This window comes from Neofelis nebulosa, chromosome 9 (assembly GCF_028018385.1).
Source record: "Neofelis nebulosa isolate mNeoNeb1 chromosome 9, mNeoNeb1.pri, whole genome shotgun sequence".
Taxonomy (NCBI): Eukaryota; Metazoa; Chordata; class Mammalia; order Carnivora; family Felidae; genus Neofelis; species Neofelis nebulosa.
In genome coordinates this window covers 114,752,180-114,803,508 of record NC_080790.1, presented here as the reverse complement: position 1 = coordinate 114,803,508, position 51,329 = coordinate 114,752,180, and the positions used below count along the sequence as shown (strand labels likewise).

The 51,329-nt window shown below is 56.3% G+C and overlaps 4 protein-coding genes and 1 long non-coding RNA gene across 16 annotated transcripts; 3 read left to right on the top strand and 2 right to left on the bottom strand.

Moving 5' to 3' along the window:
- The first annotated feature begins 3,603 nt into the window (after positions 1-3,603).
- DUSP15 (dual specificity phosphatase 15) lies at positions 3,604-12,398 on the top strand. 2 transcript variants are annotated; one of them, XM_058685238.1, is made up of 7 exons: positions 3,604-3,734; positions 4,715-4,748; positions 6,363-6,445; positions 8,760-8,809; positions 9,556-9,630; positions 10,785-10,956; positions 11,812-12,398. In XM_058685238.1, the coding sequence occupies exons 1-7, from the start codon at positions 3,723-3,725 to the stop codon at positions 12,082-12,084; spliced, it is 699 nt and encodes a 232-aa protein (XP_058541221.1). In that variant the 5' UTR covers positions 3,604-3,722; the 3' UTR covers positions 12,085-12,398. The 2 variants fall into 2 exon arrangements, with proteins under 2 accessions (XP_058541221.1, XP_058541220.1); XM_058685237.1 differs by lacking the exon at positions 3,604-3,734 and adding an exon at positions 3,752-3,993 and having other exon boundaries at positions 11,812-12,397.
- Positions 12,399-12,436: 38 nt separating this feature from the next.
- Positions 12,437-24,931, top strand: LOC131485591 (interferon regulatory factor 4-like). 5 transcript variants are annotated; one of them, XM_058685223.1, is made up of 8 exons: positions 14,836-15,009; positions 19,654-19,843; positions 20,156-20,253; positions 21,774-21,879; positions 21,998-22,063; positions 22,843-23,211; positions 23,803-23,921; positions 24,402-24,931. In XM_058685223.1, exons 1-8 carry the CDS (start codon positions 14,836-14,838, stop codon positions 24,534-24,536), a joined length of 1,257 nt encoding a protein of 418 aa, XP_058541206.1. In that variant the 3' UTR covers positions 24,537-24,931. The 5 variants fall into 5 exon arrangements, 4 of the variants coding, with proteins under 4 accessions (XP_058541203.1, XP_058541205.1, XP_058541206.1 ...); XR_009248922.1 differs by lacking the exon at positions 19,654-19,843 and having other exon boundaries at positions 12,450-15,009; positions 23,823-23,921; positions 24,402-24,540; XM_058685222.1 differs by lacking the exon at positions 19,654-19,843 and having other exon boundaries at positions 12,469-15,009.
- On the bottom strand, positions 20,510-21,604 carry LOC131485607 (uncharacterized). 7 transcript variants are annotated; one of them, XR_009248934.1, is made up of 7 exons: positions 21,493-21,604; positions 21,428-21,448; positions 21,319-21,360; positions 21,103-21,253; positions 20,908-20,993; positions 20,681-20,819; positions 20,510-20,554 (listed from the first exon to the last, which is right to left on the bottom strand). It is a non-coding gene; the product is annotated as an uncharacterized LOC131485607 (long non-coding RNA). The 7 variants fall into 7 exon arrangements; XR_009248932.1 differs by lacking the exon at positions 20,510-20,554 and adding an exon at positions 20,561-20,668 and having other exon boundaries at positions 20,713-20,798; positions 20,843-20,993; XR_009248929.1 differs by lacking the exon at positions 20,510-20,554 and adding an exon at positions 20,561-20,668 and having other exon boundaries at positions 20,713-20,863.
- Positions 24,932-25,639: 708 nt separating the features above from the next.
- Positions 25,640-28,457, top strand: FOXS1 (forkhead box S1). Its single transcript, XM_058685229.1, has one exon. It carries the CDS (start codon positions 26,946-26,948, stop codon positions 28,215-28,217), a length of 1,272 nt encoding a protein of 423 aa, XP_058541212.1. The 5' UTR covers positions 25,640-26,945; the 3' UTR covers positions 28,218-28,457.
- An 8,939-nt stretch (positions 28,458-37,396) lies between these two features.
- Positions 37,397-50,847, bottom strand: MYLK2 (myosin light chain kinase 2). The gene is made up of 13 exons (XM_058685212.1): positions 50,743-50,847; positions 50,547-50,646; positions 49,548-50,076; positions 48,324-48,625; positions 46,667-46,772; positions 45,974-46,067; positions 43,621-43,730; positions 43,395-43,536; positions 40,814-40,884; positions 40,546-40,674; positions 39,601-39,753; positions 39,292-39,424; positions 37,397-38,367 (listed from the first exon to the last, which is right to left on the bottom strand). Exons 2-13 carry the CDS (start codon positions 50,596-50,598, stop codon positions 38,287-38,289), a joined length of 1,902 nt encoding a protein of 633 aa, XP_058541195.1. The 5' UTR covers positions 50,599-50,646; positions 50,743-50,847; the 3' UTR covers positions 37,397-38,286.
- Positions 50,848-51,329: the final 482 nt, after the last annotated feature.

The window sequence follows — 51,329 nt, the reverse complement described above, 5'->3', positions numbered from 1 at the left end:
TGGTTTCCTCTAGGGAGAGTGAAGGAAGAAGGGAGAGGAGAGGAAACTCCAACTGCTTTAAGTTTATTTGGAACATTTTGTTTTATTTAAGCAACACAGTTGAAGCCAATTAGCCAAAGTAGTCTTATCCGGATTTATTTTTTGGTTTTTGCCATAATAATAAAAGAATATCAATACTACAATAGAGGAAGAATTTTAGGATGCTTTGGGAATGCATAACTGTGGGGTCTAACCATCTTTAATTGGAGTCAGCAGACTGGCGGAACGAAATGGGAGCTAGTCTGGTAAAGGGGATGGGAAGAGCATTCCAGACAGAGGGAATGGCATGTGCAAAATTGGAAATCAGGGAGAGTGACGCATGTTTGTGGAAGTGAATGCCGATCAGTGACCAGGAAAGTTAGGGAAGAGGGGAGAGATGAGGCTGCCAACCCTGTATGTTTTGCTGTTTCCTTTTTTGTTGTTGTTGTTGTTGTTGTTGTTTTTTACAAATGTGGAAACAGAGCCCTAGTGAGGAGAACAGAACCCGGGCTTCCTAACTCCCTGTCAGTTGCTCCAGGCAAATCATGACGACAATGGTAACAATGAAGATGTTTTATATGCCTGTCTCTCTACGCGGTACTTGAAATATGTCCTCCTCAGGGCGCCTGGGTGCCTCGGTCGGTTAAGCATCTGACTTCGGCTCAGGTCATGATCTCACGGTCCGTGGGTTCAAGCCCTGCGTCGGGCTCTGTGCTGACAGCTCAGAGCCTGGAGCCTGTTTCAGATTCTGTGTCTCCCTCTCTCTGTGACCCTCCCCCGTTCATGCTCTGTCTCTCTCTGTCTCAAAAATAAATAAGTGTTAAAAAAAAAAAAAAGAAAAGAAAAGAAATATGTCCTCCTCATCTCACTAGACACCTATCGAGGTTTTTCCTTCCTGTGTTACAGCTGATGATACCGAGACTCACAGAAGTTAAGAAATTTGCTCCAAGTCACAGAGGCAGAAGCCAGATCCCACAAGGCTATGCTAAAGAGATAGAGCTTTTTCCTAAGGGCATTGGCCAGTGTATGATGTTCCTATTGTAGCTGTAATTAGCACAAACTCAGTGACCTAAAGCAACACAAACACGTGAGTTTACAGGGTTCTTTAAAAAATGTTTATTACTTTTGAGAGAGAGAGAGAGTGCACAAGCAGGGGAAGGACACACAGAGAGACAGAGGGAGACACAGAATCTGAAGCCGACTCCAGGCTCCGAGCTCTCAGCGCTGAGCCTGACACGGGGATCCAACTCATGAACCCGTGAGGTCGTGACCTGTGCTGAAGTGGAGCCACCCAGGCACCCTGAGCTTACAGTTTTTGAGGTCAGAAGTCTGAGGTGGATTTCATTAGGCTGAGATTAAGGTGTCGGCAGGGCCGGGTTCCTAGGAGGCTCTAGGAGAAAATCTGTTTCCTTGCTTTTTTCACCTGCATTCCTTGGTTCATGGCCCCCTTCCATCCTGAAAGCCACCAATCCTACCACTCTGACCTCTGTTTCTTTTCTTTTCTTTTTTTTTTTTTTTATAATATGAAATTTATTGTCAAACTGGTGTCCGTACCAAACCCCATGCTCATCCCAACAGGTGCCCTCCTCAGTGCCCATCATCCACTGTCCCCTCCCTCCCATCCCCCCCATCAACCCTCAGTTTAGTCTCATTTTTTAAGAGTCTCTCATGGTTTGCCTCCTTCCCTCTCTGTAACTTTTTTCCCCCCTTCCCCTCCCCCATGGTCTTCTGTTAAGTTTCTCAGGATCCACATAAGAGTGAAAACATATGGTATCTGTTTTTCTCTCTATGACTTATTCCACTTAGCATAACCCTCTCCAGTTCCATCCACGTTGCTACAAAAGGCCATATTTCATTCTTCCTCATTGCCAAGACCTCTGTTTCTATCGTCATACCCCCCCAGACTCTATTCTCCTGCCTCCCTCTCTCACTTATAAGAACCTGGGTAATTACATTGGGCCCACCAAAATAATCCAGGACAATCTTTCCATCTGATGGCCAGCTCATGAGCGACTTTAATTCCATCCACAGCCTTAATTCCCCCTTCCCATATAACATAACATATTCACAATTCCCAGGAATCAGAGCATGGACGTCTTTGGGGAGATCGTTATTTTGCCTACCACAATGAACCACACTGAAGTATTTTTTTTTTAATTTAATTTTTTAAAGTTTATTTATTTGGAGCGAGAACTGAGATGTACTGTACGTGTAAGATACACACTGGATTATGAAGACTTAATACACTAAAAAGGACGTAAAATGTCTCAATAATTTGAAAATATTGACTACGGGTTGAAATGATAATATTTTTGATATATCGGGTTAAATAAAAACTTATTTACAACCTGTTTCTTTCTACCTTTTTAATGTGGCTGCTAGAAAATTTAAGATTACTCGTGTGGCCCACGTTACATTTCTGTTGGGTGGTGCTGGCCTACACTTGTAGCCAATGAAGGTAGGAACCGTCTCTGCTTTAGCCACCTCTGTGTCCCTAATATCTAGCATATAGTAGGTATTCAGTAAGCATTTGTTGAATAATTTCGTTTTTATGAGAACTCCGTGCACAGGGAGAGATGAGACAGGCAGACCCATGTATAGTGTGAATTCAAGGGAGAAAGAAATGCCAGGGAGTTTTAGTTCTCTCTAGTCACTGCATTTCAAACCGAGTTAACTCTCGGTCCTGCTCTGTACCAACATTCCCCCCCACCCCAGTCACCTACTATGTAGATGGGGTGGGGGGGGGGGGTGGCCGGAGGAGCCAAGCTGGCTCAGCTACTTCTATTTCAGACCCCCAGGAGGTGCCTGGTCTCAACTATTTTTACATTCTTCATCTTTGGTCCTAGCAGCCAGAAAGGCTCACCTCAACACACTGAGACACAGATAGGGTAGCTGGACCCCCAGAGGGAGTTGTCCAGGGTCAGCCAGCAGGGCAGAGCTGAAGAGGGCCTGGAACCTTATCAGATCCAGGACTCTTGCCTCTAACTATATCCTCCTGGAGTCTCCTTTACTCCAAGGGACCCAGGTGTCTGTAACCCCTGCCCCTCACCTCCTTCTCCTCACATTTTAGCTCTGATTTCTTGAAGCCTCTAAGGGTGGTTATGCCTGGTCTCAGCAGATGCTGACCCAAAGCAGAAGGGAGGAAAGGATGAGAGGGAGGGAGACTGGATGGATGGATGGATGGATGGATGAATGGACGGACCGAGGGAGGGATGAATGGGTGGACTGGAGGATGGGAGGGCAGATGGCTGCATAAATTGGAGACGAGGATGGCTGGCTGGTAGGAGGCCCGCATGGGGGCGGGGCAGGAGTGGGGATGGACCGAAAGAAGGAATTACCCACACAGTGTCTGAATATGGGGGGACCCACAGCGATCCAAGTTCAGGCCCCCGTCACGTTTCTGCTAGGAAACCGCGGCCAGGCCCAGGGAGCCGGGCGTGCTGCCCCAGGGCCCGCAGGGAGGTCCGGGCAGCGCCCGAGCTGTGATCTGAGCGGCTGCGCCACCGGCCGGGGGCTCTTCCCGCCCCCGCACCCACCCCGCCCGCGCCAGACGGTGCCAGGTGGGGGGGGAGCCCCCGCCCCCACCTCCGGAGGTGGCAGCCCCACGCGGCCCAACAAGCTGCCGTTGTCCCGCGGGCCCTGGGCCCGGCACACTGGGGCTTTGTCCAGCCCCCCGCCGCGACCCACGGTGGGGGGGGCCCCACATGACCGAGGGGGTAGGAGGAGCCTGCGGCGGCGGTGGCGGCGGCGGCGGCGGCGGCTCCACCACCATTTCCCTCCCTGGCCGGGGGTCGGCGGGCGGTGGTGGCGGCGGCGGCGGCGGCGGCGGCCGGGCAGGGGCCCCTGTTCCCCGCCAGGCTGCAGGCGCCGGGCGTGGGCCAACAGGGCAGCTGTGACCCGAGCGCTCTCCGGGCGGCGAGCTGGGGGTGCGCCCGGACCCCCGTCCCCGTGATCATGGGGAATGGCATGACCAAGGTAGGGGGTCGGGGATCGCGCAGCCCGCACCTGGCCGCCCCCAGTGTCGCCGCGGCGCAGGCTCTGCCCCGGTCGCTGTGCCCGCCTCTGACCTTCTGGCCCTCTCTCTGACGCTCTGTGTGTCCAGATCTCTATCTCCCGGTGACTCTCTGACCCTGCGTCCCTGTGTCTTCTGCTTACGTCTCGGTCTTTCTGTGTCTCTCTGGTCTGTTCTCCCTGTGCCTCTGTCTCTCTGCCTGTTTCTGTGACTCTATTTCTTGCTGGGTCTTTCTGTGGCTGTCACTCCCACACTCTATCTCTCTGGGTCCCTTTCCCTGTCTCCAGGTGTCTCTGTGTCCCTTGTCTCTGACTCCTTGGACTCTGTTTCTTCATCCTTCCCCCTCTGCCTCTGCTTGACCCTCCACCTGTCCCTGCCTTCCCACCTCCCTCTTCAGACCCCCCCCCCCGCACCTGGTAAGTCCACCTCTCCCCTTGCCCCACTCCTCTGTGATCCTCCTCCCCTCTCTTCTCACCCCTGCCCAAGCTAGCTTCCCCTGGTGCCCCTCTCCTGCCATCCCCGGCCCCTCTCACAGTCCAGGACCGAGAGGGAGAGGAGAAGGCTCCCTGAGTCCTGAGGTCCAGACACCTCACATGGGACAGAGATGGGCTGTGGGCCCCCCAGCTGCCAGGTGGGCAGGGTGTGCACCCCTACCCCACTGACCACAGCCTGTCTCTCCTGTAGGTACTTCCTGGACTCTACCTCGGAAACTTCATTGGTGAGCACTGCCCACACTGTCCCAAGGCTGTGGCACTCTGCCTGTCCCAGGCCTGTGTCCACCATTCATGCTCCAGCCCACGCACCTTGGAAGCGCTCAGGAATGGGGCCGGGGGCAGGGAAGCAATGCCAGGCTGGGAGGGAGAGGGAGCTCATGAGGACTAAGGGATATGTGGGCGGGGAATGTCCTCAGTGCAGAGGGCTCAGAACCGCCCTTTCTGCCAGATGCCAGGCAAGTCTGCACCTGCTCTGAGCCCCAGCCTCTCCCTCAGCACAAGGTCCACTCACCTCTAAGGGCTCTTACAGCCCTGAGGTTCTGAGTTGAGGTCTGTTTGGGGGTGTTGCTTCTAGCTGGGAAACTGGGAGCCTTCCCCACCCCACCACAACCTTCTACACAGAGGGGCGGTCTCTGGAGACTAGACTCTACCTCAGAAACTTGGTAGTGAGCACTGTCCCCTCTTTCTCAAGGCCATGGCACTCTATCTGTCCCAGGCCTGTGCTAAGAGACAGGCTGATCCTGAGACTCCACACATTTCCATGTGCAGTCAGAGAAAACTTCAGAGAGGGAGGGGCATCTGTGCGAGGGGCAGGGTTTTCCCCACCACACCTGCGCCTCTCCCACCTGACCCAGCTTAGATGCTCCACTCTCATAAATCTGATCTCCTCCCTGGAAGGCCCCTCGGCAGTTCATGCCACTTGATTTCGGAGTATTAGGCTAAGTAAGCTCTGAATCCTTTTTAAGTCCGTAGTCCCATGAGGGTAGGGGCCATGAAACTGCCCCCACACCCTCATACCCAGCCAAGGCTGCACCTAGTAAGCACTCAGTAAATGTGTTGAATGAAGTAGACATTTGGAGAAGGAGGGGAGGAGTGTTATTTATTCTAATGATAAAAGATCTGCACACACTGGGATTCCAGCTCCTAGAAATAGCCACTGATGGAAGCATGAGGTTCATCCCTGGGTCAGTTTACATAGATCTTTGTAGATACAGATATAATATGTAAAATACAAATGGGAACCTGTTCTGCATGCTGTTCTGTAACCTGTTTCCTATTTAATAATATATTGTGGACACGCTGGCTCATCAGCACATAGAGGTCTTTTCAATGGGCAGCATAGTATTCAAGGATGACTATACTTATTTATCCATTTCTCTCACGGTGGACGTGTAGGTTGCCCCCACTTTTTAACTATTTCTGGTGTGTCTGCTGTTATAAGCAGAACCGCAGAGAACTTCATCCTCTACACCCAGCTTTTTGTGTGAGCAAACCCCTCTGTAGACAGGATTCCTGGAAATAAGAGTTGCTGGATCAAGGATATGCCAGGGAAGGGTGTTTGCCATGGAAGGGAACAGCCTGGGCAAGACCAGGAAGAGGCTGGGCTGTTACTTATGGGTGCCCCCTCGACAAGACTGAAGCGTTGGGGTGTGGTAGGACCTGTCACGGCAGGAGCATGACAGGAAGTGGCCAAGGAGCAGGGAGCTGGCAGAGGGTGGGCCAAAGTGGAGAGGGAGAGGTGAGGAGGGGAGCTGGGCAGTGAGCTCCCACCCTTCGTGGCCAACAGGGACACGTAAACTGCACCCACCAGATTGGCTCAGGCATCCTGTCTCTTTCAGATGCCAAAGACCCGGACCAGCTGGGCCGGAATAAGATCACACACATCATCTCCATCCACGAGTCACCCCAGCCTCTGCTGCAGGTACTCTTTACCCCCATCTTTGGGCTGTGTGTAGGTGGGGAAGGGGGCTTCCGACCCCCAGTGGCACCCATTTATCAAGGACTTAGCATGTGCCAGGTCCTATACTGTCTTCCTGACCTATACTAGGTCATTCCATTAAAAACTGATTTGTTTTACATTAGCATCCCTATTTGATCCCTGTTTGGCCACTAGGGCCCAGAGAGGTCAAGTAACTTGCCTGAGGTCACACATTCAGGAAGCTGAGGAGCTAAGATTTGACCATCTGACCCCAGAGGCCTCACCCTGAATCTTAAAGAGGACCCTACATGGGCTTCCCGTTGCCCAGCTGAATGGATGGCTACAAATGGATGATTCTGGGTTCTGTGTCTTGCCATGTAATCTTGAGCTGTGACTTCACCTCTCTGGGCCTCTGATCCCTCAGTCCTGTCTGCCCCCAGAGAGGCTGTTGTGAGGAGGCAGAGGGGCTGCAGGACGGTGAAGATGCTTTGCACATTGTAAAGCACGGCCCCCACCGGAAGGGTTGGTACCGGTTTTCTGGAGTCCTGGAAAAGAGGGGGTATGGGTGTTATAAACCAGAAGAGAAAAGTAGGAAATCCAGACCACTTATTCTGTAATCTTGGGCACAGGACTTCATCTCTCTAAGCCCCCTACCTCACTGAGTTGTTAACAGCCGCAAAACAGCCAACAACTTACAGGTGATATAACAAAGCTAGTCATATTCTTATCCCATAAAGACAGCCCGCTCCTCCTAATCTGTTAGAGTCTGTGTCACCCACTAAAGGGGAAGAACAGTGGGTAGAAAAGGGCTCTGGAGATCTGAGCTCCAAACCAGGTTCACAGATTTGCTGTGTGACCTTGGACAGGTTCCTCTCAGTCTCTGGGCCTGAGTTTCCCCCTGTGTCAGATTTGACGGTCTCTAAGAGCAACTTCCAATAATCTGTGGTGCTCAGTGTCATTCAAACAAGAAATTTCCAGGTCAATGGAGTCTGACTTTGCTTTATAGGGCAGGCTTGTTTTGGAGTATTTGGAGTATGCAGTCACTGGATTGCACAGGGAAGGTTGTCAAGTCGTGAATAGATTGACTAATGAAGCGACTGTTTGCCAAACGAGTCCCCACTCCAACCGCCTTCCCCTCTTCCCACAGGCAGCCCTGCCTCCCCGTCTATTTACCAGCCAGGGTTTGATAATGGCAAGCAATCCCAAGGCCAAATGTGTTGCAAAGTGAAATTGCAAACCTTGCAAAAGATGCAGGATGGTGTGACCTTGGGAAAAGTGAGTCAGAGAAGGGCTGGAATCTCACCCAAGGCCATTAACAAATGAGGATCTGGCCTGGGGTCCCTTAGCTTGTGGCTGAGGGTGGGCCAGGCACTTGAAAAGAGTCATTTGAATATCAAAGGATTAAAAGAGGTCCTTGAGAAAAGTGATTCTTGAGCACAAATCATCTTTATGATCTTGTGTGAAGGTTAAGCACGAAGTAGAGGATATTATAGCAAGTTTGTTGGAGAAATTACTGGCAATGCATTCCTTGATTATTTTAATAATTAGCACATAGTTTGATAACCATAATTAATGAGCCATATAAACTTATTTTCATGGCTTTGTTTCTTTTCAAGGTAATAAAATGTTTTGCCCTTTTTTTAATTTTATTTTTTATTATATTCTTCAAATATTTTTAGAGAGAGAGCACACACGGGGGGAGAAGGGCAGAGGAAGAGAGAGAGAGAGAGAGAGAGAGAGAGAGAGAGAGAGAGAGAATCCCAAGCAGGCTCCACACTCAGCGCAGAGCCCAACACGGGGCTCGATTTCACAACCCTGGGATCATGACCTGAGCTGAAATCAAGATGCTCAACTGACTGAGCCACCCAGGCGCACATGTTCTTTTTAAAAAAGTAATCTCTGTGCTCAACACGGGGCTCAAACTCACAACCCTGAGATCAAGAGTTGCATGCTCTACTGACTGAGCCAGCCAGGCGCCCCCTGTTTTGCCCTTTTTATGCTATAGTTTTGTAATCCTCATTTGGAGGACAGTTACTGCTGTGGCCCTTTCCCACCTCTTAAAGGTCCCTGGATCCTTTTTATCAAGTCCTCATGCCCAAGTCACTTTATGAGTTTAGGATACCATCTTCTCAGAAGGTTCTGGATAGAGCTGGGAGGCACTCACACATGCTATCTACCCTCTTCAGATAGAGAGGGCAACAGTGGCTCGGAGAGGGGTGGGAACTGGCCTGGATCATGAGGTGCTTGGGCAGCCCAGGCCAGGGTCAGGGGTGCAGCCAAGGGCCCCCCACTGCCCATGTGTGTTTTGTACTTGCAGGACATAACCTACCTTCGCATCCCTGTGGCAGACACCCCTGAGGTACCCATGTAAGTTCTCTGGATACACCAACAGATGGACAGACAGCTGCCGTCTGTGGTGATGCGGGGAGGGGGGGGGAGGGGGTCTGGGGGAGGACAGAGAGGACTCACACCAGAAAGCTGTCCTGGGGACCCTCGCACCAGTGGTCACTCAGACCTATGTCTGTCTCAGCCATGCCCTGAGCCAATGCCCCTGGCCAAGACTCTTAATCTCCCAGAGCTCGGTGTCTTCAGCTGAAGAAATGGAGAGACTGCCCTGTCTCAGGACCAGATGCCCCAGCAGATCTGAAGGCTCAGCCAGTTCCTGGCCCTGGAGTTAAGATGTCTAGGCTCCAGCCAGGCTTTGCCATTTACTAGCTGTGTAACCTTGCACGAATTGCTTTCCCTCTCTGAGAGGGATCAAAGATCAGATTGCAGACCCCAGAGGAGTGGGACTCCTCTGTCTCCTCCCACTCGTTGCCTTGAAAGATCAAGATAAACCCTCTATGACAATAGGATCCGTGGGACCCACTGGAGAGGTGCTCCTGCCTCTGTGGCAGGATTTCTCATTATTGGCCTCTTTCACTGGCTGCAATGCCACCATTGTTGCTTCACACACACCTCCACTTGTACTATAGTCCTGGCCCTTATTCGCTGCATGGGCTGGCTGACCTGAGGACCCAGGGCTCTTGACATCCCATCCATCAGTGGGGAGGGAGACAACTCCCAGGAGACCTGCCCCCCAGTGCTCCCTACCCTATTGCTTTCTTCTCTAGCAAAAAGCACTTCAAAGAATGTATCAACTTCATCCACTGTTGCCGCCTCAATGGGGGGAACTGCCTTGTGCATTGGTGAGTTAAGAGAGGAATGAGGGCAGGAAGTAGGGGAACTGCCCTCCCAAACACACACTCACCCTATGGGGAATGGGGAACCTGGGAAGCACCTTCTCCAGCCTGTTGCCATACATGACAGTCCATCAGTTGTCTCATGGAGGCCGATCAGGGGCTCCAACCAGGGCTCTGTGCCTTACCAGCTGTGTGGCCAAGGCCAAAGAGCAGTTTCTCCCCGAGGCTCCATTTCCTCATCTGTGAAATAGGGAAAAGAATGTTGACCTGCTGGGCTACCAGGAGGGATAGGAAGGTAGCTCAACACTCTCCAACAGTTCTGGCTCCCTCTCCTCCCCTCTAGGCTTTTGAGGAAATAGGGCAGAGCAGGAACCCTGGGCTGGGAGACAGGACCCCTGAGTCCTCCCATGGCCCCTGGATCAGTTGATGTCATTCATCCCTTAACTTCCCACTGAGCACCTACCCTACACTGGACTCAAGGCAGCCCTGCCAGAGCCCAAATCATAGGAGCAGCTCCTCCAACCTGTCACCCTCTGTCCCCCCTTCCCGCACTCCAGCCGCCTTGGCCAACTCCCCACACTTCAAATCCACCAGCTCCCACCTCATGGGCTTCATACACTGCCCAGAATGTTCTTGACTGACCCTTACCCATCTTTCAGGACTCAGCTTGCTGGCACTACCTTCCCTAATCCCTCTCCATCCCTCTCCATTAACTAGATTAATACCTTTTCCTGTAGGATCTCCTAGCTCCTGGACTCATCTTCAGAGCAGTTATCACCCTTGAATTGTTTCCGTGGTTAGCGTCTGTCTCCCCCAACCATACTGTAAGCCCAAGGATGGCAGAGACAATGTCTATTAATTCCCCGCCATGTCCCCAGTTCCTGAAAAATAACAGATGGTCAGGAAATGTGTATTGAATGGATGAAGTGATGTTTCACTTGGACCTTTGATGTGGGAGAGTGCCAGGGGGATACTCCAGGCAGAAGGAACAGCACGGGCAAAGGAAATAGGAAAACAGGTCCTAGTGGGTTCTTTGTGATGGGAGCTCAGGAGGAGAGGGTGGGAGAGCTGAGGTGGAGACCGGGTGCCTGAGGGTAGGGCATGGAGGAGATCGGACCTTCCCTGAAGCCTGGGGGGTGGGTGGGTGGGGGGTCTCCCAGCTTTGCAGGCATCTCCCGCAGCACCACCATCGTGACGGCATATGTGATGACTGTGACGGGGCTTGGCTGGCGGGACGTGCTTGAAGCCATCAAGGCCACCCGGCCCATCGCCAACCCCAACCCAGGCTTTAGGCAGCAGCTTGAAGAGTTTGGCTGGGGCAGTTCCCGGAAGGTAGGGGCTCGGGCAGAGGCAGGAGCTGGGCAGGGCTAGGAGACTCTTCCTGCTTGAGTTGAGCACCGACTGCAAAGAATTTAGCCTGTGCTTCAGACCTGGCAGGAGATTTTGCTCGGGTCTTGAACTCATGACTCTTGAGCTAATCTAGCCCCTAGGTGTATTTTGTTCGGTCAGCCAGATGTTCCCTTTTCTTTTTTAGTTTAGAATTGGGTTGCCTTTGGGCCAGAGTATGGACCCTTCCATTTGACCAGGTCCCAGCACTGCCTGCTCTACCTGCCTGGAACCTGAAGGCATTTGAATGTTTGACCCCTTTGGGGAGAAATGCCATTTCCCTACTCCACCCCTGGGTCCCTGGTGAGGCCAAATCAGTTCCTTCTCTTAGGCCCACTGGGCAGAGGGCACACGGGGATGGCAGGAACCGAGGCCTCCCTCGGAACAAGGGATGAGAGACACAAGAGAAGCAGCCGCAGGAAAGCTCTCTCCGGGGTGGCAGGCTGGTTCTCAGAGGCTGATGTGCAAGGCCGCGTTAGGAAAGAGACGGGCAAAGAAGAGGCCGGCGTGGGTGGAGTTGATGCGCAGAGAAGAGGGTCTCCCCTGCGCCGGAGGCGGGTGGGCGTCGCTTTAGCGGGTCGGAAGACCGGGTGGCAAAGGGGAAGGTGGGGGGGTCCGGAGAAGATAGGGAGGAGGAGGCTCGTCTAGGGCGAGGGTGAGAGGATGCTCAGGAAGGGGAGGGGCCCAGAGAGGGGTGGGGAGCTCTCGGGCCGGCGGAAGCGACGAGGGCCGGGGTGCGGGGACCCGCCGGCGGCCTGGCACCGATCCCCGTCTCGTCCCCACCCCCCTCCCTTCCCCCAGCTCCGCCGGCAGCTGGAGGAGCGCTTCGGAGAAAGCCCTTTCCGCGACGAGGAGGAGGTGCGCGCGCTGCTGCCGCTGTGCAAGCGCTGCCGGCAGGGCTCTGCGCCCGCGGCCGCGTCCCCCGCACCGCACGCGGCGGCCTCCGAGGGAACCCTGCAGCGCCTGGTGCCGCGGCCGCCCCGGGAGGCCCACCGGCCGCTGCCGCTGCTGGCGCGCGTCAAGCAGACTTTCTCTTGCCTCCCGCGGTGTCTGTCCCGCAAGGGCGGCAAGTGAGGATCCCGGCCCGCCGTCGCGCCCCTCTTCCTCCCGACTCGACTGGTCCCCTTCGGGGCTGTCTGGGCCGCCCACCGCCTCCAGGACGGGCCCAGAGCCTGTGGGAGCCCCCGCGGCGGCCTGAGCCCCGCCCCGATGCCCGCTCTGCTCGTCCGCGTCCGCAGTCTGTGTGTCCTCCAACTCTGCGCGTCTGTCTCTGTGTCTGGGCCGGCCTGCTGCAGCCGCCTGGTGCCTTAGTCCTTGGGCCGGGGGGGAGGGGGCACCCGGGCCTCCACCCTTAAAGGCAGCGGGAGTGGGAGTGGGTGGGTGGGTGGGGGTTAGGTGGGCCTGGAGGATATTAAAGAGACACAGAAGCTGTCTGTCTGAGCTCCTCCTAATCATTCCGCAAGGGCGGGGGTGCAGAACTCTGCGGGGGGCTGGAGCCCGCCACCTCCTATAAGTTGCAGTGGGCAGGGCTGAACTCCGAGACTCCATGCGCTGCCCTGACCCCCCACCCCCACCCGTCCCCGGAGCCCTGGGCTCCTGAAAAGGCCCCTGAACCCCTCCTTCTCCCTGAACCTCTTTCTTCCTCTGAGCCCTTCTCTTCCTCACCAGCTCCCTCCTCTTCCCTATTTACAGATCCTAGCTAGTAAGCCATAGGGGAGTGCCTTTTTCATGCCTGCCTGTTTACATGCATGAGTGCACTTAATCCTCGGGAGGAAACTGAGGCTCAGAAAGGGTAGGCAGCTTGCCTGAGGACAGCTAGAGTAGGGGAGGCTGGATTTGAACCTGGGCAGTCTGTGCCCTGTGGTGGTTGTTAAGAAGCAGTTCCTTAGTGCCCATTTTATTTGGATTATTTGGGGCTTTTTGGTGGTAACTTGAATATGTTCTTTATATATTTTGGATATTAACTCCTTTTTGGATAGATCATTTGCAAATACCTTCTCCCACTAAGAGCCTGCCCACCTAGAGCTGAAAGCCCCAGGGCAGCCACTGAGGAGAGAAGGCTTTAGGGCAGCCCAAGAAAGCAGCAAACTGATCCCAAGGGTACACAGAGGTCATCCGAGCTGAGTTTTCCTAACCTAAAGGTTACTTTCAACTGGGGTTGAGAGGGGTCTGAAAAAACCCTGACCTAATAGCCACTTGTATGGGGTTCCTGTTATGCACCAAGCACTGTTCAGAGACTATGCACCAAGACTGTGTTCAGAGCTGTGGGGGAGGCCCAGATGCCAGTACTGGGAGTTCTAGGATGGATGAAATAATCCTCACCTGCTGCCCAACCTGCTCCTCAGGAAACAGGTTGGTGTCCAAGGTCACCAGCTAGCAAGTGGTGGGGCTGGGATTTGAATCCAAGCAGTCAGGCTGGGAAGTTGAGGGCACGCCATTCTCCTAGTTACTATGATTCTGCCACCCAGAAATATGAAGAGACTGACTTCAGCTTCGCACTTAGATGTCGTCATTACCCTTGGATTCAATCCTGTGAAATGCTTTGGGCCCCCACTGAAGCCCTACAGTGAGTCTGAATCCTGGCCACACCCGTAGAGGTGTCAGAACTGAGTGGCTGTTGGCATGTGAGAACAGAGGGGTGAGGAGCATAAAGAAGGCCCCCCTGACCCTCAAGGCGCCCATGAAGGACAGTGCTATCAGCCTCTGGTCAATGCTGACTGGGCATCCAGCTCTGTGCTCCCTCGGAGTTTGAGTTTCCCCATGTGCACAGCAAAGGCTGCACTGCCTGACCTCTTTCAAATCGCAACCCCCCTTTGGCAATTGAATGAGAGACACAAGCCCTGGAAAATGCATAGGCATGAAAAAATTTGCATACACTTTCTGCGGGGTTGGGTGGGGGTGTCCGTAAACTCCAGGCGGAAGCTGTTGGAAGGCAGTGTGGGGAACTGTTTAGGTTCCTGGGCTCTGGGGACACAGAGACACAGGTTCAGATCCTGACTGCCCCCACATACTAGTTCTATGACCTTGTTATAGAACCCAGAGGGCTTTCACCTCTCTGAGCCTTATTCTTCTTAATCATAAAATGCGTAATTATCACTTCACCATGCCGTTGTGAGAACCAACTGAGACCCTGCAGGAAAGGCTTTAGCCTGGCCAACACTGTAGTGAGGCATCAGCAGATGAGGACTTCCAATATTCAAGGAGCTATTTCTCCAAGGGTGACCCTTGGACCACCTGGATCAGAATCCCCTGGGAGAACTCGTTAAATGCAGATTACTGGGCTTCTGGCCCAGAAAGCCTGATTCTGCGGGTCTGGGATGGAGGCAACGAGTGTACATTTTAAACCAGTCTCTGCCTCTCAATTCTGATTGGAGTTAGTCTAAGAAGCACTATGGCTTTACAACCTCTACAGTCTAGGTCCCGTAGGCTGGGAAGAACAGAAAACAGGTGCACGGGCGGGGCAATGGACGCCTCTGGGTGCCTGTCCACTCTGGGGACGGACATATCCCGGGCTACCCACCCCCTACCTTCCAATGGATCTTGGCGTCTCACCGTGCCTCTGCCCCCTCGCGCCGCCAGGCTACCACAGGGAGGGGCGAAAGGATAAGGCTTCCCGGGTGAGGGGGGCAGAAAGGAAAGCGAAACTCCTCTTTCCAGAACTTTCACTTTCGCCGCCTCCGCGCGCCACCCAGGTGGCTTCGCGATCCACTCTCGCGCTGGGGTCCCGCTCTCCCCGGGACCTGGCCCCTCCGGCGCACGGCGGCTCGGATGGCCGGCGACCCCTGGCGGAGGGAGGAGAGGCAGGTTCCCGACGGCAGGCGACCGATGGCGGGGGCCGGGGGTCCCCAGCGCCTCCGCGACTGGCTGGTGGCGCAGATCGAGAGCGGGCGCTATGCGGGGTTGCGCTGGGAGGACGCAGGCAAGACCCTCTTCCGCATCCCCTGGAAACACGCGGCCCAGCAGGGCTACCAGGCGCAGCAGGACGCGGCGCTCTTCAGGGTAAGGGGGCGGGAGCCGCGGGACGCCGACCTGGAGCCACTCGCTCCCCTTATGCGCAGCGGTCTCTAGGTTGCGGTAGTGTTCCGCATATACGAGAGACCCTCTGACGCCCTCTTACAATCAGCCAGAGCTGCCAAGACCTGCCCCGTCCCCACCTCCCCCAGGGAGAGCTCTCCTCCCTCTCCAGGGGGAAGTTAGATGCCACCCAAGGGGATTCCAACTCCCCCCCCCCCAACCAATCCCAGCAGCCTGAGGACATTTTCTGTGCTTCCCCACCCCAGTGACCTCCTCCAGGGATGCCCTCCCTCGCTTGCTTCAGTCATCATTAACTTCCTCCAAACTGCCTCCTTCCTATCAACATTTCAACTCTGGAATCTCTCTCCTGAGCAATAAGCAAGAGCCGCCACCACCCCAACCCCCACAGCCACCTGCAGCTCCCAATTCTCAAGCCTCCCCTCTCCTTTCATAGGATGAAGGGCCTGGAAAGAAGTTCCTGGTCATCAACTCCCTCACTCATAGCTCCCCATCCCCCCCCCCCCCCCCGGCTCCCCCCCACCCTTGCTAACGTCACTAGTTGCCAAATCCAAGGATGCCATCACCGTCATCTTTGATGCCTGGGTGAGTTTGGGCCTGGTGGACCCTTCTTCCTTGAAACGGTGGCACTTGGTTTCCAGAATCTGCCCCCATCAACCCCCTGCTCCGTTTTCCTCCTCCGACCTTGCCACTCCCCTTCCTCAGCATCCACCCACCCCCTCATCTTTTGGTGCTCTCAGCGCTGGCTCCAGGACCTCCCTGCTCATCCCCCTCTCCCCCTCCACACAGCCTTAACATGAGCCCTACAGTTTCCAGCCTCCCCTCCAAGCCCCAGGTGTGCTGGTCTAATGGCCCCCAGAACTCTCAAACTCAGCGTATCCTCAGTACCACACTTGTCAGCTCGCCTCGACAAACTTCGGTGTTTCCCCAAGTGGAAGATGGCCCCGACTGTCACCCAGATCCCAGAACCAGGCACCTGACCCTGGCCTTTCCCCTCTCTTCCAATCTCATTGCACTCCATCACCAGGTCTGCTGGATCTTCCTACAAAAGCTTCTCTGCAATTGTCTGCTTGGACCCATTCCCACCATCTCTCAGCAGGACCATTGCAGGGTGACCTCACAGAGCTCCCTGCTTCCCTCTGCCTCTCAGCTCTCCCCTCAGTCATCCAGAGAGATCTTCCTAAATGTAAATCTTGCCTTGACACTCCCCTACTCAGAATCCTGCCATAGCTCCCCATTGCTCTTGTGATAAAATCCCAACTCCTTACCGAGGCTTCAAAGCACCGCATGAACTGCTCCTCCCTGACCTCATCTCTCCCCACCCCGCCCTCCCCAGCTTTAGGCCTGGCCTGACAGTTCTTTCAGTTTCTAAATGCTTCATGTCTCTCTCACTATTAGACCTTTGCACTTGCTGTTGCTCCTACCTGGAACACCCTCGCCTCTCCCCCTACTCCCAGCCAACTCCCATGTGCTCAGCTTAAACATCCCCTCCAGAACCTTCCCTGATGCATTCGTCTGTTGAATGCATATGTCCAGCTCAATGGTTTCCCCCAGCCATCTCTGATTCCTTCTGCTTCCTCCACTGGAGGAACTTTCCCTGTGCATCATAAGTGCCTTGTATGAGCCTGTCTTCTCTAGCAGACTGCCTCCAGCTACTTGAGGGGAATGACACTGAGTGCAGTGACTGGCCCACAGAGCTGTTGAACAGGTGGTTACATGGGCTGTTCAGAGAAGGGAGATTCTTTTTTTTTTTTTAATTTTTAAGTTTATTTATTCATTTTCAGAGAGACAGAGAGAGAGAGAGTGGGGGGAGGGGCAGAGAGCGAGAGAGAGAAATCCTAAGCAGGCTCCACTGATGCACGTGTGGCTCGAACCCATGAAACACGAGATCGTGACCTGAGCCGAAACCAAGAGTTGGTCGCTCAACCAACTGAGCCACCCAGGGGCCCCGGAGAGGAGAGAGATTCTGAGGGCTGCCCTCCCCTTCCCTCAATCCACCGCTGACCCACACAAGGGATCCCCTGGCTTCACACCTTCCTGTGCCCCTAAGCGCGGGGGATAAAGTTTGGCCTTTGAGAATCTCCGTGCTCCAGCTTCAATCTGTCTCTTCTTTCTTTTTTTTTTTTTTTTTTTTTTTTAATTTTTTTTTTTTTTCAACATTTTTTATTTATTTTTGGGACAGAGAGAGACAGAGCATGAACGGGGGAGGGGCAGAGAGAGAGGGAGACACAGAATCGGAAACAGGCTCCAGGCTCGGAGCCATCGGCCCAGAGCCTGACGCGGGGCTCGAACTCACGGACCGCGAGATCGTGACCTGGCTGAAGTCGGACGCTTAACCGACTGCGCCACCCAGGCGCCCCTCTGTCTCTTCTTTCTTAGTTCCTCTTCCCCTCTCCCCACCACGGGCCCATTGATCCTCATTAGTCATGGATTCTGCATTTGCCAGTTGGCTTATTCGTTCACATGTATTGGCAAGGCCAAAATCAATACTCAAGGCACTTCTGTGGCCCACAGGCATGTGCAGAATGGTGAAACATTTGAGCCCCCAGACACGCACGTTCCCAGCCGAGGCCGAACAAGGTCGCTCCAGGTGTGGAGGTCACAACAGCGAACACAACAAAGGCCCCTCTTTCATCGTGGTGATAGCACTCTGTGCCCTGTGCCCAGGCCAACTTTCAGTTATGTCCTTAATAGAATGAAAAACAAAACTGCAATAAATAAGCACTGACTGTGTGCCAGGCACCGTGCAAAGCACCTTATGTAGACCACTCATTCTATACCCCTCACAACCACACGAGGTTAGGTATTCTGGGCACCGTTTGCCGACAACAAAATCAAGCCTGAAAGCTCTCCCCACGGGCAAGTGGCACCAACCCAGGAGCTGGCTTTTCTGTTTGGTGTCCGTTTCCCCACCAGGCCTGGAACCTCTGGGATAACGAGTAAATGGGATTCATCAGTTAACCGCCTCCCCGCCCCCCCCCCCCCCCCGCCCTGAGTGTGACCAGTGCAAGTAATATATCTCCCACACTCCTCCCCTGTGGCTCCTCTGCTCCAGCCACACCGGCCTTGCTTGAATCTGTCAGCCTCTTCCCACCTCAGGACCTTTGCACTTGCTGTTCTTCTACCCAGACCACCCTCCCCCCAGTTCTTTGTCGGACTCCCTCCTTTGCACTCGGGCTTCAGCTCAAATGCAACTTCCTTCTGGAGGCATTTCTGACAACCCTTCTAAAGTAGCCCTTTATTTATTTATTTATTTATTTATTTATTTAATGCCTCTACCACAAGAGTCACTCACTCTAATGTGTATAATGAATATCTTTGGTCTGCATGGTTTCTTGCAGAGTGGGCATTGCTGTTTTGTGTGTGTTCTTACCGTATACACTTCATGTGGTCTATAGATCTCATTCTGTGCCTTACTCTTTTTTTTTTTTTTTTTTTTTGCTCCGGATCATGCGCTGAAGACTTATTCTTGTTCCCTGTGCATCTAATTTATTGCTCCTAGATGCTTCTAGATGCTGCACAGACTCCCTGTTGGGTACCATGACACACACCCCCAGCCCACTTTCCCAAGGGTGGATATGAGTTTGCTTTCCAGGACCAGAATCAACGCTGTCGTGAATATCCTTGCCCGGGTCTCCTCATGAGCCTCTGTGAGCATTCCTTTGGAATTAGAAATTCTGCTCACAGGGTATATTTAGACTTCATTTGACTAGGCATGCCTGATTACCATCCAGAAGTTCTGCACTATCCCAGGCCCACCACCTTCTGTATCCCCACCACCTTCTGGCATTATCCAACTCACTAAGTTTTGTTGGCTTGTGGGTGATAGCTCACATTTCTGTTTGCATCTCTGTGACACTAATGAGTTTAAGTACATTCTCATATGCTCACGGGCTTCTGGTTTCCTCCTCCCTAAACCCCCCGGGCTTGCCCTTTGATAAGAACTTTTTCTTTAGGGGATGCTCTCTGTTTCCTGTTGGTTTGCAAAGTTCCTTGTATATTCTAAAATTAGCCCCTTGCCGGTTTCAGACATTGTAAATGTTTTGCCTTCTGGTCCCCGCCTTTGAAATTGTTGATGATGGTATTCTCTGCCCCTACAAGAGTTTCTCCCACATTATCTTCCACGAGCTCACAGTTTCTCCTCTAACCTTTGGTTTTCTAACCATCTGGCGTCCACTCAGTATGTCGCAAGAGGTAAGGATTTAGTTTTCTGGTTTTCCAGGTAGCACATCACTGCCATTATTTTCTATCCCATCATCCTATTTTTAAAAATTGATCTTAATCCATCACTTGAAATATAATGATTCCTGCTTGGCTGTCTGAAGCTGTTTTCTCTCATTAGACTTGAGTTCCTGGAGAGCAGGGACCACGTCAGTCTGGTTCCCCATTTGGTCTCCAGCTCCTGGCTCAGGCCTGGCGCACAGTAGGAGCTCGAGGAATATGTGTTGGAGGGAGGGAGGGAAGAACAGTAAAAAGGATGAAGGGGCAGAGAGACAGAGGCTTGGAGGGAGAGAGAGAAGGGTGAGAGGCACGGTACACCCTCATGCATCTGCACGGCAGCAGCCCCCTCTTCCAGGCTATTCCTCCCCACGTACCCCTGCTCGTTCCCAGGCCTGGGCCATACACAAGGGCAGGCACCTAGAGGGCATTGACAAGGAGGACCCCCCCACATGGAAGACCCGGCTCCGCTGTGCCCTCAACAAGAGTGCTGACTTCTGTGAGGTGCGTGAGCGCAGCCAGCTGGACATCTCCGACCCCTACAAGGTCTACCGGATTGTGTCCGGCAGTGCCCATGGCCCAGGTATGATCCTGCCCCTGGAGGTAGTGACCGAGGATGGCTCTCTGGGCAATAAGGAGCCTACCCTGCCCATCTGTAAACTGGGAAACGGTGGGCTTATGGAGCTTAAACTCATGCGCTGGTAAACGCAGAAGGACCCATAGACCTTCTTGGTTTATCTTCCCATTAGAAGGGATTAGGAGGAAACTGAGGCCTGGAGAGAAGTGGGCCCTGCCTGGGATCATGCCAGGAGCTGGGGTACTCTTTGTGGGAGCACCTCTGTTGGGGGCTCCCCTTGAGGCCCGGGAAACAACAGGCCGTTCTTGCTCTATCCAGTGGCCAGGACTTGCGCCCCGCCTGGGAAGAACATCCTCCGGAGCCGGCAGGAGCCCCCTGGAGATGTGACAGAGCCGGTGGCCCACAGGACAGACCAGGCCAGTTGTCCTGCCAGCCCCTGCAGCCTTGCCAGCTCAGTCACCTCCGCCCTCGGTGCTCTCTGGCACTGTCGTCTGTCCTGTCCTCTTCTCCAGCTGCTGCCTCGTCACCATCCCTGTCTCTCCTGCCAGCTCGACCTCTTCTTACCTCTGCTCCACCTCAGCCCCACCGGCCCCTTCCCTTCGCCTCCAACGTCTGCGGCTCCGCCGCCGGCTGCATCCGCCCTGTTTCCTCCCAATTCACCCCTCGCCCCTGTCATCACTCTCGCCTCTGTCCCATGTCTATCACTTCTGTCCCCACCTCTGCCACCTCTGTCCCCACCTCTGTCACCTCTGTCCCCTCATCTCTGCCACCTGTCCCCATGTCTATCACCTCTGTCTCCATGTCTATCACCTCTGTCCCCACCTCTGTCACCTCTGTCCCCACCTCTGTCACCTCTGTCCCCTCATCTCTGCCACTTCTGTCCCCATCTCTATCACCTCTGTCCCCACCTCTGCCACCTCTGTCCCCTCATCTCTGCCACCTCTGTCCCCATGTCTATCACCTCTGTCCCCACCTCTGCCACCTCTGTCCCCTCATCTCTGCCACCTCTGTCCCCATGTCTATCACCTCTGTCCCCACCTCAATCTCCTCTGTCCTCTCATCTCTGCCACCTCTGTCCCCATGTCTATCACCTCTGTCCCCACCTCTGTCACCTCTGTCCCCTCATCTCTGCCACCTCTGTCCCCATGTCTATCACCTCTGTCCCCACCTCTATCTCCTCTGTCCTCTCATCTCTGCCACCTCTGTCCCCATGTCTATCACCTCTGTCCCCACCTCTGTCACCTCTGTCCCCTCATCTCTGCCACCTCTGTCCCCATGTCTATCACCTCTGTCCCCACCTCTATCTCCTCTGTCCTCTAATCTCTGCCACCTCTGTCCCCATGTCTATCACCTCTGTCACCACCTCTGTCACCTCTGTCCCCTCATCTCTGCCACCTCTGTCCCCATGTCTATCACCTCTGTCCCCACCTCTGCCACCTCTGTCCCCACCTCTGTCACCTCTGTCCCCTCATCTCTGACACTTCTGTCCCCATCTCTATCACCTCTGTCCCCACCTCTGCCACCTCTGTCCCCTCATCTCTGCCACCTCTGTCCCCACCTCTGTCACTTCTGTCCCCTCATCTCTGCCACCTCTGTCCCCATGTCTGTCACCTCTGTCCCCATCTCTATCATGTCTGTCCTCTAATCTCTGCCACCTCTGTCCCCATCTCTATCGCCTCTGTCCCCTACCTGCTCACTCTGTCCTCACATGTCTCTCCCTAGCACAGTGAGCTTCACCTCTGACCCCATAACCTCCATCGACTCTCTTTATTTCTATGAGGGAAAGGGTCTTGAGCTCTCAAACCTCAAAGTCTCTATCAACCCCACTGGCCTCAGTCTGCCCAGACTTCCCTCTGCCCCAGCGAGCACAGTCTGGGAACTCCAGTGGCCCACAGTCTCCTCTCCTACCCTCATGACCCTCTCTCCCAATGGCCAGGATGGCTCCAGATCAACCACAGAGGATAAGGACAAGGAGCGCCCCCCCAGGCTGGCCCAGCAGGGCTCCCTGCCACCAGCTGTCCCAGGCCCTCTGGCTGACCACAGTAAGGACCGGATCTCCTCGCCTGCCCTTACTTCCTCCCTGGCCTCCTCCAGGATCTTGATTCAGGGGTCGAGGGACCCAGGGCAGGTTGTTCCTGGCTGCTTCCCCTCCTTCCCTAGGGTACCAGGCGCAGGACCCCACACACCGCTGGAGCCCATCACCCTCTGAGGACTTCAGCAACCCCGGTAAGGAATCTGAAGGCCTTCCCCTCAGGCAGGTGCCCAGAAGTGGGGAGGGCCAAGGGGTGAGGCCAACTAGGCCCCTTCACCCAAAGCACCCAGCCCGGATAACAACAGCTCATGTTCGCTGAGGGCTCAGTTTATGCCAGACATCTTTCTAAGCTCCCCCCACAGCCTGTGAGATAGATACTGCCGTCATCCCCACTTTACAGATGCAGAAACGCGCTCCAAGGTTAAGAACCCTGCCCCAAATCAGACAGTGAGGAGTCCTGGGAAGGTTACTGTGGGGTCACAGCTGCTAAGTAGCAGTGAGGGGATCAGAATGCAAAGGCCTGGCTGCAGACCCCCCAGCCTTAACCATTGAGCATCCCCCTGGCCCCTCGTATGGAGTGTTGTTTCTATCAGCATTAAACTGTTTGCTGGGAAGAAGCTCCTAGACTACCAGAGGTTAGGACTGGAAAGGCCCCAGTGATGTGGTACATTGCCCCAGGTGTACCAGGTAGATGGCCATGTAGTTGTACCCCAGTAGATGGCCCCTATGCTTTTGACCGTGGAGCTCGAGCTACCAGTTCATTTATACTGGAAGCTGCTGCTATTTAACTGGTGCCAGTCCTACTACTGCTACTACTAGAGTCCTCATCATCATTTATCCGGAGGGAGCACCAAAACTTCCCCAGGTGTGGGCTGGAGGGGCCTGGGGGGGGTGGTGGGGAGGGCGAGGGGAGTAGGGCGTGCGGTGCCGGGCGCCTCCAACGCCCGGCGCGCCCCCTCTGCCGGCCCCGCAGATTGCTGGCTGCACGTGCGGCTGTTCTACGGCGCGGAGCTGGTGCGGGAGGCCACCTCGCGCACGGCCGAGGGCTGCCGCCTGAGCCCCGAGGCAGTCAACGCGGCCGAGCGCCTGCTGGGGCCGCCACCGCGCGTCGCGCAGGTCGGCTTCCCGGAGCCGCCGCCCGGCGCCCGCGTGCTGCAGCGCCTGCTGCGACACCTGGAACGCGGCGTGCTGCTGTGGGTGGCCCCCGAGGGCGTGTTCGCCAAGCGCCTGTGCCGGGGCCGCGTGTACTGGCGCGGCCCGCTCGCCCCGCACCGCGAGCAGCCCAACAAGCTGGAGCGCGAGCGCACCTGCCAGCTGCTCGACACGCGCCGCTTCCTCGAGGGTAAGAGCGCGACGGTGGGGCTGCGGGCAGCTTGCGACAGAGTGGCTGGGCAGAAGGGGCGTGGACAGCGGCGAGTGGGCACACAGGATGTGAGCGCAGGGGAATGGGATTCTGGGCTTGGGATGGGCATTGAAACAAGGAATGTGACACATAAGCACTGGGAGTGGGAACGAATTATAGGCGGGGGGGGGGGGGGCTTGGGCACAGATGTGGACATAGGCTTATGGGGAATGTAGGCACGGGGCGGTTTGGGGCATTGGGTGTGGGGCATAAGCATAAGACTTGGGCACATGTATTGGCATAGGGCGCAAAGCATAGGCTGGGCACTGGGCACAAGATAGGCACAGGTGAATGGCAGTGGGCATGGGGTGGGCATAAAGGTGTGACAGTGAGCACAGGAGCACAAGGCACAGGGCATGAGCACTGGAAGTGGGCACAGACGTGGGACATGAGGCGGGTATAGGGACGAGGAAGTGGGCACAGGGCATGGGCACACAATGGGAATGAAGCCTTATAGGACATGGCCATGGGATATGAGCACAAGGTGGGCACTAGGTGGGATTCCCAAGCCTCCAGTCTTGGTCCCTGTAGAACTGCGCGCCCACCTGCAGGATGGCCACCAGGAACCTGAGTACCAGATCCGTCTGTGCTTTGGCGAGGAGTACCCAGGGCCCCCAGACCAGCCCGAGGAGCGACTCATCATGGCCCACGTGAGTCACCTCCAGAGAAGAATCACACCCTCCAGTCGCCTCCAAACAGCCCCTTACTGATTTCCTCCAGTCCTCAGCTCCTGACCTGATGACCCTCTGATCTGTAAGACCCTGCATGTAAAATGCCGGTGGGGTGGGGCGCCCGGAGGTCGGCTCTGTCGGTTAAAGCGATAGAATTCAGCTCAGATCAAGATCTCACAGTTCATGAGTTGGAGCCCCACATCAGGCTCTCCGCTGTCTGCGTGGAGCCTGCTTCAGATCCTCTGTCTCTCTTTCTCTCTCTCTCTCTCTCTCTGCCCCTCTCTCGCTCTTGCACGCTCGTTCTACCTGTCTCTCTCAAAAATAAATAAACACTAAAAAAAATAATGAAATGCCGGTGGGGTGAGGACTGACACTAGGTTTGTGACTTCCCACCGGAATGTAGGGGGCGCTAACGGAGACAGTTGGCTCATTGCCCACCCCCCTCCACGCCCCCTGCAGGTGGAGCCCGTCTTCGCCCGCGAGCTCTTCCTGCACTGGAAGCGCCACTACCACGGTGCCACAGCCAAGGCGGGTCCCCAGCCCCGCATCTCCGATGGTATCACCCACCTGCTGCCACAGCTGAGTCAGCACTAAGGGGTCACTTCCTCCCCTCCTCCCCTCAGAAGTCAGCACCTCCCCACCAGCGGACCCCATCCCAGACCTGCCCAAAGAGCCAGTGGACTTGGGACTGCCCCCCGCTCATCGCCCAGGTTGGTGGGGACAGCGGAAGCAGATCCCTGCCCTTCAACCTCCCCGCCGCAGAGACGCAGCCCTGGAACGCGGCGCGTGGGCAGACGGCAAGCAGCTGGGCCTGGGAAATCAGGAGGAAACCAAACTCGACCTTGAGGTTCTGGAAACAGCAGTTACGGCAGAAACAAGACTTCATTTCTTGTTGAGAGCACAAGAGGTCTGCAGTGGTCTGCTTGAGTGCCCATTTTACCTGCAACTGATTCATTAGAAGGTTTGCTTCAAGTTGGGTTTACCAGTTAGATCCTGGCTGAAGTCGGACGCTTAACCGACTGCGCCACCCAGGCGCCCCGATCCTTAGGGATTAGCGCCCCGAACCTTAGGGACGCCCCTGGCCTCTGAGAGGTTCTGAGTTTCCAGAACCTTCCTCCCACCTACCATTGGTCTGTATTCTTATGTGGCCAGGGAGGGGTCCCACAGCAGAAAACTTGGCCTGAATGGGGCGGGGGTGGGGATGGGGGGCTGATGACTGAACCACCGGCACCAGTAGATAACCATCTTTGGGGAAACTGATCCAGACCCCTAAACACAGCAGTAAGGCAGAAGGCAAAGTTGGAGGCAGGGGTCCAGTCCCTCCCCCAAGCCCTGCTGATTTTTGCAAATGGCAGTTTGTAGGCAGTCCTTGAGAATTGGGAGGGAACCCCATCAACCATAAAGGCAATTGATCCTGCCTTGTCAGTAAAGTCACTTTCTGCCCCAGATATCAGACCTTTTTTCCTTTTTTGATTTCTGACTTTATAGGCATTCTCCTACAGATGGCAACATAATAAATCTCTTTTAGTGATACATTAATAAGCCACTTTTATGGAGGGAGTGAGCTGTATGCTTCGACAAAGGACAGAAATCAGCCGGATCACTGGTTTTTATTCATTGGACAAATGTTGGTTGAACACCTACTCTGTTCCAGGCCAGTACTAGACAAAACAGCCTGTCTCTACTCTCTTGGGGTCCAGTGACTGTCCTCTATCCCTGCTCCTTTTCTATAGAAGGGGTCATGTTAAGGAGTTATAGAATCCTAGATTCAAACCTGGATTCAGATTTCAGGTTTGTCATTCACTAGTTGTGTGACCTCAGGCAAGTCACTTAACTTTTCTGAGGCTTAGATTCCCCATCTATTCAAAAGAAGCCACAAAGGCCTTTGGAGCAGGGTTGGTAAATGCAAGGAGTAAATGCAGAGAGGGAAGTTGAGCTGTCAGGAGGCTGACTTGGAGAGTGGCACACAGTAGGTATCCTCTGACTTGGTTACTTATGGGTGGGAGAGCATGGAGAGCATCCTTAAGATTGGATCCTGACTGTTCTAGGCTTTGCTGGCGCAAGGCTGAGGCTGGTGGGGAGCCTCAGTCCAGAGTGACATTCCTGAGCCAGGTCTAAACCCCTACTCTGTGCTAAACTCCTGGAGGCTGCTGGATTCCGTGTAAGGGGGCGTGTTACATCCTCACCACAGTATGGACAGCTGAAGAGTCGCCAGCTCCAGTTTAGAGATGAGAAACTGAGGCTCAGCCAGGGTCAGGGACTTGCTCGAAATGCCTCTTGGAGGTGGGCAGGGGTGGTGGGGGGAGGTCTCTGCCTAGATGGCCGTCCTCTCCACAGCGGTCACTAGAGGGCGCCAGAGCTCAGAATACTGGGTTTGGCGGTTCTCCTCGCCTCCATGGGGCCGCGCCCCTCACACACCGCGGAGCTAGGAGGGTAGCAGTATTGTGACTTCAAGGGCTGTGCACTGCCCCGGGAGAGGGGGGCGGGTCTGGGGCAGGGAGAAAGGAGACCCCAGGCCCGGAAGGAGAAGGAGAGGAGAAAAGGGGAGCTGGAGGCGGGGACTTGAGGGCCCCTGGGGCTTTTCCCACAGGACTCCCAGTTCTCTAGATCAGCCCCTTTGATTCTGCCTCTTGTCTCTCTCATCAGTGTGCATCTCTCTCTGTCTCTCTGCCCTACACATCTTGTGTCTGTGCCTGTGTCTCTGTCTCTTGCTCTTTCACTCTGTCTCTGTAGCTTTATTTGTTTCGGTGACTCTAACTGTCTCCATATAGCGTGTGTGCGCGCGTGCGTGTCTGGCTCTGTCTGTTCTTTCTGTCTCTGTCTTACCTTCGTCTCTCTAGGTATGTCTCTGCCTCTGTCTCGCTGTGTGCGTCACTGTTTCTCTTGTTATGTCTTTACCTCTCTGTGTCTTTCTCTCTGTTTTTAACTGCCTCTGTCTCTTTCTGTTTCTGTCTCTCGCTCGGTTTGCATGTCCTGTCCCTTGCAGCCACCACCCCCCAGCACATGTGGGCTGAGGGTCTCAGTCCCTTCCCTCCTATCTCCTCACCCCTGGCAGCTGTGCAGTTTCCCAGTCCTGGCCTCCCTGCCCGCCCCTCTTGGGCCTTAGGGGAGCGGGGTGAGGGAGGAAGGGAGGGCAGCCTGGTGGGCCCACCCCTTTTTGCCTTTCCAGGCTGGGAGGCTGGGCCAGTGAGCCTTTTAACCAGCCGCAGGCTGTGCGGGACACCAGCCTTGGACGCAGTGCCTGGCCCCTCTGTGGTCCCGGCTGCCGCCAGCCCGGCCAGCATGCAGCAACAGCCCCTGCCTGGGCCCTTGGCCCCTGCGGCTGAGCCGACCAAGCCTCCCTACAGCTACATAGCTCTGATTGCCATGGCCATCCAGAGCTCCCCAGGACAGCGGGCCACACTCAGCGGCATTTACCGCTACATCATGGGCCGCTTCGCCTTCTATCGCCACAACCGGCCCGGCTGGCAGAACAGCATCCGCCACAACCTGTCACTCAATGAATGCTTTGTCAAGGTGCCCCGTGATGACCGCAAGCCAGGCAAGGGCAGCTATTGGACGCTGGACCCCGACTGCCACGACATGTTTGAGCACGGCAGCTTCCTGCGCCGACGCCGACGCTTCACCCGGCGAGCAGGTGCCGAGGGAGCCAAGGGCCCTGCCAAGGCACGCCGTGGACCCCTCAGAGTGACCAGCCAGGATCCGGGAGTCCCCGATGCCACAACTGGCAGGCAGTGCCCGTTCCCGCCGGAGCTGCCAGAGCCCAAGGGCCTAAGCTTCGGGGGTCTGGTGGGGGCCTTGCCAGCTACCGTGTGCCCTGCAACCACTGACGCCAGGCCTCGGCCACCCATGGAGCCCAAAGAGATGCCCGCACCTAAGCCTGCAGGCCCGGGGGAGCTCCCTGTGGCCCCCTCGTCTTCCCCGTGCCCAGCATATGGCTTTCCTGCTGGCTTCTCTGAGGCTGAGGGTTTCAGTAAGGCCCCCACGCCCATCTTGACCCCAGAGGCGGGCGTTGGGAGCAGCTACCAGTGCCGGCTGCAGGCACTGAATTTCTGCATGGGGACTGACCCAGGCCTTGAACACCTCTTGGCCTCAGCAGCCCCCTCTCCTGCACCACCCACTCCTCCAGCCTCACTCCGGGCCCCGCTGCCCCTGCCAGCTGACCCCAAGGAACCTTGGGTTGCAGGCAGCTTCTCTGTCCAGGGAGGTTCCAGCTACCCATTGGGGCTGACCCCCTGCCTATACCGGACACCAGGAATGTTCTTCTTTGAGTGAAGCCAGCCCGGCCTCGGGCAGTCCCTGCAGGGTGAGCCTGTCTCTAGGATCTGGGGCACTCTCAAGGGACCCGGGCCTGGCAAGTCAACGACAGCTGGGACAGGAAGCCAAGATTGGAGTAGCGAACACGCAGCCAGGCCCCAGGGCCTCTGGACAGACTTGAGGGAGAGGGGAGGCAGGGCCCCCGTGGGATTTACTCTGTGGCTCTCAGGGCCAATAAAAGCAGTATGATGATGGTCAGCCTGCTGGATGGTTGGGGACTGAGGGCTGGGACGCCTGGCTCTGTGTGCAGTGGCTGTGGTTGTGGGGTTGCGGGGCAGAGTCAGGGGATCCTGGGTGGAAATGTCCCATATGAGGCTTTCTCTTGCTGGGGACTTTCTCAGGGAGTTTCCCAGGAAAGTGGAGGAAGGGGGAGCAGGGAATAGGGAAGAGAGAAAAGGAGTGTAGCCAAGAGATACCAGGCAGGGGGTGAAGATGGGCTGGCCTGAGGGGCTGATTCTCCAGCCCCAAACTCTGTGACTCAGCACCCCCCCCCCATTAACAGTGGTCATAATAACTGTGACCATTTGTGGCATTTATTCTGCCGTGGGTTTGTGTATATCCTTTCCCCAGACCCTATGCAATTCAGGATGTTATCCCCATTTTCCAGTGGTGGAAACTGAGGCTCAGAGAGTTCGGGGCTCATTAGCTCCGACCCCAGATGGCAAATAAGTGGCTATGCCCCCAGCCCCTGACCCGCAGTGAGGAAGCAGGGGTGGCACATGAGAGGAGAGCTGGTGGTGACCCCCAGGGTGGGAGAGGCTTTTCTGGAATCCTGGAATGCCAACGCCAACAAGGCACCCTTGCCCCTTTGCACAGACAGGGAGCCCAAGGCTCAAAAAGGCAGACCCCAGTCCTTTTGCATTTTCCACATGAATGGGGGACCTCCCTGAGCCCCCAGCTCTCCAAGGCCCCCTGATGACTCTTTAAGAAAGCATTTCTCTTATGGGGGAAGTGTGACTGTCCTGGATACAGATCAGAAGTGACTGAGCCCTGACTTTTGGCCTCCTCTGGCCGTCCCCCTCGGCAGAAGCAAAAGACGTGGGTATATTTGTGGCCCCTATCAGAGGAACAGACTCAGGGACCTAAAACCTCAGTGTCCCCACACCTTTCAATACCAGCTTTGCTGAGGCACAGGGCTTCCTTGTGGAGCCTCAATGCCCCATCTGGATCCTGGGTATAGGGAGAAAAGAGAGAGGCCAGGGATACTGGGGAAACCCACTTTCTGGCATTTGCTGTAGGGGCTTTGAGGGTCTTCTGTCCCACGAGGTGACACCCAGGGGTCTGGAGACCCCTTGGTAGGGCAGACGGCACAGTGCCTCCAGAGGCCCTCACTCGGGCAGGCGGCCATGCTGATTTCAGTCTCTGCTGCTCCGTCCTCCCTCAGCAGGTCCCCTGGGGCCAGGGAGGAAGCGAGCCTGGCTGGACAGTCCCTACTGTCTGGTTCCCACAGACTCCAGAGCCGCCAGGGTGGAGGGGGGACCTGCAGGGTGGGGGCTCACTGTGACCGGAAGGGGTTGGGAAAATGCCTGGCCAGCTGTGGAGGCCCTCCCCACCACGTGCGCGGGACCCCAGCCTGGAGTCCATCTAGCAATGGGGAGAAGGAGAGAGGGTTTGTTCTGTCTCGTCACGTCTAGGCAGCCTCATGGGTGAGGAGTAGGGGGAAGTCCTGGGTGTGCAAGGCATGGGTGAGGAGAGGGGAAGGAGGCGCTTGTGTGGGTTTGTTCTGAGGTGTGTGTGTGTGTGTGTGTGTGTGTGTGTAAAGCACAAACAGTTACAGAGACAGGGACAAACAGATTCAGGGGGGTAAGAGTTCTTTCTCAGTTGGGTCAGGGAAAGAGGCCTCTGCCGGGCACTGTTCCCTGTGGTGCATTCCTGTGGAGACCTGGTGACCCCAGTCCCTTCCCAGCTTGTGTCCTGAACTAGTAGGAAGATGGGGAGGCTGGCCCGACATCAGGGAGCCCCGGCCTCTGCATCCTGCTCCAGCCATCCTCTGAGGAGGTTAGCATCTGAACTGGGGTGGGGGGTGGGGGTGCCTGAGGAGAACATGCAAAAAAGGCTCAACCACACCCTGGTGCACAAATCCACTAGGGGCACGAGCCCTCTCTCCACGTCCCCAACATAGTCAAGAAGTGAAGACAGGCCCCTCTGCTCCAATCCCCAAGCAGGACCCAGGGCTCAGTGCCTGCCTTGGACTCCCTCTGTGATTCTGGAAGTGTGCCCATCGCTCTGGGTCCTGATTTTACTTCCTTTGTCCAGCGGGGGCTGGAGGAAGGGCAGCCTGACTCTGAGTCTGCGTCCCAGGGGAGGGTCCGACATGGGAGACTGCCTGGAAGGGATCCCATCTCCAGAGGTGTTGGACCAGGAGGCCCAGACACCATGATCTCATGTTGCCCTCTGCTTGCTGCCCAGCCGGAGGACCCCACCCACTGGGCCTCCTGCCCTCACATTCTTTCCATGACCAACAGACGCCCTGTGCTCCTGCCTGGCCACCCCCACCTGGAGGAGCGGACAGTGCTTAGCAGAGATCCAGAATGCCTATGCGGGGGCCAACCCAGAGACAGCACCTCAGTACAGATGGCCCAGACCCAGGCCAGAGAAGGCAAGTGATGTGCCCAAGGCCACGCAGCAAAGCAGGAGAAGGGAACCCCTCTGCTGCCTTAACTGTATAGCTCTTGGAGGACAAGGGCTGTCCCATGTGACTCTGCTTAAGGGACCCTCCTTCCTGGAGGCTTGTCTGTCTCCAGAAGGGGATCCCAACCCCTTCCCCTCTTCCCCAGCAGGTCAGAGTGGGGAAGGGTGCCCAGCTGTCTTGCAGAGGCAGGCTAAATCAAATTCTGAAATGGTAGAATCAGTGGTATTTAAGAATATTCCAGAGCTTTTAATCACAGCAGCTTAGATTCTTGGAATATCAGTGCTGAAAGGGCGTGTCCTGCCCAATTTCTGAATCCCTTCTATACCAAGAAGTGCATGTCACGTGGGGTTCCAGGAAAGGGGAGCCCACTGCCTTCAGAGGCCACCCCTTCCCGCCCAAGTCTGGCAGCTCTGAGGGGCTTTCAGGAAGTTCTTCACCTGCTGGTCCTCCGGTCTCTGCTCTCCCTGCCCCCAGGGAAGCCCGCCACCCCCACCCGCAGGGCCGGGCCTTCCTCAGACTCCTCCACCCTCCACATTTTATCTCCCCGCCGCTCTTTCGCCCACCCGCTTCCTTCCCCGGTTTATGGCATTCCACTGTTCAGAGCTCAACGCTCCCCACACCCCAGACAGCGCCTGAGCCAGGGGCCCGGAGACCCTGTCCTGATGAGGGCGGGCCACTCTGAGGCTGCCACATTGATGAGGACAAAGGGGGAGGTTGGGCCGGCCAGCCTGTCATGTCTGCCTGCAGCGAGTATACAGAACCTTGCGATCCAGTCTTCAGCCAAAACAGGCTGTCCCAACACAGGCTCCCATCACTCCCGAAGGCCAGGCTGCCAGGGGCTAAAAGCAGGAGCTCTGGAGCCCAACTGGCTGGGTTCACATCCCAGCTCTGTCACTTCCTTGCTGTGCAACTTTGAGCAAGTGGACTTGCCTCTCTGAAGACCACTTTGTTCATTCGTAACCTGGGGGTAATGATTTCAGCCCCCAGGACTGGTATGTGCAAAGCCTCATCCTACATACCATGATTACAATTCAGCCAACAAGAATGACATCGGAACTTAAGACAGCCCCACTGAAGGGCCTGGTGACCTCAGCCCGGTCTGTCTGCCCCTTCCTTTGCCGGGGGTGGGTGGAGGAGAGGGCAAACTTCTGTCCCCTGACATCCGGAGGTGCCTAATCCCTACTCCCTCCCCACTGGTTAACTGGGTGGTGACAGGGAGGCAGCTGGTGGGGCCAAAGGAAGTGGTTCCAGGCTAAAAACAGGCCATTTAGTCACACAGCCAGAATCCTGCGTGGTGGCCCCTGGAAAGCCAAGGGCTGCCTCCTCCTGACCACAGCCCTCAGGGAGCCCTGATCTGTTTTGGATACAAATGAGAGGCTGACCCTCCTGCTCCTGAAGACAGCCAACTCACTGGTGAGTGTCGTTTCCACTTCTAGGCCCTTACGCCGGCCATCCCCTCCACCTGGCACGCTCACTCCCCACGGGCTGACCTCTCAACATCCAGAGGCCAAGTTAAATACCACCTTCTCAGAGAAGCTTCCCTCATCCCCCTGATTAGATGCCCCTAGATTATTCTCCATCTCTGCATCCTATTTGTGTCCTCCACCAGGCACCTGTTGCAACGTGGATTTATGCATTTCTATGCATATTCACTTTTTATTGTGTCTCTGCCTTAGAATGTAAGCTTCAGGGAGGAGGGGTTGGGTCTGCCTTATTCATTTTACCTACTTCCCTAGCCCAGTGACTAGCACACAGCAGGCCCTCAATAAAGGTTTGCTGAGTGGAGAAATGGAGTCATGGCCACCCGCCCATTCATCCATTCGCCCTGGATTAAATCTCAGAGGAGCCCCCAGGGGCTCCCTGACCCATTCAGAGCAAAAGCCCACGTCCCACGGGCCCGTGCCGTCTGGCTCTGCCCCTGCCAACCCCGTTCTCACTCCAAACAGCCTTTGTACCTGCTCTTCCTTCTGCCGGGAACAGTCTCCACTAATATGCCCTGAATACCCTTCGATCTCTGTCCAAACGTCCTCAGAGAAGCCTTCCCAGACACTGCCCCCACCCACCCCATCAACGCGTTCCAAATTCACTACTGCCGGTCAGAATTCTCCCACCTAGAGGGCCGCCTGGGTGGCTCGGTTGGTTAAGCGTCCGACTTTGGCTCAGGTCATGATCTCACGGTCCATGAGTTCGAGCCCCGCGTCAGGCTCTGTGCTGACAGCTCAGAGCCTGGAGCCTGTTTCGGATTCTGTGTCTCCCTCTCTCTCTGCCCCTCCCCCATTCATGCTCTGTCTCTCTCTGTCTCAAAAATAAATAAACATTAAAAAAAAAATTAAAAAAAAAAAAGAATTCTCCCACCTAGAATAAAGTTCCCCAAGGCCAGAGATTTGTGTCTCCTGGCTGTTCCAGACCTAGAACACTGTCTGGAACACTGTAGGGACTGAAGAAATAGTTGTGGAACAAGTAAGCTCAGCAGCCTATGCCACCTGCTCTATCCACACACCCCATGTAATGCACTGTCTCTGGGGGGCAGGTGCTATTATTACCCCATTTTACAGACAGGAAACTGAGGCTCAGAGAGGGCAAATAAGTAGATTTGAACCCCATTCTGTGTGACCCGAGTGCAGTCTCCCTGTCATCAGCCTGTCTCCCTAGAGGCTCATGAGACCTGTGTCTGCCTCCGGTCCCCAACTGTTCTCTTTAACCTCTCAAGCCAACCTGGCCCAGCCTCCTTCTGGCCTCCCTGCCTCCAGTCTCCCTCTCTCACTCACTGACCTCCCTGGCTTCAGAGATCCTTGTAAACCACAGACCTGGCCCTGTGCCTCCTTTGCTCAAAACCCCTCCATGTCTCCCTATTGCCATACTGGAATGCTCCAGGACAAGCTCGCCCTTAGCTACAAGTCTTTGGACATGTGATCTCTTCTGCCTGGAACACCCACCTCATGCCATCTGGAAAAAGCCTGCCCCTTATTTGCCCTCAGCTTGGATGTCACTCGCCGCCATTGAAAAGAAGAGAATGGGGGCTAGTGTCTTCTTCTGAGGCCCTCCAGCTTTGCCCTGACCCCCAACCTCCCACCTGGTAGGGTTCCAGACGTTGTGAGCTCCCTGGGGGTGGGGACCGTGCCCACAGTTCACCTCTGGGTTCTAGCTTGGGGCCAGGCCCAGAGAAGGGACTCAACAAACAGCTGTGACACGATTGGATGTGTCAGAAGTAGGACTGTCTGCTTTGCATTGTGACCCCCCTGTTTACTGGCTGGGAACCCAGAGACCTGTCCACAAACTCCCTGAACCTCAGCTGCCTCATCTGGATGAAATACCTAAGGAAAATACCCACTCACAGGGTGAGGATGAAATGAGTTCATAAATGGAAATCACTCGGTACTGTGCCTGGCACTCAGTAAATCGCAGCGTTAACGTGCCGAAAGGAACAGGTGTGTGGGCAGCTGCACGAATGGGAGCTCGGCGCAGGTATGCACCTCCTTCAGGCCAACGCTGGCCACTTCACACCCTCGGGCAACCCTGTCACTGGCTGAATCTTTTCCCACCACTGCCCCGTTGGGTCCAAGGTGGCCAGTGGAATTCAAGGCCACTGGACGCAGACAGGAAGAGGCGGCGTCACCAGGCCTGGTGTAATCCAAACCAGATGCGGCCTCAGACCCATGGAGGTGGTCACTGTGGGCCTGGCCAAGGCCCAGAGGCAGGAAATAGTCTTGGAGGAACGCTTTCTGGGCTGGAATCAACCAGGAGGAGCTGTTCCATTGAGGGTGTTAACCCTTCTTAGCCCACAAGGGGGTGCCCAGGACCCTGAGCAAGGAGGGGAAGCTCATGGCCCTGTGGCCCCAGGAAGCACGTTGCAGGGAAGATCACAGCGTCAGCATTGTAACGGGCCCCGTGCCTGAAGAACCGACCCACAACCAGGCACTACGGTAGGGCACAACCAGCTAGGGGATACTCACAGCTGGCACCCGGGACTTGAAGAATCACAGACCAGAGCCTTGGCCCTGGCCCTGGCTCCAGCTGGCAGGCCCCAAAGAGCCATGGATTCACTCTCTCCACCAGGATGGCTCCTAGGGTGAGAAGCTTTTTCCTGCAAGGCTGCTGGGGATGGGGGTTCTAGTAGTGGTAATGGGGCTGGAGCCCAGGCCTGCCCAGAGGCAGAAACTCAGCCCCACACTGAAGGCTGCCACCGTAGCTTTTTTTCTGAGTGTGCTCTGTGGCCCTTGGAGGGGACAAAATCTCTCTGAACCCTCATTTCCCCATCCATATTGTTAAGTCTATATCCTTTACCTCCAGAGACCAGGGGAGGCACAAAGGAGGGCCCCTGATAAATCAAAAAGAGCCTTCCAAGATGCGCTCCTAGGAGGTGATAGGGACAGAAGCAGTGGTCAGCCCTGTTCCACGGTTCTGGGTGGGCTTCCTTCTAGGACATGTTCATTTACTGTGTGGTCTTGGGCAAGTCACCTGCCCTCTCTGAACCTGTTTCCTCAGCTGTGAAATATGGTAAATGGGCACCCTATCCCATCTTGCGACTGTCACAATGGCCCTAGGAGTAGCAGTGGGGAGCAGAGCTGAGGCTGTCGTTTGCATACCATAGAGGAGGAGACTGAGACTTGCACCCAGAGTCCAGGGGCCTGGGTTCTCTGCTGAGGGGCCTTCCTTGTTTTGGCCTCGGTTTCCCCAGCTGGATCCAGGCCCTGGATCTCTGCTGTGGCCGGACCTCATTTCCTCACCCCCCGCCCCACGGCTGTGACTCATCCCTCATCATCACGCTGTGTGGCCGAGGCTCAGCCTGGGTGGGGGCCAGCGACTGAGAGAACTCAGAGGAAACCACAGGCCTGGCCCAGCTGGCAGGTGGTGAGCAGGCAGGCGGGCAGGCAGGCCGGCAGGGATCTACAGCCCTGGGGGCCTTGCCCATAAGCACGAGTCCCATCAAGAGCCCAAGCCAGGCTCCCCAGGCTTCTCAAACCCTGAGTGCAAGACCCCCAGGCTTAGTCCCCAAAGTCTGCCACACCCCGCCCGTGTGGCACCTGCTGCCATGGGACGCTGCACTCACCTGCTGGTACGGGGCCAGGGTAGGGGGTGAGAACCCTGGCCTTGCCCTCCAGGCCAATATTCACGGAGGCAGGGGAGGTAGGGGTGAACTGTCAAGGTCTAGGTAGGTGGGCAAGTTCAAGATTTCTCAAAAGGTAGGCAGTGTAACGGTTAAGAGCAGGGGCTCTGGGCCCCATAGTCCGGGTACAAATCCTGGCTCTGCCATCGACGAGCTGTGTGACCCTGAGAAAGTGGCTTAACCTCCCTGAGGCTTGGTTTCCCCATCTGAGAAATGGACATAACACAGTGCCTGCCACGCGGGCTCACCATGAGTAATCAGTGCCATCATGAACACATAGAGCTGAACCAGAGCTGGTACCCAGCAGGGCTCAATGCATGCAAACTACTGTCCCTGCCATTCCTGCTGGAACCAGTTCACCCTGAGCAGGCAGACCCGCTGTCCCACGTAGGCCAGTCCCATCTCTGACTCAGCTGTCCTCACAGCCAGAAAGGCTGTGCCCTATTAGTGTTAAGCTCTCTTGCCCCCCGGGCTGCCCTCTCCAGCAGATGGAGCCCCCTCCCCTGCATTGTATGCAGGCCTGGGGCAGAGCAGACTGTGGCCCACAGGGAAGAGCAGAGAACAGCTCTCTCCTCCCCCTCGCCCCCCCCCCCCAGGCCTCTGGGGAGACCCCCATCCCTGCAGCTCCAGCGAAGGCACCACAGTCCTGCCCGAACTTCTGATGCCACCCGGAGCCTCTGTTTTCTGCTCACACCTTGTTCTGGCGAGAAGCAGGGTGTGCGCATGAGCAGAGCCTTGCTCTGGGGGACAGAAGAGTTCATTTCATGCTCCAGCTTCTGACCTGTTGAATAGCCTTCAAGTTCCTTCCCCTCTCTAAGCCTCAGTTTTCTCCTTTGTAAAATAGAAATAATAAGAATATTGGGGCACCTGGGTGGCTCAGTCGGTTGAGAGCCCCACTTCGGCTCGGGTCATGATCTCGCGGTCTGTGAGTTCGAGCCCCGTGTCAGGCTCTGTGCTAACAGCTCAGAGCCTGGAGCCTGCTTCGCATTCTGTGTCTCCCTCGCTCTCTGCCCCTCCCCCACTCATGCTCTGTCTCCCTCTCTCTGTCAAAAATAAACATTAAAAAATTTTTTTAAAAGAAATAATAAGAATATCTACCTCATAAGCTTACAGTGAGAGAGAAATGAGTTAACGTCCATACAAGCACTTGACTGGAGCCTGGCACACAGTAAGCATCCAATAATGGTGCTGTGACAAATGAGCAAACCGAGGCACAAAGTAGGGAAGCCCCTGGCCCCGATCGCAGGCTGGGCAGTGTGGCTCCCAGGGCTGCGCCGGTAACCACCCCGCCATGCACTCAAGTGCCACTAGAGTGCCCGGCACGTGGCAGCGTTCGGTGGACAGCAGTCCTCTCTGACCTCACCCGAGTGCGGGCACACACACACACAGGGAAGGGAGCCACATCCAACCTGTACATTTATTTACAAGGCACAAGCTGAGAGCAGGTTGGGGACTGCCCAATGGCTTTCCCCCTCCTCCTGGGCCTGCTGACCCCATCATCTGAAGCCGTGGATGACCCTTGGGATGAGGGTCCAGAGTGGCTGGGTTGGGCCAGCCTGGCCCTCAGGCACGCTTGGGGGTGGTCTCCCTGTCCCCCAGGCCTCTCCCCTCACCCTCCGCCAGGCCTGGGCTGGGCGTCCTTCTCTCACACGGAGTTCCTGTGTGTTGGTGGTCGTAAGGAAGGTGGGCGGGGGCCGGGCCGGGCCGGGCCGGGCCAGATGGTGTGTACTAGGCCTTATCTGTTGGGAGCGGGGAGGCGGGCGGGGGCATGGAGGTCCTCTTTCACAAAGCCTGCTCTGTTCCCCTGGCAGCTGGGCCTCAGGAATTGGCCTCGCTGCTTTCCTGCCCCACCAAGGGCCTCCCATCCACAACCGCAGAAGCCCCACGTGCTGGGACCCCCAGCCTTCCCGTTCCAGCTAGGAGCAAGCCCCGGCCAGGGATGTCCCAGGTGAGGCCAAGCAGGGGTCACCGGGGTAGCAATTCCAAGAGGGGGAGCCAAGGAGGGGACAACAGGGCCTGTGGCATCTGGGCTGTGACAGACGGGCCGGGGAGGGCCCTGTCTGGGGAGGCGTTAGCAGGATCGATTCAGGCCACATCTGAGGCGGCTCACGTCGGGGAAGCAGTCGCTGCGCGGGGTCGTGGGGAGCCCCGAGCCTCCCAGCCTGGCGCAGCCTTGTCCTAGCCAGCCCACCCTGGGGATCTGGCCCGTCTTCTCTGGCCTTCTGGGCTGTGTGGCCTCAGCCCCGGCCACTGTGCAGCTGCGTCCAGGCCTCAGGCGCTCCCGGGGCTCAGACCCCCAGAGCCATGAGTGCCCCCGAGCTGCTGATCTTCTTGAAGCGGTTTGCTGCACTGACGGCAATGAAGTTTTTCTGAGGGATGAGGGAGAAATGTCCCAGTCAGCCTCGGGGCAAAGGAGAAGCTGTGGTCCAGCAGAGCGTCCCCTAAGTAGGTCTCCTTCATTCCCCAAAGGCCAGGTGGAGGGAGGGTGCAGTACCCAGAGTGGCCACAGGAGGTGCCATGATACCTTCCATCTTCCAGGACACCGTCCTTCATTCAACAGGTATGGCAACCAAACCTGGGTACCTCTCTGCTCTAGATGCTTCGGTGGCTCCTATTTCGCTCCAAGTAAAACACAAGCCCCTTGCTATGGCCAAGTCCCTCCGCCCCCTGCCTCCCATCCCTCTCTGATTTCATCTCCCTAACCCCTTGCCTACTCCCCTCCAGCCTTACTGCCCACCCCACCTGTTCCTCACACTTGCCAACCCCGCTTCTGCCTCAGGGCCTTTGCACCGGCTATTCCCTCTTCCTGGAACATACTTCTCCCCAGTACCAGCATGGCTTACTCCTCGCTGCTTTCAGGTGTTTTGTTCACATGCTCTCTCACAGTGGGCCTTTCCTGACCACCCTATTAAGAAATGCAACCTCTCCCCTGGCACTCCTGAGCATCCTCATTCTTTTCTAGAGCCCTTCCTTAACCTCTTTTAATATCCACCCCCCCCCCCAACCTACCCAAAGTAAGTCCATAAAAATTAAAATCCTTGTCTCTTTTGTCCACTGGCGTGTTCCCCATGCCTAGAAGTGATAGACACTTCTAGGGGGTGGGTGGAGGGTCACTACTCCAGGAGAGGAACCAGCCCGGGACAGAGAGAGAGAAAAGCCAACCCTGTTTTCCAGACAGGGCTAGGCCTGGTCAATAGAAACTGCCAAGGCAGGGCTGGTGGGGCCTGGGATCTGGTGCCAGGAGCTCTTCCCGCCTGCAGCCCCTCCCTCCTCCCCACCGTGTCCAGTGGTACCTTCCAGCGCCTCTTCATGAGGTATTTCTTAAGCAAGATCTGGGACTTGAGGCGGCGGTTACAGCGCTTGGCTTTCTCTGCCAGGTTGTTGAGCCAGGGGTGGGCGAGGCACTGGGCAGCGCTCATCCGGGCCCTGTGGGAGGGGGCAGTGCGGTGAGGTTGGGCGGAATGCCTGCGAAACACCAGAGCCCAGCCGCTGCCCGGCCCTCTTCCTGCCCTGCAGTGCACGCACACACACACATACACACACACAGGCACACACGCACTGGGCTTGCACGCACGGGGTTTGTGTCCTGGGGTGAGCCTCACCTCTGGTCCTTGACAATGAGGTTGGAGACAAAGTCTTTGGCCTCATCGGACACGGCCTCAAAGGTCTCCTCGTCAAAGTACCAGTTGGCAGAGAGAACGTTGTTTAGGGTCTCTGTGTCATCGTCTCCCAGGAAGGGGGAGAGGCCACTCAGCCTGGAGAGAGGGGATGTCAGGGGGCAGGGAGATGAAATTGGGGACCCTGAGTCACCTTTGGGGGCTCTGGGGATGGAAGCAGATCCTAGAAGGCAGCACCACGAGCTGAGAAGACTCCCAGCTTCTTTTTTTTTTTAATTTTTTTTTAATCTTTATTTATTTTTGAGAGAGAAACAGCATGTGAGCAGGGGAGGAGCAGAGAGAGAGGGAGACACAGAATCCAAAGCAGGCTCCAGGCTCTGAGCGGTCAGCCCAGAGCCCGACGCGGGGCTCGAACTCACCGACTGTGAGATCATGACCCGAGCCGAAGTCGGACACTCAACCGACTGAGCCACCCAGGGGCCCCGACCCCCAGCTTCTTGAGTGGGACAGAGCTGGGTTTGACTGGCTGGGTGACCTTGGGCAAGTCACTTCCCCTCTCTGAGCCTCACTCTTCTCATCTGTAAAATGGGCATAATCATCCCAGCTTCCCAGGTTACAATGGAGAAGAGGAATGATGAGTGCATAAAAGATGTCTGCTGCCCCTCTGCCCCCACCCTGAGTCATAAAGGTCTGCTGTCCAGAGCCTTAGGCTAGGACACTGTGCCTTTAGGGGCCTTCATTTCTCCATCTACAAAATGGGTACAAAGTTCCCTTCTCTTGGTTCTCCCTAGCACTCCCAACCCCAGCAACCCCCTTCCTGAGAGAGTAGAGAGATGGGACCCACCCCACCAGGACCCCGAGGCCAATTTTGGCCCCAGCTGCCCACCCACATGCCCAGTCCCACAGACACCACATTCTCTCAGGACTCACAGCATATAGGTGATGACCCCCATACTCCACATGTCTGTCTTATCGGAGATTTGGTCATAATTCACCACCTCAGGTGACAGAAACTCTGGGGTCCCAAAATTCACCTTCAGCTTCTCGTTGGGATTATACCTTGGGGGTGAGAGCAAGAGCTCAGAGTGCAGACCCCGGCCTTCGTGCCGGCACCCTCCGCTCCTCCCCTGCCCCCTGCCCACCTCAGAGGCTTGCCCTGCCCTTCCCCTCTCCCCCCGCGCCCCCACTGAAGTGGTACCTCCGTGCCAGGCCAAAGTCAATGATCTTCACCAAATGGCCCGTGGTGTTGACACACAGGATGTTCTCTGGCTGAGGAGAAGGGGGTGGCCCGGATTAACCTCTGACCTGGCTCACCCTTCGTCCCCACCCAGGTCCACCCATGTCTCGGGCTCTCTGGAGCAGAGGCCCAAGCTGTCGGTGTGGGCCGCCGATCAGTGACCCCCCGGGGCCTGCCTGTTCCAGGCACAGATGAGGACCCCGCAGCCCAGAGAGGGACTTTCCCAGGGCACGGACTGTCCCCTCCCTGCCTCCCTGTTCCCCCCACCAATGTCTAACTAAGGCACCGGGTAGGTGCTCAGCCAAGGCTCCTGGGAATCCTGTGACTCCAGCACAGGTGAGTGTGTGAGTAAAGTTCCTGTGAGGCCGGTCCCTCCCCGCTCTGGGCCTCCATTTTCTCCTCCTGTAACCCGAGGACGCAGGGCTAATCTGAGATTGCAAGGCAGAAACATTTTTGGTAGTTAACAATGGTTCAAAGGCAGGAGACTTCACACAAAAACCCTGCTTTCCAGATCTTCTGCACCTCCCGAAACAACAGAAGCCCTCGCCTCATGGCCACACACCGCTCGGGGTGAGTTGTCAGTGATCCCCGACGGGTGCTAGTCCCCTAGTTCCCCCGGGGCCTTCATGGCCCTGGCCTGGCCCCTGTTACACATCTGGGCTCTGTGGGCGTTTGACTAGAGCACCCTGACAGCATGCTTTCTGAAGGCGCTTTCTGAACCGAGGCATCCGCTCAGAGCAGGACTAATGACACCCGCTCACCTGGTGTTCGAACAAAACAGAGAAAGAAAAGAAAGGTCCCAGGGTGCGATCTTTTGGGGGAAGTGACACAGACTCAGACCTCCTCCTGGTCTGAGAGTTCCCGAGGAGCCCTGGGAAGGGCCGTCGGGCCATGGGTCACCCAGCTTACTTGACCACGAAACCCCTCTTTGAGGAGAAACTTACTGCTCTCCTGAAAAAAACACATTTCAGGATAGAGAGGCTTCAGAATGAGCTTCTTCCCAGGGCACTTCATTTTAACTGGGGACCCTGCTCTACCCCAGAGGCAGTGGCTTTCACGGGGGGGAACGGGAGGCCTCCAATGCCACGTGCAGGCACCAGCTCTGGCCAGAAACTCAGGAGTCACCCTGCTCTTTCCTCTCCCTGCCCTCTGCCCCCTCCCCCATCCAAACCCTCAGCAAATCAGACTGGCTCTAGCTTCAGAATGTAGCCACCGTCTGGCCACCTTCCATCCCTGCCACTGGTCCCGGCCGCCACCCTCTGGGCCCTTGGTCATTACAACCACCCCTCAGATTCCCTGCCGCCACATTGGCCCATTGGAACCCATCTCCTGACTCTCCTGGCTTCACTTGTCAGGGCAGATGCTCACAGCACACCCACCCCGCGGGCTGTCGGAAGGCGCATACGCCCCAAACAGCTCTGACCTCAAGTGAGCCCGCGGTACAGGTGCTGGCCAGCCCCGGGCCTGCTCTGGCCTTTGCATGCACCTCCAAGTTCACCTCGTACGTCTCCCCGTTACTCTCATGTACTTTTCACAACGCTTTTCCGGTTTCAGATGATCTATTTGAGGAAGGTCCGTTTCCCCCACTAACCTGTAGGCTCCCGGGGGAAAGGGGCGTGTCCTTCGCCATCCCTATGGTAACGCCCGTGCCCAGCACCGTGCACAGCAGCACAGAAGCAGCCTAGCACGGCACAGGTACTCGATACATATTTGTTGAGTGAATGAGCGAAAGGACTATCCACGAGGCCAGCGGGTGCTAATCCACCGCAGTGGTCATGCTCCATATTCTCCACCAGCCCTGCCGATTATCCTGCAAACGTGACACCCAGCAATCACGCTGCCCCTGCTTACTCTGCACCACGGCCGGCATCGCCGAGCTCCAGCTGACCACAGCTGGCGTGATCCATAAACCCGATTCGCTCTGTCCCTGACCCCCTACCTGCAAGTTACTGAGCAGGGTCAGAGGAGGGATGTGAATATCCTCTCACTGAACGTTTTTGTTAGTGCCTATCACGTGTGTGTTGCCGCACTGATGCTATACGTAATTGATTTGTTTTTCTGACTCCCCTTCTGGAACATAAGTTCCCAGAGGGCAGGCGTTTTTATCTGCTTTGTTCACTCCTGATCTCCACCACCTAGAACACCACCTGGCAGAGAGTAGGCCCTCCACAAATACTTGTGGGATGAATCAATAAACGCAGCGCCTACAAGGGGCCAGCACTGAGGTGGACGCGTTAGCAACACTTAGCAAGTTCATTGCGTGAGACGGTGCGCTTGGGGCTCCCAGGACTGTAAGAGATGTGTACTTAGCACTAGACTAGACACCCTGAGAGCTAGGACCAAGTCTCTTTCACTCTGTCTTGTAGCCCTGGCTCCTGGTACTTAGTGAAGACTCAATAAACCCTTCGGGATCTATAGATACAAGGATGGAGGGAGGAAGAGAAGGACCGACGGGAGGGGCGGAGGGATAGCTGGTTGCCACCAGGTTTCAGGTGGTCGGATGCTGCTCCTGACCCCTCCCAGGAGGCCCCAGCTCCAGTACCTTGAGGTCCAGGTGCAGAACCCGCATCTTGTGCATGAAGAGGATCCCATCACAGATCTGCCTGACAAACACCATGGTGTCCACCTCAGTCAGCTGATAGTCCTCATCCACAATCCTCTCGAAGAGCTCGCCGCCCTCGATGCTGTGTGCACAGACCCCTCTACAAGCTTGCCTCCGGGCCGGCTGGCCCCCCCACCCGGTCCCCTGCCCCACTGCCAGCACTCACTACTCCATGAACAGGACGATCTCGTGCGAGGTCTCAATGGCCGCGTAGAGCTGGATCAGGTTGCGGTGATTCAGCTGGTTCATAACCTCGATCTCAAGCATCACCATTTCCTGGGGACCAGGGAAGCCAGGGGCCCCACCTGAGTGTCACCACTCCCTGTCCTCCACCCTCCACCCCTCTGCCCTTGGCCGGACCTGTTGGGCCTGGTCCGGACCACTGCCCGGCCTCCTCCCTGCTGGCCTCCCTGCCTCCTGTCTCTCCCCACTCCCGAGACTGTGTCCTTACCCCTGGTCATTCCTGCTGGGACACCATTCCTTTGCCAGATCTTCCCCTTCTCCTCCCGCCTGAACACGGGGGTGCCCGAGGGCCAGTCCTCCGCTCACCACTCTCCCCGGGCATCCTCCTCAAGCCCCAGTACCTGCCGTTCTATCCAAATGTAATTGATCCCCAAATATGTACTTCCACCTCTGACTGCACCCTTGAACTCCAGGCACCAACAGCTCCAAATGCCTAACTGCCATTCCCCTTGGATGTCCAAGTGACACGCGGAGTCTCTCAGGTCCAAATGAAACCCTCGATGTGGCCCCCTCCCCACAACTGAGCTGTCCTCAGCTTGCCTGTTAGCAACAGGGCATGACCCCTGGCCCAGGTGCGCAGGACAGAAAGTTAGAGGCTATCTCAGATTTCCCCACGTTCTTACTCCCTCACACCCGCCATCAGGAAACCCTCTTGGATTACAAACCCAGTCAGTGCCTTCTCACCTACTCCATCACTGCCTTCCTAGTCGAGGCTGCTAAACTGTCACTTTCAGAGAGGCTGAAAGCCACCTGTCACACCGGTAGCTGATATCAGCCATGGTAGGAATATTTACACCAGGGAAATTGCCAGATGCCACAAATCAAGCCTCTCCCCCTGCCCGCCCCCTTGCCCCCCAGCATCGCGTCACTGCCCAAATTTTTCCCATTTTCCTTGTGATTCTACTCCTTCATTCGTCTCTCACCGTGCTCGTCACTTCCCCAGAGAGGCCTTGACCTCACCACCCTATCTTTATGGCCCCCTTGGCCCCCCACTCCCTGTACCCTGCCTCGCTTTACTTTTCCTGCTAGCGCTTCTCAGTGCCTGACACCATGCTTTGTGCTTGTTTTTACTTGTCTGCTCCTCCTCTCTAGCTTGTCAGCCCATGAGGACAGGGACCCACGGACTTCACCACCGTGTCCCCGGCACCTGGCACAGCGAATGGCGCAGAAAAAGTACTCAGGAAGAAAGCAGTCAAGAGCTGACTCCAATTAATGTCCACAGCACATGTGTCTTGAGCGTCTAGGCCGAGCCAGGTCCATAACAGAGGCCTGGAGACCCGGCAGTCTAGTAGGGGAGTTGGAGAAAGGCAGAGTCACGTAGAAACTACACGCCTTCCCAGCGTGCATAGAGCCGTGACAGAGGGGCCAGGGCTGCAGGCCTCTGGAGCTCCTTCTCATGCTCTTCCCAGGCTCCAGGCCTCTGCAGGTGCTGGGTCTCTGCCTCGAATGCCCATCAGCTCACTTCTCGGCTCCCCTGCCTCAACCCAAGGGTCCCCAGCAGGTCTCTGCCGTTTCTGGCCTTCAGGCCTTTCCCCTCACGGTTCCCCTCTGGTTGAAACTCTCTCCCCTGCCCCGCCACCGGAATCAGCTTCTGCTTCAAGCCTTTGTTCTAGGGAGACCCGCCAGCTGAATCAGGAGCCTTCTCCACAGCCCCTTCCTGACCCCCCGCCCTAGCTTTCCTGAGTTCCAGTCCTCACCACAACAGGTTGCTAGACGGTCATCACCTCCTCACACACCTGATTCCCTCCCTCACTTCACGTGAGCCTCTGCCCACATTCATTCATTCATTCATTCATCCACTCATTCACTCATTCCTTAAATAAACACTGCCCTTGGCCTCCTCTGAACCGGGCCCCCGGCTGGGTGTGGAGGCACAGCTCTAGACGGGGCCTGATTACCTCGCCATTCCCTGAAGGCAGAAACCACATTCACTTCCCTTGGGGACCCCCAGGGCCCAGCACAGGGCCTGGCCCAGAGCCCACACTCATGAGTGTTTGCTGAATTGAACCAAACAGAAGGCCTGAATGTCCTGTGCCTAGAAGGGGAAGTCGCAAGGATAAGTTCACTAACTGAGGCGTCTTGTTTATGGGTAGGGGCTTCAGGCCCTGTGGCAGGGTTGTCTGCCTGTCCATCTGTCTATCTGAGTGACCCCTTCAGCAACATCAAGGTCCACACAGCAAACCCCTGGTGCAGACATACGGGTAGAGGGAGGTGAGAGGTACCCACTCCCCACTCCAAGGACCCCTTCACACTCCCATGCAGCCAGCCCCTACTACCTTGTCTTTGGGCGTCTGTTTCTTGATGACCTTGGCTGCCAGCTTGAGGCCTGTGGCTTTCTCCGTGCAGGTACAGACTGCTCCAAACTTGCCGCTGAAGAGAGAAGAGGTTGGGAGTGAAGGGGTTCCCGGGGACACAGGGCTGAGGTAGGGGGCTTGTGTTCCGTTCCCGTCTGGATCCCCCTCTGTGACGGTACGCTTGTCCCAGCCAGCCTGGCTCCATTCGGAAGCTATGAGCTCCACTGCAGGGACAGGAGCTGAGCCACAAAAACCACGGGCACAGGACAGGTCGGCTCATCCAGAGGATGGCCCCTGGCGTGACAGCTCACAGGCTTGTGGTAAGCACGGGCCCTGGGGCCCTGGGCAAGTCACCTGCGGGTTTTTTTATGAAGCACCTTGCGGGGATCAGGGTGGTGCCTAAAACTGAAACAGCCAGGAAAATACCATTAATCTCCTATGGGCAACACTGAATGGCCGATGGTGTATCTGTGTGAGAGACGGGGGCGTGAGTGCATATCAACCCATGTGACAGCTTGCATACGATGGGGGTTATTAACCACGTAGAAGTAATTGTGTCCACAGAGATCATGTCCAATCGGGGTGTGTGGGGGCCTTGTACATGAAAGACGTGAGGCCCTGGGTGCTCGATGTGCTCCTGCCTGTGGGCCAGGGGCTCCGGGTCCCAGCTCTCACCCGCCCAGCGCCTCCTTGGAGTTCAGGCTGAATTGACTGTGGATGTTCCCAGGCCTCAGCTCCACGATGCGGTGGGGAAAGGGGGCTGGGGGTGGCGGACAGTCATCTGGGGAGGCAGAACAGAGCCATCAGTCGGTGGCAGGAGCTGCTGAGGATGTACCCCGGCACCACCCCCTCCTGCCTGGCCTGGGCCCCATCCAGCAAAGTTCACCAAGTGATGATACCTGGGGGACAGCTGGCTCCAGGATAGGGGCTAGGGGGCCCAGTTTCCAGTTTCAGCTCTGCCACCAACACACAAAATGGCCTTGGGACTCTGTCAGAGGGGGCTCAGCTTCTCCTGGCACAACAATGGGGACAGCTGATTGGATTTCTTGGGCCCTCCCACATTATAAGGTAGGAAGTCTCCTTCCCAAGCTATCTGCATTTCCATTAAAGAAAAAAAAAAAAAAAGGGCGGGGTGGGGTGGGGACGATAATGGCGGAGCTCCAGATCAGCGTTACTGTGTCTGAATGATGGGGTAGGTGATTGGACCTGCCTACCATCCCCTCTAATAACACCACAAGCTGCCCCGAGCTGGGCACCGCCCAAGGGCAGGGCGAGGGCGGGAGGAGACAGGGAAGGCGGTGTTTGGTAGGGAGAGGCTGCCACCTAGCGGTGACGACGGGGAACAGCGGGCCCTGGCGGCCCACAGGCTGAGTCATCGGGAATGGAAACCTCTTTATAAATAGCAAGAGGCAGCAGGGAAGCCGGGCTGGTGATACATTTGACGGCCCTTGGAGGTTGTTCAGGTCCCGTCACCCCGAGGATGTGATTTCTGGAGGGGGCGGGGCAGAGGCTCTGCCGCTCCTTGGGGGAGGAGGCAGTGCTCCTGGCCGCTGCCCAGCCGCCAGGCCCTCCCACCCTGTCTGGGTGGCACCGTGCCGCTGACCAGGCGGGCTGACTGGGCTTCCATGGCACCTCAGCCTGGAGGAGGGGGGTGTCAGGACACTCTGGGCTCTCCTGACCCCATCTCACCCCACCCCCACCCCTGCTGCACCCCTGCCCAGGCCTTTTCCCTACTCAGCTGATCCCCAAGCCCGCTCATGCTCTATGTCTCCTCCTTAATAAACCACTAACCCCCCAGCTCCTTGTCTGACCATCAGTTAAGGCCACTCTACAGTCCTGCCCCATCTCACGTGCCCAGCTTCCTTGGTCACTGCTCCCATACACATACACCTGTGCTCCTCAGTTCATGAACCCTCTATGGCTCTCATGACCCTCCCTACCCCCTCCAGGATGCAGTTGAACTACCAAAGCTTGGCCTTTGAGCTCTTCTACAGACTGACTTTAAATTCCACTGTCCAGAGAGTTGGTGCTGCTCCAAAACCTGCCTAATTCCCTCCCCCCTCCCCGCAACCCCATTGTAGACAAAGTAGAAGAGAGTGCAAAAAGTGAGTTGTGGAGTGGGGCTGTTTGGACAGGTACAGATCCTGTCCTGGCTGTGGATTTGGGGCACTCGCTACGTTTCCCCTTCCCCAAGCCTCGGTTTCTCCATCCGAAGGGACCAGGAACTTGTACTTCTTAGAGTTATACGACACTCAGCGCTCCAAACTGGGAGACATGGGGACATCTGGGGAGCCCCTCTCCCTCCCCAGCCCCCAACCTGCCCCTGGCCTACCCAAAATCTGGAAGCAGTCCTCTTCCTTGGCTGTGGGACCAAGGGCCTGCCCCACCTCCGATTTCTCCGAGGGAACAGCCTGGAACTCGATCCCCCTGGAGGTGTCCCCTTGCACCTTAGCCTGGCCATCCTGGCCTGGAGCCTTCTCTCCTGCTTCCTTCTGGCTGCCTGCCGGGATGTCCTTCCCTCCTTCTGCCACCGTGGCTGGCCCGGGATCCGCGGGGCCGGGGGTCACAGGCACCCCTTCAAAGATGAGCTCTGATGCCTCATTTGGGGGTTTCTCAGCTGGCAGCTTCTCGGGCCTAGAACATGACGATGCAGAGACGATGCCTTTAGCAGTCAGAGCTGTGCTTTGGCCTCCGGGAGGTCTCGATGCTTCCAGAGCCTCTCCTGCAATCTGGAGCTAACACAACCCCCCACCGCTCCCTCAAATGCATGGGGTGATGCATCCAAATTCACTTTGAATGAAGTCAAGGGACATTAATAATACCATAAATGTCTGTGGTCACTATCTTGACTATCAATGCACTAATAGATCATTAATATCTACTAACAGGATTGTTGTTTTGGTTAATTGTTATGTGGCTAACAATTAGGGACAGCGTGTGGCTCTTGATTCACGAAGACAGTGGTAATTCAATAGATCATGTATCAATGATATCACGGTATTAACTGATATTAATATATAATTCTGACTGATATGGTGTTACTACTGTGGTTTATAATACATCTCTAATATCATTCATGTGGTTAGCATTCAGGTTAAGTCTAACAGATTGCCGAAGACTGGTGCTATATCATGCTTACGAAAGTATTAGTAATGATCTATCAATCTGATTATTAGTCATCTTTTCGCATTATAGTAAGAAGGTAAGTTATCTTCCCCCCACCCACCCACCCCCGCCCTGATATCTCAGTCCTGCCCTTGGCTAGAACCAAGTTCATGGAGGAAGGGGAACTCTGGACTCCAGATGCTTAGAGAAGAGGTCTTTGAGGACCTCTCTGTGTTGACATTCCTGGTGTCTACAAACGCTCACCACGTCCTGGTTTCTGCAGGGGCACAACGTAGTAGAGCCAGTGCCCAGGACAGATGCTAGACTGTCTCAGAACCGCCCAATCTAGCACTGAACATGGTGACAACAATGCCCAAAACAGAGGAGCTACGCATGACCTCTGGGGCCAGAGCCTCAGACCCGTCCCCACTGCTGGACAGGGGGCATTCACCTGGAGATGATGGCAGGACAGCTCGGGCTGTGCAGAAAGGCGGGGGAGCCCCTCCTGGCCCCTGCTTGGCCCTCGGCTGCCTTCTTGTGTACCTTGGGCTCTCCGGGGCCCTGGCTGCCTGAGGTCTCCTGCTTGGCCTTGGGCTTCTTGACACTGGCCTCCGCTGTCGCGGTCTGCTGGGGCAGGGCTGCTGCTTGCCCAGCGCTGCCCTCCGCGGGGCCCCCACCCAGGTCGCCTTCTCCCTCGGGGCCCTGGCTGCTCGTTGAGGGTTGGGCCGGGGACCCGTCCCCTTTCTCTAGGGCATCGGCTTTGGCGTCTTTCTTCAGGGTGGGTGGAACAGGTTCCTTCTTTGGGTCTGGGGGCCCAGGTTTTTTCTTTGCATCCGGGGGACTGGTTTCTTCCTTTGGGTTTGAGGGGCCAGGTTCTTTCTTCCCATCTGGCGGCCCAGGACCTTTCTTTGGATCTGGTGGACCAGGCTCTTTCTCCGTAGCCGGGGGTCCCTCACCTGCTGTACCTTTAGGTGCCTTGTCTGCAAAGGAAGTGAGACACCAGTCAGGATCCACCCACCACCCCCAGCCAGGCTGGCCAGAGACCAGCTCTGGGCCCAGGTCCCTACCTAGGCAGCAGTTTGCAAATGCTGGTCCCACTGAGCCTCTGGGGCCATCTGATGGGCTCTAGAGATGGGCTGCCGGGATCTGGGAGGCCCTTTTGGGAGACTTCTGGTCCTCTAATGCGCCTTGATGCCCCCACCGTCCCTTGCCCAGGATGTTTAGATGCCATGCATGGGGGCTTCCCATTTTCCCGTTCTTTCCAGGGAGGGCTTCATGCAGGCCCTCAACCCAGCCCAACGTCACCCAGAGATAGTTGTAATTTCTGGGTCTTTCATACGCCATACAAAAAGGCCTGGGGCACAGAACTCCCACTGAGGAACGGGCCCAGCCCTGGATTCAAATGCCCCTTCCCAGGCTCCTCCCTCTGTCTCCTGCCCCAGCTTGGCACCTGTCGATGGGCTCTGGATTCCCAGCTCGACTGCTCCGTTTGCTGTCGCCATGAGGTAGGGAGGCGTGTGCTTCTGCTTGTCTAACTCAAGTCTTTCTAGCTGCAGAAAGAAGAGTGAGGTGTGTCAGGCTGTCAGATTCCTCCTCTTGTCTGGCCGAGAGGAGCCAGGGCCAGCTGACTGAGGGGAGAAAGGTACCTGGAGCAGAGAGGGGCAACTTGAGGGCCGTCTGACTTGCAGCGGCTGCCCAGAAGCAGTCCTGGGGCAGTTGTAAGGGATTGGGCTGGGTGGGCAGAGGCGGAGGCAGGGGCGCGGGCAGGGGAGGCGGGGACGGAGGAGAGGATCTCTTACACCAGGGGCCATGCAGCTCGGACTGCCACCACCTGTCACTCTTGGCCCCCGTTCAGAGGACACGGCATTCTTCCCACAGACCGACTGGGGGGAGAGTAGTGTTGGGAGAAGCAGGAAGAGAAAAGGGAGGGGGGCATCTGGGGCCCTGAGGGAGCAGCCTTTTCCCAGGCCTTGTCTGGTGTCACCGGCTTGGACAGGATCAGGAAGGGGGCCTGGCACACCAGGGGGTCTTGGGCGGGGCTGGAGGACAAGGCTATGCTCAGGCCGGGCCCTGGCTCTGCCCACCTGCGTGCCACGTCTCCTGGGGTTTCCCAGAAGCTGGTTAGAGCCATGCAGGCCTGGGGCTATTCACCCTGACCTCCCTGCCCAGCTCTGCGCCCATGATCCCTGCCCCTGGCATCCAGACCTACTTGGGGCATCTTTGGGTAAGAAAT

Bases quoted from the DNA above. Each gene is read 5' to 3' on its own strand.
- DUSP15 (XM_058685237.1), top strand. From the start codon at position 3,973: ATGGGGAATGGCATGACCAAG. The intron at 4,749-6,362 runs GTGAGCACTGCC...TGTCTCTTTCAG, and splicing joins CTACCTCGGAAACTTCATTG to ATGCCAAAGACCCGGACCAG. The intron at 10,957-11,811 runs GTAGGGGCTCGG...CCCTTCCCCCAG, and splicing joins GCTGGGGCAGTTCCCGGAAG to CTCCGCCGGCAGCTGGAGGA.
- LOC131485591 (XM_058685220.1), top strand. From the start codon at position 14,544: ATGGATCTTGGCGTCTCACCGTGCCTCTGCCCCCTCGCGCCGCCAGGC. The intron at 15,010-20,155 runs GTAAGGGGGCGG...TGCTCTATCCAG, and splicing joins AGGACGCGGCGCTCTTCAGG to TGGCCAGGACTTGCGCCCCG.
- FOXS1 (XM_058685229.1), top strand. From the start codon at position 26,946: ATGTGGGCTGAGGGTCTCAGTCCCTTCCCTCCTATCTCCTCACCCCTG.
- MYLK2 (XM_058685212.1), bottom strand. From the start codon at position 50,598: ATGGCGACAGCAAACGGAGCAGTCGAGCTGGGAATCCAGAGCCCATCG. The intron at 48,626-49,547 runs GTGAATGCCCCC...GTCATGTTCTAG, and splicing joins TGTCCTGCCATCATCTCCAG to GCCCGAGAAGCTGCCAGCTG. The intron at 39,754-40,545 runs GTGAGTCCTGAG...CCCTCTCTCCAG, and splicing joins GGGGTCATCACCTATATGCT to GCTGAGTGGCCTCTCCCCCT.